Source organism: Anomalospiza imberbis, chromosome 17, assembly GCF_031753505.1.
Source record: "Anomalospiza imberbis isolate Cuckoo-Finch-1a 21T00152 chromosome 17, ASM3175350v1, whole genome shotgun sequence".
NCBI lineage: Eukaryota > Metazoa > Chordata > Aves > Passeriformes > Viduidae > Anomalospiza > Anomalospiza imberbis.
In genome coordinates this window covers 14192473-14254280 of record NC_089697.1, presented here as the reverse complement: position 1 = coordinate 14254280, position 61808 = coordinate 14192473, and the positions used below count along the sequence as shown (strand labels likewise).

Sequence of the window (61808 nt, the reverse complement as noted above, 5' to 3'; positions counted from 1 at the left end):
ACTGCAGCGAGGCCGAGGTGTGGCTGCGAGGGCTGCGCTGAGGCCACCGGCTCTAGCGACGCTCCTGGGGCGGCACTGCCCAGCCCGGCACCTGCCGGGACAGAGCAGGGCTCGGAGGAGTTGCCTGGTCCTGCGGGAAGTGTGGCACTGCCGCGGCTCACGCTGGCCCCGCAGCAAGGCACCTGTCACAAGGTGACCCGTGGGCTTATGGCCCCCAGAACCTGCTGCGCAGTTCAGCAGGTGGCCCCAGCCATGTGGGTGGTTGCGCAAGAGGGTCCCGAACGTGCCACCGCATCCGTGGCCTTCGGACTGTCCCTGTGGCTCGAGGCTGCGCTGATGGAGAGGATTTCTCAACCGTGTGTCCAGGCACCCCGTGGCTGCCCCCGGCTGACCGGCTCGGCCTGTTTGGCTCAGCCATCGTGGTCCACCCGCATCCCCGCCAGCACCATGGGGTGGGGTAAGGGACCAGCCGAGGTCTCGCTGCCCACCTGGGCTCTTGCTTCACCCAGGTGATACCAGGTGAGTTACTGGTTTCCCCCTTTTTGCTGCTGTCGGTACTGATGATGGGAGAACAGCAGGGAAGGGGGAGAAGCCCCCTCTTTGGCGGTTGTTTTTTTGTTAGGTAGGGGTTTTTTTGCACACTGCAGAGCTGGGGGAGGTTGCAGCGCAGAAGGCTGAGCTGTTCTCAGCCCGCGCAGGGAACGCTCTCCCCTGCAGCGGGGGCTGCTCCCCAGGGAAGCCGTGGCTCGGCGCCGCCGTGGGGCAGCGGTGGCCGTGCCGTGGCCACTCGCAGGGCTCCTCCCCTCGGCGCAGCCCACCCAAAAGGGGCTCTGCTCCCCGCTCTTGTGTTTGTTGCTGGCAAGGGGGTCCCGTACACCCCCCCCGGGACACGGGCTGGGACCTCCCTGCCCGTCTCGTTCTTCCCGCATAGGAGCAATCCCAGCCTTCTCCAGGGGCATCCACCTGCCCCAGCCCCTGCCCAGCCGCTGTGGGGGTCCCACGGGCAGAGAAACCCCCGCAGCTGCGTACCCCTGGAGGACCACGGGGATTCCCCAGGGCAGGTCAGGAGCTCCCAGCCCGGCAGGAGCCGGAGTCCCACGGGCTCCCGCCCTCCCTCCTGCGGGCGCTGGGGCAGCGAGGCCGCCTGCGCAGGCAGAGGCAGGGGCTGGAAGGAACCTGTCCCTGTCACCCCCAGGCTCCAGCCCAGCGCCGCGGGTAGGAGGAAGCTTCCCAGAAGACGGAGAGCTAAAAAAAGGCAAGGCTTGGAGCAACTCAGGGCTGCCAGCTATTTATTCCAGCATGCCTGTATGCTGCAGAGCAGGAGAAAGATATTTTAAAGCTGCTGCAAGGAAGCTTGTCTGCCTCTGTCTGTTGTTCAAAAATTCAATTACCAACGGTCCCCACCACCAGTCCTGCACCACCTTCAGCCAAGTGCCTTCCTAACACCCTAAGGCAGCCAACCCCTCCATGAGAACTACACTGAAGCAGATGCTTGGAAAAAAGGCCTAGGCACCAACACATCAGGAAGAGTTTGGGGAGCATTCACATCTCACACTCAGTTTATTTCTGCCCAGCCCTAATGAGAAACTTCTAACCAGCTTTTAGCATCAAGGGCTCACCATTACTGAATTAAATTCTCATAGGCACTTACCCCTCTGGGCTTACAAAACTCACCTCCTACTAAAAAAGCACACCCCAGCCTCCTGTTAAAAAAAAAAAAAAGCAAAGCACTACAATCTCTGTTCTTGGATATGTATTTTTTACTGAAAAAATCATTCATAAATTAATAAATACAAAAATGTACAAACACATGGGTAAATAAATGTAATGACACAAAGGATTGCTTTGCTGAGAAGTGTGTGTGTGTTGTAAAACACTAATCTTCAGTGCAAAAACGTCCCCCTGGCACCTCTTAAAAACATAACAGTAAGCTCAAAAGCCATGATGATGGAAAGCTGCTTGAGAGTTTAAAGCCACTTCTGATGGTGAGGGGCCTGAAGTGCGCGGCCGATGCTCAGATGGTACCTCCCTTTGAGAAGCAGAGCTTTACGGAGAATTGACTGTCAATAAATAGTTTTGCAAATAAAACCCACATGGCTCATCTAAAAAAAAATAAATCAGCGTCGCACAGGACCTGCCCTCCAGCAGGGCTGACTGACAGCGCTGACGTGGAAGGGGCAAACGAGTGGCCTTGTCGAACTTCAGCTGCCAGAATATGTACAAGTTCTCCCTAATACAAGAATTTTTACACCATAACAGCACATGCGCTTGACAGTATGTTTTTAACAGTTACATTTACTATACAGTATTTGACATAGCTGATAAGATTAACAGTGCACATTTTCAGATAATCCACATTTTTAAAAGGGGAAAAAAAAATTCAACATGGTTAGAACGAAGGATGGGATGCTGCTGTGGATGGACCCTTCTGTGCCAACCGCAGAGTGCAGTTCTGAGCAGAGGTAACGGCTTTTGTTCCACACCAGGTGCGCCGGGTGGCGGGGACATGGAAGGCTGAGGATCCCAACTAAGATAGTTCAACACTTACACACACATGCATGATTCCGGGGTAGTGAACTTGGACTAGTTGAAATACATTCCTTGTTTGAAGCACCATTAAACAAAGACAGGTTTCTAGCAAGGTCTCAAGATTAAAGAAAAGAGGGGCAGGGCAATGTGGGTTCAACACCCGGAAAAGGGTCCACGTGAATTACAGATCAAGACTCCAAAGCAAAAGTCTTTATTGCTGTATGCGCCAGAAAAAGCAAATCCTCACCTCTGCCTATAAATAACCAGGCTGAATCCCCTCGGGAAGCGAGTTTAAAGCACATGTAAGTTCAGAGACTTTAGAACTTAGTTTACAAACTCATCAGCGCTTTTCAAGGGCAGGCTCGCTGTCCTCTCATGCCGGCCGATAAGATCTGCACAAAACTTGTGTTTTCTAAACTAACGTTTTCTGGATACAGGTTAGGAATGCCCTGGGCAGTCACACCCACCACAGATGCGTATGGGGATCATACGTCCACGGAACTGAGAAAACAGTGTAAACCATGAGAAGTTAAGGAAACCGAAGGCAAACAATGCAATGAAAAGAGTTAAAGTCCTTTGGAGGTCGAGTACCCACCCTTGTTGTGTGGAAATACAAACTAAGACCAACACCCAATGTATTTACTTTTAAGTCAGAGAGGTCCAGTGAAAGTGGTGGTGTCAGTGCTGTGTAAGGGCTGGACTGCGTCCGTGGGGACAGGGCCCGAAGTCCAGCCTGCCCACGGTGGCTGTGAAGAAAAGAGGGATGGCATTGGATAGCTGGATGGGCTGTCGGACCAAGCTCTGGCTCCCAGTCCTCACATTTTCACGTGTCCTTCATGTCTCTCACTGAGCTGTGACCCCGTCCCACCGGCTGTGCCCGTGCCAGTGCTGCCAGCTAGCGAGGGGGACAGCGCAGGGCGCTGCCTGCCTCCGGCAGCACCTCTGTGCTGCTGGATTTACACGATAAATGCCAACTAAACCAACCTCCCAAACCGCTCCAGCACGTTCCAGAGCGAGGGCAAGTGCTGCTGCGTGGGGTGGGCTCACATGGGAGCAGTGGCTCCGTCCTGGCCGCCGGGCTCGGCCCTGCCGTCAGTGGGACACAGAGCCACAGCCACGGGACTGCCTTCCACATGGCTTTTGGACTCATTTGAACGTCATGCTGCCAAAGTGACAGAAAAGGGAGGGTTTTTAATAAATATTCCCATTTCCTCACCGTCCCTGGAACAAGCCAGCCCTGTGGTTTCTGGAATGAGTGATGACCCGGCTGTATTTCTCACCCACTGCACTGGAAGGTTCTGGGCCCTGGCCCACAAACATTTCTGCATATGCCCAGCTGGAATCACGCGAGCAGTCTCAGTGGCTTAAAAGGGAACACCTTGCACATATACAGTGATGCTCACACAAGTGTTTACAGAACTCAGGACTAAAATGAGTGACTGTATGTAAACCTCTCTCTTGGACTTGAGCCATAGGAGAAAAATAAAAAGGGGCGATTTACACAGCATATTTACACTTACACTTCTTTAAGAAGCGATTCTGTTGTATGTACTTCAAGCAGGTCATTTAAAAAACTGCACAGACATAGAAGAATGGCATCAGAAATCGTTTGATCTCCCACCAGGGCAGTTGCCAATCAAATTGCTCACGATGTTCACTGTCAAGAAGCCAGAGTCCCTCAGCTGAGCCGCTTCCCAGAGGAAAAAGCACATCCGAGGAGAGTCCCAGTGCCAGAGATTGCTAGAGGAGGAATGTGGAGACGAGAGCAGCAGGTCGAACTGTTGTCCTGAAACCCAGAAAGCAAGTGGCAGAAAAACTAAAGAGACTGCTGAGCTCGCTGCCCAGGTATCGCTCTGGATTGGTACAGCTAGGGCAATTTGTGCGTGCACCTTCAGCCTCATTCTCCACAATACTGTGATCCTTCATTAGACAAAGTGTTGCTTGTCCTCAATAACCCTTGGAAAAGAAAGTCTAGCGTGGTGCTTTCTTGGTGGAGGGCAGAGCAAAGTTATTTTCTGCTCTTAATATTCGGTCACCAGAGCCAGCTCCGGTGTCAGGTTAACAGTGATGTTCTTATACAAGGCGTCATATGTGACGTTTGGAAAGTAGTTCAAGTTATTGAGGCCGTCCAGGGCTTGCCTTTCTTTTGACTTCCTCAGCAAGGCGTACCTGTGCAACGAGAACCAGAGGCCAGAGTCACTTCCATGTATCTCACAGCACCTGCAAACTCCTCCCAGGGCCACTAAACACCTTTCAAAGAGCCAGGCCCAGGAGCAGCTACGAAACAACAAACTCCTGAGGCCTTAATAAAGGCAACCATCACATTTAAATACTCTGTGTTAGTAAAGATCAGAAAATTCCAGAAAAGTCCATCCCTTGATAAAGGGCAAAATGCTCACTGTGCCACCAGCAAGCATTCAGCTGCCAAAACAACCTGTGGCACCTGCCCAAAGCCTGCAGGTCCCATTCCCAGGAGGAGGCTGAGCCTGGGGGTCCTGCCAAGCCCACCATCCACACCATCCCGGAGAGACACGGCTCAGGGGTGATGTGGTCCTTGCCACTTTCATGAAACCAGACATGAACAAGAACAGAACTAAATTTGCTTTAGTCTGAGGGATGGGGGCGAGGAAGTAAAACCAGCAGAATGGTGGCAGGGGGAAGGAAACTGCAGCTGGTGCACAAAACCAGCCTCAAACACATTTAGAGGCAGCGTGAGGAGACAGAAGGAGAAGGGTTGTGAGGGGAAAATAGGCAGAAATAGCTCAGCAGGACAGTGACTCCCTTCAGCACAGTGCTGGGGGCTTGGAGGCCCCAGGCTGACTGGGAGCTGGGCTAAAAACTGGGGACAGAGAAGGGACCAGGGAAGGCTTGTGCCACGAGGCAGGGGAAGGGGCTGGGTGAGAACAAAGAGGGAAGTACCAGGAACCAGAGCTCAGTCCCATGGCATTATCAGCCTGCCATGCTTCACTGGTTTGACTAAGTATGGTTTTTTAAACCAAAAGCAACTGCTCTTTTTCAAGAGTGAAGTAAAAGAAGCATCTCTGACTGGCTGCATTCTGTCCAACAGAGAAATGAAAAGTAGGGCTAAAGATGGAAACCCAAATGGAAACACCCCCAAAAATGAGTCTTCTGCAAAAAAAGACCAGCAGATAGCTCAAATCTCTGCTGCAGCAGCCTACAGCCCCTCTGTAGAACAGAGCTTGCCCTGCTTGTCCAGCAGCTGATCAGCTACAAGTGTTAATTCCTGGAGTTGTTTGTGAAATATGCATTTCTCTGTTTTCTATTGCACAGCTTTCAGAAGACTCAAATTCCACTGTGGTCTTCAGGCAAAAGCAATCAGTCAACCCGTGCACTCTCTGAAACAACCCTGGCTCTGGGACAAAGGGGCTGGAGCCCTCCTGGGGAGCTCAGTACTTGTCCTCCTTGGGTCCAGGGGACAGTCACCACTCCTGATGGATGTCTGCAGCCTCACAAGAGAGCAAACCCTGAGTTCAGGGCTCTGTACACCCAGCCTAGTTTGGGGCCAAGAAGCAGAAACGAGAATGGAGAGGGTGCTGCTGATGGACTTGGTGAGTGCTGCAGGGACACCTGAAGCTTTGGCAGCCACACTGCAGGACAGCCCCTGCTCCGTGCTGCCTGCAGGCTGAGCCGTGCCTCCTTCAGCACTGAGTCAGGCTCTTCGAGGAGCATCGAAGCTTCTCTGACACCTGGCAACAGCCACTGCTGTACATTCCTCTGGAGATAAAGGACAGGCCCTCAGCCTGCCACGCTGACAATCCCCTCTTTTGGATGGCACCCGAGCAGCCACAAGGCAAGGACCCCTCGCTGCAGGGATGACGGGTATGAAACGCAGGGATGGAGGAATCCTGGCAATGCTCTGCCTGCATCTCCCTGCAGTTAGCTTCCCTCAAGAGATCAGGCTGTTACTGCAGGGAACCTCCTACAGGATACAGACTCTTAGTGAGAGGCTTTAGGATTCTTAAAAAAATATACTTGCCTTCCTAGGAACTGCACCTCTCCCCGATGATGGTGGGGAATTGATTTGTATTTCCCTGTGTCTCCTTCTGGTCGAGTCACTGAGTAGCCTGCATACTGTACTCTGCATTAGAAAGGGGAGAAATAAAATAAAATAAACAAAAAATAATCACCCGTTGTGTTTGCTGTGCTGGCTTCCAGGGCTGCAGTCAGAGCTCCCGGGGCTCTGGCCATGGCTCGGCCTTCCCACCCACAGAGCAGCCACACAAGCCTCCCGCTGCCCTGGGCTCGGGCACGTCACACAGCCCTCAGCCCCTGGAGCCCGCTCAGCCAGCGCTGTGGGACGCCGCACAGAGCCAAGGCGTTCCCAGGCAGCACTCCTCCGCTTCCCTCGCGCTGCCCGTGCGGGCTGGGGCAGCCCCTGCCCCGCGGAGCCAGCGCAGCCGGGCCGGCTCGGCCCCAGCCCGGGGCAGGCAGGCACAGCGAGCCCAGCTGTCCCCTCAGAGCCCGTGCCAGGCTCGGCTCACAGAGCCACCACCGGGGCCCTCGGAGCCCCTACCTGTTCCAGAGGTCGTCGTCCTCGCCACCCCAGCCCCAGAAGGCGTTGGGGAATCCGTTGATCTTCTGGAACTGCTCGACAGTCAGGCCGCTCACCCCCCCGAAGAACTCGTTGTACGGGAGCCTGAGCAGGAGAGAAGGGTCAGGGCAGAGCCCTCTGGCTCTCCCACCTGCAATGGGAAAGCCCAAGCCCTGAGGAGGCTCTCTGCCATTCCCTCTCATGCTCCCTTTTGCACAAAGCCTGAGGAAATACCCAGGCTCATTCTCTGCCTTAAAAATAAATAAATTATATCTATCACTGGGTCCTCAGCAGTTGTGGTAGCAGGGAGGAAGAACCGTGCTTACAGGTACATGTACTTATCCAGCTTGGCTGCAAAGTGCCTGGGCATCTGTCCACACCCATAATAGTTACGGTCATTCTCTGGTATGTGGTCCACGTCGTGGAAGATGAGGCAGTCCCAGTCCAAGTCCTTCATTGCTTCCCGAAAGCCAACGTTGAAGAGCATGGCACGGTTGAAGGGTTGGTTTCCAGCCTAGCAGGGAGAAAGTTCCTTCTCAAGAGGAGTTCCTGCAGTTCTTGCTCTGTGTGTGTTCTCAGCCCTGTCTAGAAAACTGCAGAGGGCAACCAGCTCCCATACTGGCACCGTGAAAGAAGTGATGTACTGGAGCAGACCAACACTGAAATATCCAATTTATAATACACGAGTAAAAATAAAGATGCCAAAGCCTTGTTGCTCAGACACTTGAAAAAAACCACAATTTTGATCAATCTTTTTAAGATAGAGCTAAATATGGAGGCACATTAACTGGGTGGATGAAGCCAAACAGCTTAAGTGAGAGGTCCACACACACATCAAATGACAGTCATGTTCTACATGAAATGCCTGACTCTGGTCAGGCCATTCCTGTGCCTAGGGGACACTGCCTGGAACTACTGCAGGGATGTACAAAAAAAAACTGCGGCATTGTCTGAATCTGGTCCAAAACTTTTTTTTTTTTTAAAAACTCCTACAAAACAGAATTTAAAAAATAACAACACAAATCCCCAATTTCTATTTTTCATATAAAACCAGTAATTTCTGGGCACCGGTAATCTCTCAGCTGTGCCACTTTTGGACAGAACGGGACAACTTACACATTGCACCATGACCCCTACACCTGGCACATCAGAGAGATGTGAGCTGGCAGGGACACTCCTGGCACGGGGCAGAGCTGTGCCTGCCCCACGCTCTCTCACTGTCGCAGGCACATTCTTCTCTCTCTCAGGATTTTTTCATAGAGGAGTACAGAGAGAAGACAGAGAAAACAATTTCTATTTCTGCTCCTTGTTTTTCCCATGTAGAATGTGTTTAGAGAATTGTTCACCGGGGTAATTGCTTAATTAGATTCTGATGAAGATTATTTGAGCCTGATGGCCAATCCAATCCTGCCTAGACTCTCGCGACAGGGTCACGAGTTGTGACGAATTAGATAGGGTAGTTAGAAGAAGTAGGTTTGTAGTTTTAGTATCTCCTTTTAAATAGTATATTAATGTATTATACTATAGTTATAATAAAGAAATCATTCAGCCTTCTGAACTGGAGTCACACATCAGCATTTCTGCCCACCGGGTTCACCTGCATTCCCAAGACTCTCACCTGCTCCACAACGTAGAAGGCGAACTGTAAACGTTGCCGCTGCAGCATGGGAATGAGGTGTCTGAAGAGGACGGGAAGGTGCTCGTATCGATTGCGGAATGGGATCAGGATCGCCACCTGACGAACAGAGAATGTGGCCCTGACTGCACCGCCCGGGCTGGGAGCAGGACTGGCTGCTGTGGGGTTATAGGAGCAGGAGCAGCTCTAACAAAGCACTCTTAGCTCTCCATGTAGAGCAGCCTTCCAAGTCCCAAAACATGGATTTCCTATTCACTTTTCGAGGAACTGTTGCTTTGGAAAAATTCAGTGTCACCTGGAGCGGAAGGGAGACTTGCAGTGCCCCCTTGTCACCTCTGCCCAGCACCAGGGACACTGAAGCAGCCCTTGAGTTCACTGTTTCTTCCCTGGGCACTGCATTCCCACACTTCAGAGCTCCTCACATCACTGCTCTGAAGGTGCAGCACACCAGAGGTGCTCCCATTAACACCTCCTGCTGCCCGCCCAGGACTCCCCGTGCCCCGCACTGGGCAGGACATGGGGCTGCCCAGCTCCCAGTTACCTTCCAGCGAGGCAGGCAGTCACTCGGCTTCCAGTGCCCTCCCAGCTTGATGGAAGGGTCTTTAGAGAAGAACTGGTGGATGTCCTCCATGGTGATCTCGCTCATATTTACATCAATGGGGCCCTCTGCAGAGCGGGAGAAGCAGAGGGGGGTGAGGACCTCTCTGCTGCTGGGGCCGCACTTTGCTGCATCCCTGTCCTCCATCCCCAGCACTCAGCTTCTTTTCTCCAGCACCAGGAAAAGCAAATAGGAAATGCTGCTGGTGTAACACCTCAGCCTGCTCACCTTTGTGGCTGCTATTGGATGCAGCTCTCCATGAGAGCCCCACGCCAGCAGGGGTACCCCTCTGCTCCTCCCTGCACGTTTCCAGCAGACTAAACCCCCACCTCAGCAGAGAGCATTTCCCCCCTTTGGAAACATTTGCCCTCAAAAGCCCAATTTTCCACCTGAGGGCAGCTTTGGTGGAAGCATTTCTCCCAGCTGCAGCAGCCCTGGGGGGTCCAGCCCATCTCCCACAGCAGCCCTGGCACAGCTCGGGGCTGGGACTGGCAGCACTGCCCAGGCACAAGGGAGCCACCCTGCCGGCACTGCCCCTGGAAAAGGCTGGCAGAGTCTTTTCACCGGCTCCCAGCACACAATCCCTCCTTTGTTTGTGTTTGCCAAGCGATGGGCTCCTACTTCAGCAGGGAGACATGCCTCTGACACAGCAGGGATTAATTCCTGAGGGTGGGTAAACAATGATTTCCCAGGAGGGAGCTGGCTCTAAACAGTGCTCCCATTCATCCCTAGGTGCCTGGCAGGGAAAGGTGCAATGGTGGTGAGACTGGGAATGCCACTGTGTGCCCTCCAAAGCCATGGGGAGCAGGAGAGGGGCTCAGGGTGACAGGATGCTACTCACTCATAGAAGGGAGCCTCTCAGGACAGGTATTGTTGGGGAAATAGGTAAAGTCTTCAGGAAGAAACGTTGTGGCTTGCAGAAAGGTATCATTGTGGCTCAGATCAAGAGGATAATCTGGGAAAAAAATATATGAGAAGTTTTCACCTGTTATAGATCTGTTATTTCCAGCCACCTCCCCCTGCCACGGTGAGCAGACTCCAAAGTCAGCCACAGCTGAGGATGTCCCCAACAGCACAGCTGTGTCCCCAGTGGAATGTGCTCTAGCCTCGCAACCCAGCTGGGTGCTCATCCCCATCCCGGGACAGGTGCCTGCAGAAACCCCAGCAGCCTTAGCACCACATCAAAGAAACCTTTGCATTTTCTGGCCCAAGGAGGAATTTTGAGCATCACCTTTAGGAATCACAAAGGAGCACGTGGCTCTTGAAAGGAAAAGCTACCAGTGCCTTGCCCCTGAAGAACACTGGCACAGCAAGAGGGGATGTGCTCCTCCAGCAGGTCCTTTCCCAACAGAAGAGAGGGAAGTCCCCAGGCAAGTCTCAGTGCCAGCTAGGACTGCCAGTGCAGTGCACTACACAGGGCAATCCTGCCTGGACTCCTCCTCAAAGGATCAATAAATACTATCACATTACACACAGACTTCCCTCTGCTTCCTGCTGTGCAAGAGCAGAGGAGCCCCCGAGCTCCAGCTGTGCCCAGCACCTCCGTGCAGCCCCCCATTCCTGCATCCTTTAACCTCCCGGGCAGCACCCTCCAGCCTGCTACACCTGAAGATGTGTTAAGGTTTTCCACCAGAACAAGCCATTTGCTGTGCTGTGCTAGTACGTAACATCGTGTCAGTAATGTTGTTTATTCACTCAAGTAAACAGTGTCCAAACCATCTCAAAACTCAAGATGGGCTGTACACAGAACCTAAGGGCTTTTCAAGTAGGATAGATGTTATTTTGGATGCTTGATACCGTTCCAAATTTCCATAAGCAATTTTCCCTGTAAACTCCCATTACCAGAGCACACTCGTAGTACTCAGCCCAGGTCGCAGCCCACAGTGAAGCTCAGCTGCTCTGTTTTGCACCCAGGGCTGCCTTTTTGCTGGGTTTCCTCTCGCAGCTGTCACGCAGCCTCACTGCCCACAGCGGTGTGGGGACAATGCACTCCCCCCAGGCAGTGACACCCACCCAGGCACCCAAAATCTGTCAGGGAGGGAAGGTTCTGACCCCAGTGTCAATGCAGTCCTTGTGGCCACGGCACCAAGTGCCTTCCAGACGTCACCGCCACCCATCCTGCGTCTGCTCTGACCTGCCTGCCAGGGAAGGTCGCCCAAGGACGGGGCACAGTGCTTGCATGTGCTAAAACTGTCCTCGTGGCTGGAGCTCTTGGGGAGGGACAGTGTCCTCGTGTGCCTGCGCAGCTGGGACTGGTATGAGGTTCAAGCAAAGCCCAATATGGCAGCAGCAGCACTGGTGTCACTGGCGCTGTGGTCACCGGTTGCCCGCCTGCTGCAGGAGGACACAGGTTCCACTTGAAGCCCCCCAGGCCAGAGCCTCAGCAGGATGAAGGCACTCACCACTGCAAGCAGCAGCAATGGAGCATCTAACCCTCCTCCCTTCAGGGGATCAGCCACTTCCTCACCCTGCCTCTGCTTTACTTGATGTTTCCGTCTTAAAAATAGCCCAGGGTGGCTGCCCTGGCTGACTTCGTGCAGCACAGGAGGTGACCCGGGGTGTTCATCTCCTGCGTAAGTCGATAATTCCCCTCCCGTGCCCGTCCCCAGCCAGGGCACAGCTGAACTGGTGCCTGCACCTCAGCAGGCTGGGCAGCAAGGACACGGCTCATACTTCTGCTAATGAGAAAATGATCTTGCCTTGTAAAACTCTGTCAGCCCCTGCTGCCGAACCCCGGCGGGCGAGGAGCCGAGCTGAGCTCCCCACACCAGCCTGATGCCAACAGCACCGGCGTGAGGCTGTGGGGACGTGCCAGCAGGGAAGGGACAGGCTGGGTGTCAGCAGCCCGGCAGCAACGCCTCACACGCAGCCAGGGGCAGTTCTGCCTCGCTGCACCACACTGACAGCACAGCTCCTAACCCCACATGCTCGTGTGTGTGCGGATGACGAAGAGGCTGGGAGGGCGAGCCTGCGCTGCGCTCCCCGCATCCTGCCCAAAGTTCAATAGATTATTTGTGGCAGATCTCCAGCCAAGTCATCTCGGTTCATACTTGCATGGGAAGAGTGAAGCTTACGAGCACAGGCTCCTCCACGTGCCCAGAGCCAGGGCCCTGCGCAGGCGCACGCCCGGGAAGGTATTTTTTAAATATGAAACCTGATCCTTGCACTGAATTTGAAAGTGTTTACCCTCAGACTGGTTGAAGCTACAAGCTGAATTCCTGGAAAGCAAAGAGGTTTTCAGCTCAAATCCCATCACTTCAGACCTGTCAAGATTTTCACCCCTTATACAAGTTAGAAGCATTTGAACTTTTTACATATATAAATAAATATAATTTTTATGTTTTGACGGTATTTATATATAGGGTATTTTTATGTTACATATATATTTTTATATATAAAAATAAAAGCTGCAGAAAATGAATCAAAGCTTCCACCCTGCATTTACCAGTATAAATTAATGCCTTCAACTTAATTTTCAGTGAGAATGGGACCTTGAATCAAAATTACAATTATCCAGTGACATACCTGAGTCATTCACACTGCTGTTCCTCTTGGCATAGGCACTGCGGACCACCTGCTCGTACACCTGAGCTCCTATAGTTCGCATGTTCTCACGGATCATGATGCCTTGGGCTTGCATCATGAAGAGGTAGGTGTTCACTGCAAGGGAGGAAGGAAAAGGAATATTTCCATAAGCATCAGCTTTTGTAGGGAAAAGAAATCGGGGTCTTTTGGAAGCATTCCCAGCCTCCTGCTCGATTTCAGCTCCCTCATGCCAGAAGGATCCCCAGGCTGCACGTGCCGTGGTTGCCCGGCAGAGCTGGGAAGGGCAGGGAATTGGGCAGTGGAGGTGTAGGGCACCTTTGGGAGCCTGGCCGGGTGACAAGGGGGTTGTACCCGGCCAAACCTGACTGCCAGGCGGTGAGACAGCACTGCAGCTTAACCAACAGCACCTTTCGCTGCTTAATTAGGGAGGTTTAATTAGGAAATATCATTATAACAGGAAACCCGGCTGTGTGCCTGGAGAAGGGCAGCCCTTCCAGACTGCAGCACCGAGGGCTGGCACTTGCCTGGCAGAGGCACCCCAGCAGGCACCTCAAAAGCACCCCCACACCAGGCTCCGAGCCCCCGGCATGTCACAGCCCCGGGCAGGCAGCAGCACAAGCCCTGGCTCCCCAGGGCAGCCCCCCAGCCACGTTTCTTTCCCCTCTCCTCTCCTGCTGACCCCGTGCCCTGGCACAGCTCAGGCTGAGCCTGATTAGGTTTCAGTTTAAGCTGACACCCAGCTGGCAGGACCAGGCCCCACAGCAAACAGCAGCAAGCACAGCCCTGTGTCCCCAGCAGCTCGCATGGCACAGCAGGACAGCCACCGTGCACAGCTCAGCACCTCTCGCCAGCACACTGTGCCAGCCACAGCCCTCTTGGTGTAGTTTTAGGCTTAAGAATGAAGTGGAAAACAAATAAAATCTGGCCATGAAGATACTGAGACGGGGCAACCTACCAGGCCAATTCTGCTCTAGTAATTAAAAATCCAGGTCAAAAGACACTCCAAGGGGGAAAAGAGGGCACTGGGCCAAGGAAACAACAGAGACCCTGCTCAGAGGAGGGCAGCAGCTGATGAATGTCAGCAGGAAACACCCATACCAGACAGGTCATTTCTACAGCAGGCATGTCACAGCCTGGAACCAGCAGCTACCTGGCCAGGAAGGCACAGTGATGGCTGGAGTCACCGGGAGCACAGGTTGGATACAGCACTGCACTGGAGAGTGGAGGTCCCCACCCCGGGGTACACACCCCTGCACCCCACAGGCTGCCCCCCTTCTGCACCCACACACTGAGGCAGCTCCACAAAGGCTGCCCAGACACATTTCCCAATCCCAACTGTATTTCTTTTCACACAGTGAAGTAAATATTTGAAAGGGGGATGGAGCCCCACGTCATGCCCAGAGCCCAACGCCCTGCCCGGCTGCTGCTCATGCCCAGCCTGTCTCTGAGCCACGGGGAATCACTGGATTTTCAGAAAGAAGGGGGTCAACTGCATGAAGTGCTTGGCAACTAAACGTCTCAAAATGCAATTTTAAATGTCCATTTCCAGCCCCTCCCTTCCCATATATGTACCCTTTGCAGCTGGGCCAGCGATGGCACCTGAAGCCAGCGTTACAGCAGCAATGAGCAGGAGCTGGCTCAGACAAAGCTCAAACCCTCTTGGCTCACCCACCTGTTCTGGGGCCAGCTCTGGAACCAGAGCGACCGCCAGGTCAGCTGGTGGCAGCTACAGCTTAAACCTGAGCTCTGGTGCAGTTTCTCAGCAAGGCACCCCTGTTGCAATGACAGCAAGGGCTATCAAGTGCTGCTCCTCCTCAGAAACACAGGGAATTTGCTCTAACATATGCCCAGGGATAAGGCTCAAGGAAAAGCTGGTATTTTGATACAGCACCACAGGCCAGAAACAGAAGTAGCTGAAATTCATGCAAAGTCTTACACCCAAGCCCCAAAACCTTCATAAGTTCACATTTGTCAGCTGAGAGTTCAGCATGAAATGGCATCACCTCCCAGTACCAACAGTGCAGCCCCAGCATCCCCCCAGCACAGCCAGGCAGCTGCCCAGCAGGATTTATGAAAATGGGAGCTCCTGCAGCTGTCAGAAACGGGCTGTTTGGGGTTAGCAGTGAGCAGTGCTGACGCAGTCGGGCTGTCGGAGCCTTGGGGTGTAGGGCAGGATGCACGGGACAGCCCCAGCCCGACCTGCCCATGCAGGCCTCCCAGATGAACACAGGCTTTTCCTTCAGGTTATCAGCCCAGTCACAGCCCTGCCTCGGGTGTGCCATGTTAAGGGTTGGTGCTTGGGGCACCTGGCCCCAAGGCCGTGTCCTGCCCCAGTGACAGCACCCACCCTGCTGCTGGCACCAGTTCCTACCCAGGCAGCAGCAGGCAGCACACGCAGCCACGGGAACAGCATCCCCCAGAGCCAGGCAAGCACGGCAGGGCACGGACGGCGCGGGACAGCGGCACCACAGCCTCCGCACCGACAGCCCAGCAGCCCTCCCAAAAACACAGAGCCTCCTCAAGAGCCGGGCACGGCTTCTCTCCTCTGCACAGAGCAATGCGGGGCTGAAGCCGCTCAGCTGAGCTGGTTCCCGGCCCAGGCTGCCATGGGAAGGGGCAGCCAGTCTGCATCTTCCAGCCCACACGGAGCTGGGTCAGCGGTGAAAAACAACTCGCTGATGCTGATCAAGTAATTTCACTTTCTACTTCATTATGCTTCTACTTGCTGGGTAAAGCAGATCCAGGTTTGGTGAAGCATAAAAGAACAGGAGAGACAAATCAGCATCCAATCCCTGGTTAATTTGAGGAAGAGGGAGGTTTGTCGGGCGCAGTGAAAGCGCCGTTTGTTCCCCTCCACGGCGGCAGACGGAGCAGGGCCTTGGCACAGCCACATGACATGGCTCGCAGGGCCGGGCTGCAGCGGGAATCCTGAGCAGACTGTCACAGCAGCCACCATCCCAGGGGAGCAGGGCAGGAACAACACCAGCTTTGTGTCAGGCAGCAGTTGCCTTTTCACATATTAACCCCTTTAAGCAGATGATTAAGGAGATACCTGGCCAAGGATGGTGTGCCCTCGACATGTCAAACACCCAACATCAACAGCCCCCCCGCCACCAGGGACCAGAGCCCCTTCTCCCACCCACAAAACAAACCCCCTGCATGAGATAAGCTTCACAAACACTGTGTTTATCCAGAACACGCAATTCTTTCAGGTCAGAAAATCGGATTTAAACCACGTTATTGTAAACATTTCACTCCCTGTGCACACACGGTGCTTAGATTAGCTCCAGGGACTCCTGTGGCCAGGGCTGGGGCTGCACCAACATTTGGGAATCACTGTACCAAGCTCAAATCTCACTCCTCCTCCATTTACTGCCCTTTTGATGAGCAAATCAGCCATGTTTTAAATTTATTAAGCCTGACCTGGCTGACCCTACAGAGCCCAGGGCCCCTGTACCCAGAGGCATTTCCCAGAGCAGATGCCCATCACCCCTGAGCATTCACTGCTGCAGACACAGGCTTGTGGTGGGCTTGGCCTGAACCGTGGTTCAGCCAGAAAGCAATTCTCCCTGTTGTGATATATTGCTAATCTCATCACACAGGATGATCTCGAAAATTACATCGGCCTTCTGCCTTTCTTCCCTTTGAGCATGCGGCGCTTCAGAGCACACGCGGAGTGACAATAGCCTGGCTGCTGCCACTGGGCAGCTGGACGAGGACAGGATGGGAGAGGGGAGTTGTCCCTTCTTCTATTAATTTCCAGCAAAACCTTGCTCCCCGCCCAGAAAACAAGCAGAATTCAAGAATCTATTTGCCCAAATAACTGCCTGAAGATTATTCTTGTTGGTTCATTAAAGGACAAGTCAACCCTGCTGTGATTTAAACACACAGAAAACATGACAGCTTGTCACCAGCTGGAACAGAGGCACAAGGCTGCACCCCAGGGCATGGCACCCCTTGGGATGTCCCACCCTAACCTCTCTGCTCACAAGCAAACTGGGAGAGCAAGTGCTCACTCAAGCCAGGAGTGGATGCAACAATTTCAGCCAGGGAAGTAAAGTCCAATTACATAAATGAGCACTGAAGTCTTCCTGTAATCATTTCTCTGTTAGTATTTTCGGAGCACTTCTAATCAAGAAACAGCTGACTCTCCCATGGAAAATTTGTTTCATCATGATGATACATACTAGAAGAGGCAATAGGGTAATTTGCAGCTTGGGAGCTGATTCGGAAAAGGACTGACTGTGATCTATGCCAGCCACTGCCACGGGACAGGGACAGCCCTGACACGTCTCACTCCTGACCCTGACACGCTTCCACCGCCTGCGGAAGGGACCTTCCTGCAGCATCCCACTGCAGGGGGACAGCAGGGCACCCCGAGCTCGGAGAGGCTGGGGGCAGGAAGAGGGGCCAAGGGGCTCACAGCAGCCCTACAGCCCTGCAGCAGTATCAGCGTCCAGCAGGGCAGCCAGGCTTTCCTGAGGAAGGAGCTGGCCTTCCTCTGCTTCGAGATTTAGGGCTTTCTGTCACATTCAGCGTTTTTCCCATTCATTAGTCCACTCGTGCTGCAGAAGCACAGAGGGGCTTTGAGTTCATCATGGTCTCACTGCTACGTGCAGCCTTCTCCTGCCAGCACCTGGAGCCCCGTACCAGCCAGGTCAATCCCTGCCAGCCCCCAGAGCCCCCATTTCAACCAGCACGGTCACAAACCAACACACCACCAGAGAAACTCCTGCTGAACACTCTACCAGATGCGTGGAGTGGGCACAAGGTGGCCAGCAGAGCTCGTGGGACACCTCACGTGGGAGATGCAGCAGTGACTTGGAAGGGGTGAGGGTCCTGCAGGCAGCAGGGTGGGTGCTCAGGTCACCCTGCCAAGGCTGGGAGGTCCTGCCCGCTGCAGACGCCTCCCGCAGGGCCCAGAGACAGCAAAACCAGCAGAGTCATGTCTGCGTTAAACCTTTTGCTAAGCTCTCCCCGCAGATCCCCAGCATCAATCCAGCTCCATTAGCATTAGCAATATAAAGGGGTTTAATCAAACTAAGCCTCTAAGGCACTGATAGACAGTTACGATAGCCTTAACTCATAAATAACCCAACTAGGAAAAGCAGCAGCATCCAGCGTTAATACACCATGAGACCTCTGTCTCCATTAGCTTTCCAGTGGCACTGAATTCCCCAGACATGCTGAGTGTCAGAACAATTAAATAAGAGGTTCCTATTAGTTTTAGAGGATTTAATATTAATGCCATCACTGTTACTTAGCCCTTTGCCTCTAAATAGCACAGGATGGAATAATTTGATACATTAAATGGTCTAAGAATTAACAGTGCAGCAGCAGCACTGAGCTGGTAATTACAAACCACTTGTTCCCAAAATTGGCAAGTTGGCAGCTTGCACGTGCACACAGCAAGCAGGAAGATGGGAGGCTAAAGTGACAGTCAAAACCTGAATATGGGAAATTTGTATCTGAACTGTCTTACAGAAAAATGACCCTGGGGAAGCCTCAGCAAGGGAAGGAAAATCCATATTATTCTAAGAGACTAAATTTTTCCTGTACACATTTAAGGTGGCAACTTCCATGTGCACTCCCACAGCTGCTTGCACTAAGATACTTGTGCCACTTGCTGTGAAAAGCACGGCACTGCTTTAGGATACCCAGCAAGAGGAGCAAAACGTGCTCTGCACACATGGGAAAACTCAGGAGGCCAAGGGAACTCATAAAACACCTACAGCACCAAAGCACCCGTGTTAGGAGCTCTGCACCCCACCAGCAGGCAAGGCTGGCGGCGGGGTTGAGCCCCAGCCCACCCAGGTGCAGTGCCAGCACGGGCAGCACCCAGCTCCGTGCAGGGGAAAAGCCAGGAGCACACCGGTTACCTGTGCACCGGGGCAGCAACGCCAGGCTCGCCTGTAAAAGCACACTGGGCTTTGCAAATCCCGAGAGCAATCCAGGTCTCTGCTGCAGTTCCTCTCTGAGGAAGGGCACAGTGACACGTGCAGGCTGGAGCACAGCAAGCATTTGCCCAAGTTAAATATTACCCTTCCTCGAGAGCTTCAGACTCTCCTACTTTAATTGCCATTGAGGAGATGCGATTGCACGTGACTGCATGTCCTGTTTATTTTCCATCCTCCATGCCCATCTCCAGCCAGTCTGCTCTCCCCATCCCGCTCCCTTCACCAGGGTCGGCACAAAGGATCCCCAGGAGGAGCAGAGCATCCGCTGGCAGCACATTCCCGTGCAGGCAGAGCACACCCGCGCAGCCACCACCCCGCACACAAACGAGCAGTCACAGGCTCTGCAGCAGGCGCTGACACGGACACCGACCCGACCTCGGGGCTGGCAGCAGCGGCCGCTGCTACCACAGCAAACATTTACACTTCCAAACACTTACAGCTCAGCGTCTGTTCCTTCGGTTCATTAGGAGACAAAGGGGTGTGAATTCCTGCCTCCTGGACACCCTCTGAAGGCGTCAGGAATCCCAGTGCCTGAGCCCAGTGCTCATGTAGGATCAGGGTGAACAAAAAGAGGGAGAGCTTTCGTTAAGAAAAATAATAAATAAGAATTAAGTGAATGCTTGGGCAAGCAAGGGAGAGGAAAAACAGGCAGATCCTCCCCAGCGCTGTCCTTGAAGTGGGAGGACAGGGAAGGACTGGCTGCTCGGGACAACTCCTCATCCCCTGGGCCATGGGATCTGGAACAGCTGCAGGAGACAAAGGAAATCCTCTACTGCAGGCAGGCCCCACCACCAACGTGGGCATCCTGCTCAAACAGGCAATAGGACATGCAGGAAAATGGGGACATGTGGAGTGGTGCTGCCTAGGAAATGCAGACAATAGGGAGTTTCACCAGTGCTGTCCTTCACCAGCTGGAAGCAATCTAGAATACAGTCAGAGCACAGCAGAGAACAGGAGACAGGTGGGATTTGGATTTAAAATTTCCATATACATCAAACACCAGTTAAATAGATTTTGAAATCATTGATTTGTTAGTCTTCCAAATTAGGAGATTATACCCATCGGAGAGCACCCATCGGAAACTGTTAAAAAACAACTTAAGAGTAATGGATCTATTGACTCAGTTCACAAACCGCAAACTGCACTGTCTGGAGTTTCAACACCCCGACTTTGATGGAGAAAAAGAGAACAGGTTCTGTTGCTTTGGCTATTTCCCCTCAAAAAAGCCAAAGACCTGATTTTTCAAGCATGTTTTACACGTTCAGCGTGGCTGAACAAAAAGGGTTATCACATGTACAGCCTCATGTCTGCTGCAAGGGAGCTGCTCCAAAGGGGTCCGAGAGGCTGTTCCAGGTCAGTGGTTTGCCTGTCACACGGGCCAGGGGCCCCGAGGAGCCGCACTCGGGCCAGGGGCCCCGAGGAGCCGCACTCGGGCCAGGGGCCCCGAGGAGCCGCACACGGGCCAGGGGCCCCGAGGAGCCGCACACGGGCCAGGGGCCCCGAGGAGCCGCACACGGGGCAGGAGCTGCGCTGCAGCATCCAGGACATCGGGCGCTGCCCGCTCCGTTCAGCGAGACCCGCGGCACATCTCCTGCTGCCATTTATGGCTAGAGCACGGTCCAGCATGTCCTATTTACATCGTCTGGAAAAAAAAACCAGCTCGGGGAAATCCCTGCTCCCAGCCGAGCTCGCCCACGATGCGTGCGTCCCAGGGGACCCGCACGGGGAGGAACGGCAGAGCCCTGGGCAGGGATTCTCAGCCCGTGGAGGGCTGGTCTGTGCCGAGCTGTCCCTGCCTCCGACCTCCGCAGGGCAGGGGGGGACACCCCAGCAGCCACCAGGGAAGGGCACGGCAGGGGCAGAGTGAGACATCCCGCCCGGGCTCACCCTGGGCACATCCAGGACTGCCCTGCTCAGCAGGACACGGCCACCTCCAGGAGCTGTGGCCTCTGGCCTGACCTGAACCTGCTGTTTCCACTCTCACCGGGGTTAAAAGGCCCAGAGACAGGCCCATCGCTGCAATGCCATGTGGGAATACAGCATCCGAGCTGCCTCAGCCCTGACCGTACAAAGGCTGCTTTGCAGCAAACACGATTTGCACCATGGAGACCAAGGAGAGATCCCTCAGCAGCAATACCCCAAGATGGTCCCTGCTGGGGTTTCTTTTCTGTACATTGCCAGGTCCTGGGAAAGCAGCCATGCCAGCAGCCAGGGAAGGAGCACAGCCACAGCCCCACCTCCACAGTATGCATCTGCCTGGCTTGCCAGCCCTTTCAACTCCTAAAAAATTCTCCAAGCTGGAATTCTTCAGTCATGTGGGATGATTGTTGTCCGAGATTTTCAAAGGCAGCAGCTCAGAGCTCCCTGCCAAGGGTACTCTCACCATGCAGTGCCATTTAAGACCCACAGCAGCTTGGCCTCCACAGTCAGATTACAGAGTTGTTCTTGTCTGCAATAATTAAAGGCAACACTGAATGGCCTCTCCAGCTGCTGTGTTTTATTAGAAGCTATCAGAGAGAGGGTGCAACTTTGAACTTCCAACACACAGACCATTACCTTCAGGATTTTTTAAGAACTCTGATGTCCCAAGACATTTATTAGCTTTGTTGTGAGCTATATAACCTTGGAATACACAACATTTTTATTTATATGATTTTCTTCCGCCTGACACGCAAACTGGTAATACAGCTGCTGTAAATAAATCAACGGATTCCATTATCAGTGTAGGGAATGACTTCACTGGAAAAAATCATCCCTCTATCTACAAACTTATTTAACACCTAAGAGATTGCCCATCGAATCCCAGCCTGTGTGATGCCTTCGTATGTATCAGCAGAAAAGCAATGGCATGAGTCTCTTTGGGATGCCTGGAACAGGGGAAAAGAAAAACCCTTCCTTCCATCACCCCCCAGGCCTGTGCCATCTGTGCCCTTCAGGACCACACCCGGGGCCCGGCACACCCAGACCCTGTGCAGGGGCAGGCTCGTGGCTTGCCCCCAGCACTGCCCTTCCCTCCTGCCCAGACACGGCCAACCTTGACCAGCAGTGAGGCCACTCCGGCGCCAGGCACAGGCAAACCCTAAACCTTATCACGGGCAGGGGAAATCAGAGAGCAGATCCGCACCGCCCTGCACCACAACACCACACCAGAGCTTGCCTAAGCACTGCCATTAAGTTACACATTAATCCCAGATAAGCAGCCACAAGGCTATTGAGCCAGCCAGCTCAGCAAGGGATCAGCACTTCCACAGCCCCGAGCTGCAACCAGGGCTCACCGGCCACCACCGACTGAGAGGGACAGGAGGCTCACGGCCCCGACTCCCACCCCACCAGGCTCAGTTGGGTCTGTACAAACAGGAACAACCTGAGGCAAGTTCAGCAGAGGCTGTCTGTGATCAGGCTGCGGAGATGGGGCGCTGGGCACAAATTATCCTGCCTGTCCCTCTGTGGGCAGGAGCAGCCATCGCTGCCTCCTCCTGCCCCGGGACACCAGCACTCATCAGCTCTGCGATTGCTTGGGAAGGGATGAGCACACACAGGGGCACATGAGGGAACAGCAAACACCCTTTTCCTCCTTCCCTCTCTCCCACTGAAACACCTTTAAGCTCCTTGCACACAGCAGCAACTTAAGTTTCCATAAGAGCTTTGAGTGTTTGCCAAGGGTTCTGACCACTCTCCCACTGATATGTGCAACGGGACAGAGGGGGGAAAATAATAAACTAATCAATTCCAGCCTGTCTGCAGCCAGAAATCGAGCTCTGCAAACAGGAGTCAGACATACGGCTACCTGGGAAAAATTAAACACATCGGGAATGGGAGGCCAGTGCTCCCAGGTGAACGGCCAGAAGAGCCGAGCAGGCAGTGAGGGCCGGACTTCTCCGGGCCAGGGCAGCCCCGAGGGGCCTCAGGAAGGAGCTGGTTGAGGCTGGGATCCACAGACCCTGCCCACATCAGCACCTCCAACCCACTGGGCATGGCGTGAGCCCACAGCAATGCAGCAGCCCACCTTCCTCCTCCTCCCTGCCAAGGCACCAGCCCTTCCCACCACTCTGGATAACGAGATTTTAGGTTACACCCATTTATCCACTCAAGTTACCCAGTTTGTGCACGCTGTGTTTGCTTCCCCAAGTATTACAGCTAAAGGCCATCCTCCCCCACTCGCCCCTTCCCCCACGTGGCCCTATAAATGCCGCGTTGCTCTCTGGCAGCATCCCGTGATGTCTGGGGATTTGTGACCCCTCCCCAGCCAGCGGTGGACACCCCACGTGGGAAGGGGAGCGCAGTGTGGGGAAAAGGGTCAGTGTCAACACCCGCCGTGAGCCCCACTCTGCCCCCGGCTTTCTGCAGCGCAGCAGCCAACCGGACAATTGCCGTGTTGACAGGCGTTTTCTCTTTTCTGATTAGGCGACAGCAGGGTTAACCTAGAGCACCTTGAAGCCGGGCAGCCGCCGGCCCCTTCCTGCCACGGCTCCCTCCATCTGCTCCTGCCCTCGGGCCCTTCCCAGCCGGTGCACAGAACCAGCAGCCCTGGAGCTGCCTCGCAGGGCCAGGTACCAGCAGAGACCCTGCTGCTGCAGCCTAGAAACTCTCAGACCATTCCGCACAGCCCGAGACACCCGAAAGTCAGGCTGGAGGGGCGATTGCAACTGACAAACCTGCCCAGGCCCTCGGAACACAAAGGGATGCTTGACCAATCCTTTCCTGTAACTCCACGTAGGAGTCAGGCAGGAGGATGCATAATGGCTCTGGGCAGAAGGAGAACTGAGGCAGCACCTTATTTGCAGGTTTGATTAGCAATAATTGCACATGGAACATTTTACACCTGGCTGTCATCCAAGATGCTCTGCCAGCCCCACACCGGGGCTCAGGGCACACCCAGGAGAGACGGGGCAGCCAGGACAAGGGGCCCACAGCACAGGCAGGACGTGACAGAGCAAGTCCCCGCACTTGCTTCAGGGTTATTCCCGCTGAAGCAGGCAATGAGGCAAAAACAAGGAGGTCTGAGAGGCAGAGGGGAGAGATGTCTGCAAAGTCCCAGGGCAGCTTTATGCAAAAGGAAGGAGCAGTGATGCTGTGGAGAGCACCTGCTGCTGCCTGAGAGCAGCCTGATTCACCTCAAGGCAGAAGCTGCCCAATACCCCTCCAGCCAAGCCTTTTGGTTGGGGTATTTTCAGTTCTACATGCAGTGCCCACAGTCACATTCACAGAGCAGGAGAGCTGTGACCTATGCTTGCCATACTTGCATCAAATGGCAGCAAGACAGAGCTTGGTTCCTAGAATAAACTTCCCCTTTTAAGAAAAAAGAGAAGGTGATTTGAATAACCAGTGTATTTTCAGCATCTTGCTCAACCGGACCGTCTCACTGCCCGCAGGTGAAGCGGTGCAGACCATGCTCACAGGCACGGAGACAGGGCACCCAGAGCACCAACACACCTCTCGTGGCAAAAACCCCAACCCTACAGGAAAGACACCACACACCTTGCACAATGCGCTTGCCCTGCCACTCCAGGCAGACCCTGACAAGCACAAGAGCTCTTAACTGGAAAGTAATTCTAAACTTTTAATACCTGCTGCCTATAGGGACAGTTCTGAACCGTGGGCTCCCTCTGCACAGCCAAGGCCACAGCAAGGAGCGAGTGCCTCTGGGCTGGCAGCAGCAAGCAACACCCTCTGCTTGGCTCCTCCACAAGCAGCACCAGCTCCTCTGCTGCCAAAGCCCCACAGGTCCCAGGGCAACGCTGCACTGGGGGCCAGGACAAGGGGAGAAGAGGCCCTTGTGAGCCACTGCAGGGAGATGTGGGGCTCCCTGTGTGAGCAACAGGGAGTCTGGTCTCCAATGCAGAGCCACACGAGCGCTCACAAGAGTCACAGCTGCTTTTCTAGAAGGTGGAAGCCTGACTGCCCAACAGCAGAGCCTCTTGCTTAGCTGTCAGCACGGAGCTTTATGTATCTGGAAACATGGCTTCAAACTGAAAGCTGGAAAAGGAAGCCTTTTCCCCCAAATCCTCCATGATGGTCAATGACTAACAACATTCTCACACTCCTACCTCCACATAACCTCAGACTTCTCCAGTCTGGTTTTGTGTTTGGTCACTGCTGCTGTCAAACCTGCCTGCTGAACCTCTGGCTTCTTCGAAAGCAGAGCTTGCCACACAGGCACACGGCTGAGGCATGTTCCCACTCAATAGCTGGTCTCCAGGCTGGCATTTCCAAGGGCTTTGATCCAGTCCAAATAAGGCAATCAGCTTAGCCCTTGATTAAATACATAGCATAATCCACCTAAATCTTGTTAGCCGAGAAGGAAGTTGCTCGTCTCACCAGTTGTGGGTGGCACTGTGTGTCACCGCGGGGCAAGTGGGGCAGTGGCAGTGTGAAGGTGTCCCTTGGGGCATGTCCTGGGCAGGCAGCAGCACTGGGGCAGCTGGTGACCACAGCAAGGCTGCTCCAGCAGGCCCCTGTGGACTCCAGTTCATGGGATCCTTCTGCAAAGCTTCCCCTGCAGCATGCAAAAACCCACGGGAGGTGCTTGCCCCCTCCCAGCTAGCAGGTACAGGAAGGGTGCCCCAGGGCACTGGGCACCCGGCAAAACCCTTAAAAAAAAACAGGAAAAGAGAAGTCACTGACCCTGAGCAGGCAGCCAGGCTGCAGCATGGAAGGAGGATGTGCTGCAGCTTTGGGGGAATTTCACACCACAGTGGTTTTTCCTTCCTCAGGAGGAATGAATCAGTAGCCCAGCACTGTAGAGCCTCAGCAGAACAGGATGGTGCTGAGGGGGAAACACGCCACACGGGCAACTACTCCCCTGCCAGACAGGGGCCTGGCCCAGGTGAGATGCAGGTGTGCAGCCAGGACATCAGCCTCACACCCACACCTCCAGCTGCTCTGGCCAGTTCCTCCAGCTGAGAAAGCAGGGAAAGGCAGCACCACTTCCTGCTGGTCCCAGACCCCTCTGCACTCCCCGAGCAGACACCACTGGGGGTGCACACTTGCTTGTACCATCCCCAAGAGCAGGACGCGGGGAACGGGGCTGCTTGGGAAGTCTGGCAAAAGGAAACCCTCCCTCCCCAGGTGAGCCCCATTCCTCTCCTGCATGGCTCTGGGACAATATTTACAGGTGAGTCCTTCAAAGCCTGCCAAGGCAGAGCACTGAGCAGGGGAAGACCATGAAGATGCTGCTTCCCGGCACTGAGGCTGTGTGTTCCCATGCCCCACCAGTGAGTGCCCCAGCAACCACTCCCACTCAAAGTTATACTGGGACAGGAGAGATCTGATCCTGAGACTACAGTGGAGGTGTTACTTAAGTCTTCAGAAGACAAATTCCCTGTTTCCCTCCAGGTTTCGGACCCAGCAGGTGGGGACCAGCTCTGCATGCAGGTGACCCACTGGGAGCTGGCCACAACCTGCAGGCAGGAGCCCTGCAGATCTCTGTTGAATGCTGCAGTAGCAGCTCCAATGCCTCCTGCAGCAGCCAGGCATGTTTCAACAGCTACTGGAAAGATTTTCATTTAATTTAACCCCGTTAACACATTATACGGCTTCTGTCATGCCAATTACCCTAAAAAGCCCAGGTATAGATCACAAAAGGAGTGCACAGAGGGGGAAAAAATATTTTAAAATTAGTACGGAGGGGGAAAAAAAGGAAAAAAAAAAGTCTTGGGCACAATCCCAAAATACAGTTTCAGGCAGATCAGGAAAAAACTTCACAGGATTTCAAACAACAACAAGAAAAAGAAGCAGCCAACAGAGGCAATATCTGCTTTCACCAAACACTAGCCAGGACAGAGCTCAGCTCGCCAGTCACCAGCTGGTGTAACAGGAATCAGGGTTTTGGCATGGGGATCCTCCCCCCAAGCCGGGCAAGGGAACAGGCTGCCCGCAAAGGAGCTGGGATGATAAATGACAGCAGTTGAGCACTGCAGGGGCATTTCACCGCTTCAGAGGTTGCTGCTATAACAATCTTCTCTGACTCAGCAGCTGAAAGGGATGCCGGGAAGGAAGCACCATAAAAAAAAAGTCATGCATTATTAATATGGACTCTGGCAGCAAGACATGAGTTGGAAAAACACTGAGGGGAAAAAAAAAATGACTGCAGAACAAGAGCGAGCTGCATGTGTGGAAGCATTTCACATTCCTGCGGGAGCGGGGGCCACCCTGTGCCCCTCCAGGGTCCCCAGCTCCAAGGGAAGCCCGTGTTTGCTGACAGGAACTCCACATCCACGGCGTTCTCCCTCGACTCAGGCTGCTGCAGCCCTGTGCACAGCCACCGTGAGCCCTGGCACGGCCCGCACTCGTTTCCAGCGACAGCAGCTCCGGGCTCTCCTGCTGTGGCACGCGGCTCTTCCAGCAGCTGATTTTTATTTACCTGCATTTTTACCTGTGTTTATTTACCTGCTCTGTGCATCGCCTGCTGGCTCCCCACAGCTTCCCCCTGTGCATCCCAGCCCTGCCCGGCCGGAGCAGCCGTGTCAGGAGCGCCCACAGCTCCGAGGCACAGCCTCTGCCAGCCCCGCTGACGCACAGGGCAGGAGGCAGGCACTGAAGTCCCTTCCTTTGCCTGCCAGGTAGCGAGGGAAAAAATATCTGTTTGCACTTGACTACCTGGTGCACTGCAGCATTTGCTTTCCTCTCCTATTCCAGCTGCTTTGTACAGTTTTCTTGGAGGCAATTCATAAACACTAGGATTCACGTAGCCATCTTCTCCACTTCCCACCCAAAATCCTTGCTCCCAGCCTGCTGCTGTGGGGAGACACCATCAATCAGGAGTGCGCGCGCCCGTGTCACAGGCATCCCATCGCCCTCGCCAGCCTGTGCTGCCAGTGCAGGGAGCCCCCCGAGCCCCCTCAGGAGCCTCTTGGCAGGGCACGAGCACAGCCCAGCCCGGTCCCCGGTCTCTCCAAAGCAAGGGAGGTGGCTAACACAGCACCAAGCTCCGTGAGCCTCCTTTGATAATTTGTATGGCAATAGCATTCAATAAAACCAATCAATTATTTTGCCATAAAATTCTCTAGACGCACAAACAAGCACTGGTCGAACTGCTTACACCACAGCCCAACCCACAGCAGTGCAGTGGGTGTTTTGCCTGTATTTCCTTTCTTCCCTCATGTTTGCAGTGGCATCCTCCACACAGAAACAGTTCCCAACCTTTACCTTTCATGTAAGAAAGGCACGGGGTGGGAACAGCTTCGTAGGAACTGTCCCACACGCAGCCCAACCATCACACGGGCACACGCCTGCTCATCGGAGCAGGAAAACAGCAGGAAAACAGCAGGAAAACAGCAGGAAAACAGCAGGAAAACAGCAGGAAAACAGCAGGAAAACAGCAGAGGCCCCCATGGAGCAAGGGAGACTGAGGCACAAACCACAGGAAAAATCCACGGTCCCATTTGAACTCACATCCCCTGGAAGCAGCTCCTTCCCTGCCACAAGAGCTGGGGCACAGGCATGGACACCCCGGCTTGGCCCCCTGTGCTGCAAGGGGGGCTGGCCAGCTCCCCAGCAGCACCTCCACAGGGGCCCCAGGATGAAAGCCCCGCTCAGGGCAAGGGCTCTAGAGAGGTTTGTGCCAGCCACATACAACTGCAGGCTTACAAAGAGCAGAACCGGTAGGCTTTGCACCTCAAACCAAAACCTAGGAAAGTTACCTTTAGGAAGTCACACACAGCGTCACCACACGCTTCCAGCTAAAGCCCCAGCAAGCAAGCACCGACCCATCACCTTCCCCCCGGCAGCCAGGAGGGAGGCAGGAGCTCAAACCAGCTCCTCACACCCCTGCAGACACATCCATGTGCCTTGAGACAGCGAAGTGTCAAATAAGGGGCACTGAAGCTTGTGGCTTTATCAAAAACACCCACAGTCACCACAAGGCACCGTGGATCCCTCAGACACACCTCGCCCTAGGTCCCTCCTTCACTTCAGCAAGGCCAGTAAGCACCAGGAAATTCCTTTTACAATGGAAAAAGGACCCGTGGCCCTGCCCATCACACCATATGCAGTGTCCCACAAGGACACTTCCCACCGGGACGAGGTGCCATCCACTGTCACCCCTGGGACCCTTCCAAGCAGCAGATGAGCATGGCCAAGGGCTCTTCTCCTGCCGGGCACTGACATCACCCTCAGCTTTCCAATCCACCTTTCCTTTCAAAATAAGAGCAGCTCCAGGGTAATGCTGAAAGCCTTGGTGGTTTTAATGTTATCCATTTCACATTCCCCAAAAAAAACCACACCCACCAACATCTCTCAAAAATTTCTGATTTGGACTTATCTTACATTTCGACAGCACAGTCCACTATACATTTTCTACCTCTCCAAACAGGACTAATCCCCACGGTATTTAGAGCTGGTGCTAGAAAAGCTTCACACACACTTTAACCACCCTAAAGCATCCGTGTTCAAAATGCTGTCAGCCAAAACCACAGCCAGAAGAGTCTGAATGCAATGGAGAAGAAAAAGCCTGTATGGAAATAAACTTTACTAAAATAACCCAGCAAAGGTTTTGTCAAAGTAAATACACACATTGTATTGTGACAATGATGTTTTAAAAATAAAGCTGTTCAGGGAGGGCTTTTCTTGCTCTGTAGAGCTGCAGATCAGCTCCTCTGCCAGAGCCCTCATCCCTCAGTGCTGCCACAGGGCTCTGCAGAGCCAAGAGCACATCAGCCATGCCACCCCCACTGCTGCCAGCCTTGTGAGGTTCCCCAGAAATTTCAGTTAAGATTAAGTATTTAAAGACTCCACGTGCTTGGATATTTAAATCCACCAATTGTTAACAGCATTCAAATAGGATCAAATGCAAACACACAGCTCCCCACACCGCTCATCTCCGTTCCGTGCCTTGGTCCCCAGGGGGGTTCATCGTACCCTGCAGAGCAGATGCTGCCTGAATTAATGCAATTAATGAGTCCACCTGGAAGAGAGGCAGAGGTTCAGCTCAGGAAATAAAGCAGCAGTGTCAGAGCCCATATCTCCACCAGAGCCAGCACCACCTGAAGCAGCTGAGTGCCTGCTGAAGCCCTGGCCTTCCATGGCCTACCAAACCCATGAAGACCATGTCTCCTGGGCTGACAGCATGGGTGGGTTTGCTTTAAGGTCTGCTCTGCTACAGATTACTGAGGTTTTGAAGCACTCCGTTTGCTGGAATGAACCAGTACCTGGAAGCTTTTGTGTCTGCCAATCAACTCCCACAAGCCAGGCTTCCAGAGATACATGGATGAAACATGAACTCTTCACATACTCTGCAGTTGCAGCACCCAGAGAGCCACCAGCTAAATAACCCAAACCAGATGTGCCTGACAAACAGCACAGGTGCTTACAGGCAAAGGAAACCCAGTAATTCATCTGCCCTCAAAGAAAACTTGTAATCTGCTAGGCTTGAGCGAGAGGTGGTCTCCAACCAACACTGCACCACCAGCACCTTGGATGCGCAGGCACAGGAGCAGCTGGGTGGAACAGGGCTGTTCCCCATCCCAGCCCTGCCTTGTAGGAGCCTCTTTGCTGGAAGAACGTGGCGCTGCCAAAGGGACGATTTCCCACAGCTGCCACCAGTCTCCTTCTGCTCAGAGCACAGGAGATCCCAAGCTCAAATTCTTGTATCAAGGAGCACTTGAGGATTTCTTACTACCCCCAATCACTGTCAGGTCCAATGGCTGCAATATCCTCTGCGGGATATGCTGTGGAACCAGGCTGTTCCCTCCCTAGGCTGTGAAATGCTGCTTGGCAGATCTTTGGGGCAGAGGAGGGTGAAAGAGGGCAGTGCTGCCGTGTTCCACAGTAAGATACCACACTCCTCATGCTGCCCGGGGGAGACCTGGAGATGAAAGGCAGGGCTATGACAGCACAAACCTCATTTCATTATTCCAAGCTGCACCTTCAACTTCTGTCCCTGCTCAGACAGCATCCAGGCACCCAGCACGCTGCCAGCAAACCCAGAAGGACACCTTCACCCAGCCCCTGCCTGGCCGAGCCGAGGCCATCGTGGCTCACTGGTGTCCTGGGCTCACAGCCCCCCCTCGCTCAAGACTCTGCCCTGGCACCCCCTTCTGCCCTGCCCTTGCCAGCTGACTCTGCCCAGGCTCCTTCTGCCCACATTCCCACAGCAGTGCTCAGAAGGCAAAGCAGCAGCAACCCTCTCCAACCAACTGCCCTGCTGGGACTCACCAGCTCAGCAGCTGCATGTCCACAGTGCCACCCCCCTGCCTTGGCCACCACTCTTCCTCTGTCCCTCACCACCGGGCAGCTCAGCCACAGTCTGTCTGGCTGGGACAAGCTGGCAGTAGTAAAATCTTTTGCCATTTCTGCCCCCAGAACTCCTCTGTGCTAAGATCTGCCAGGCTGATGCCTTAAATGACCAAGCTGGATCAGCCATCTTTGGTGATATAATATTGTTCCAAAAGTGACAAACGAGCTGTTCCGAGGCAGCTGTTGGTCCCCACGGCACTGCTCTGTGGGTCACCCACACACAGCCTGACAGAACAGTGTTTCAAAGCACTCCTGCCTATCAAAATCAAGTTCTGGCACCATGAATGTAATTCAGGGCTAGTGGTGCTACCTCATGCCCTGTATGACCAGTTGGGAGCAATTCCTGATAAGTTTGGAGGAAGTAAAGCCAGACTGAATTACAGCTCTCTCTCTCAAAGGTAACAATCTTTCATCCAATAATTTAAATTCTCTACGTTATTTTCCTGCATCAGATCCAACCAAGTATGACTCCTGAGGAAATCAAAATGTTAAGAAATAAAATTAAATAAAGAGGCTCCAACATCTATCGAGACAACCAAGGAAAAGCCAAGGGCTGCTACCTGAGCACCAGGGAAGGCCCTGCCAGCCCTCCCAGCCATGCAGCAGCCACCCTCTACACCAGGACCAAGTCCAAGGTCAGAGAAGTTCCCACTGTTGCAGTTAGAGGTATCAAGAGGAAATAACTTGCAGCTTGAAAAAGTATTATTGCTTTCAGCTGCAGGAGGAAATTCCCTTAAATTCCTAGGCCCTGTTCAAGGAGAATAAAACCAGACACTTGTAGGAAAGCTGTATGAGCCACCACCATGTGAAAACAGGACATGCAGAATTCATCCCAGGGATGAATTCAGAAGCAGAGGATAGGATGAAACAGAAACAGCTTCTCGAGGTGTTCCACCTCCAAGTCAGCACACTCTTTGTGCTCACATAATCCTTGCTTCAACACTGGGGTCTGGGCATGCACAGAGTGACTCTGGGAAGCCCATTTCTCCACATCCCCTCTGGGGAAGGCAACAGGCAGAGGGCAGCTGTCCCAGGAGGGCAAGAGCCTCAGTGCCAAGAACAAGCCCTGCAAAATAACCTGTCGAGGTGGCCCCTGACCTCCATAATAGGACAAAAGTGTTTGCCCAGTGCCAAACTCTGTTTTTTCCAAGATGAGGCCAGCGTAGCTTCTTGCAGTGAAAGCCCAGCCTGCCCTGCAGCCCTGTGCCCTGCTGGTCCCACGACCTCTGAGCACACAGCGAGCACAAGCTACGTCCCCACCGCATGAGCATCCCTCGTACCTGCTGCCTGCAGGGCCCCTCTGGCAGCGGGGCCGTGGGGACATGAGGGCAGCTCCTGGAGCCTCCAGCCACCGCCGCCGTGCCCGTGGCTGCAGAACAATTGGCCACCTCATCCTGCACACAATGGCCACGATGAGACAGACCCACACAAGCACCGGAGCCAGCGAGCGCCGGGAGCAGCTGGAGGTCAAGGAGAGCCTGCTGTGCCTGTGCCATCGGCTGGCTCCCCGGCACTTCACCCTCCAAGGTGGGAGCCCAGGGATGGAGCTGTCAGGGTGGTGTGTGGGGAGGACAGACGGGAATTGGATGCGAGAGCTAGGAAGGAGGCACTGGCTGCTTACATCGGATCGCTCTGCACAAACTTGAGGCCACAAGAACACTTCAGTTCCGTAGGAGGACACCTTGGTGAAGAACAGAAACGAGGAGCTACCTTGGGCATCACTAAGTCCAGGCACAACACAAATGTAAGGCCCAAAAGCCCTGGACTTCCTGCAGGAGCCAAGCGCGGTTATTTGCTGACAGTAAACATAAATTTCTTCCTGCACTTCCGTCTGGGTTACCTGGGCTGTGAGGAGCCAAACACCATGGTCAATCAGGTAGCAGGCCAGCACTGGGCAGGCAACTCAGAACCCAGGCTGGAGTCCCCTTCCCCAACTCCAAAGGGCACCAGGAGCAGTTATCCAGCTTTTCCAGCTGACAAGCATGCCAGCTCCACACCAATGCTGAGACAGCACCCAGAAGTGCAACTGTCCCAGTTTTCCCCTGGCACTGGCGCACAACTGCTTGAACACAACACGCCTCGGCAGTGCCGGTGAAATTTTCCCCCACAAGCGTGGGGCTTGGGGACAGGCTCCCACCCATGGTGACAGCACACCCTGCCACGGGGATGCCATCCTGCCACAGGGCCATTCCCAGCCCGGAGGGGCTGACACTGCCCAGGCAGGGCAGGCTGGCTCCAGCCCTGCCACCACCAGCTGCTGACCCCATGAGCAGAGCTGGCTGCAGCAGACCCTTCCCAGCAGCCTGTGGCACCAGGCAGACAAAAGCCCTTCCAGGCTCCAGCTGGTTCAACCTCACTTGCAGCTTCAGGTCCCATTTATCGGGATTTTTTTCTTTTCAACTGAGGTACAATCAAGGAATGGATTAATCACTAGATTAATAACTTCCCTGTCTGTAGTTGAGCCAATGACCTGCAAGTCCTTCTTCAGCCACTTCCCCAGCATGCTCTACAAGGGATAGTCTCAGGACAGAGGTTTCCCCAGGCCCTTCAGTGGCCACAGATGAGCAGCCCAGCCCCACTCCATTCACTGAGGCAGCAGCAGGCAGGATAAATGCCCCACAGCTCTGCTGACAGCATCTCTCCATCACCTGCATGTGGTTGATTTATTCAAATCCCCAGCCCTGCTCATGTCCTATCTCACTCGCTCTTCTCCCAAGCTTCTACTCACCCCTGCAGCCTGAAAATGAACTCCCTCCAAGTGCTGAGAGGATTAGCCCAGCCGTCCCAGGAATACTGGGCTAGGTTTTCATGAGGAAACATGTTTGGCTGAAAGGGGAAGAGAAAAAAAAAAGAAAAAAAAAGAAAAAAAGAAGCAGATCTTCTGTCACCTGATGAGAAGATGACTCAGAACATCACTGACATCCATGGGTGGGTAGGGACAGGGACCACTAACACTTCCCTGCCTCCTCTTTGGGCATCACAGATAGCAAGAACATTGGGTAGGACGTGACCACCCTATCTGAGGTCCACACAGAGAAAATCCTCTTGGCACAGAACTACTCTACACCACCTCTAACACTGGTGACCATGCAGAAGCAATATGAAATTAATCAGAATCCTCTAAAAAAGGAAAAAAGTCATCCTTACAAGAGAAATTTCCTTCTTAAAGTGTGATTCCACCTGGGGCTGGGAAGCTCATCCACAGCCTGCCCCACGAAGGGCTGCAGGACGCACTGGACAAAGACCACTGGCCCACAGCAGCACATGAACAGGACGAGGCAGGCTGTGCTCACGGGGGGAGCAGGTGGTGGCTGTGCCTCCCGTACCCACCCGTGTGAATCCTCCTCCAACGGAGGCGAGACTGTGCCTCGGCAGCCCCGGCCAGCCTGTGGGACGGTGGCCAGGAGCTTGGGGGCCTGCTCACCAGGACAGCAGAGCCCTGGGCCACCACGGCGAGGCTCAGCACACACAACCTCACTTGGGATGTGCCCAGGACATGAGCAGAGCCTCATACACCAGCCAACCCCTACTCAGCCCTGGGAAAGGCTCCCAAAGCCCAGAGGCAGCCACGGGACATCATTTGTAAATAAAAACCCACAGAAGTCACCTTGAAAGTGCACAGAGATCTCCTTGGGATGTCCAAGATAGGAATGGCATGAGCAATACCAATGACATTTCAAGGAGAAATTCCCTATTTCTTTGGAAAGGGCTGTTTCTATAGAAATAAATTGTTGCCAAAGTTTGGTTGAAGGCCAAACCATGAGCCCTGGCTCCTCGCAGAAAGGAGATACACCGTATGAAGTGAACAGATGCTTTCCGGGCACAAGTCTTCCCGTATCTCAGAGGAGATGGACAGACAGCCCCACCAGCACCGGGTGCTGGCCATATTCACACACGGCTTCTCCAGTTCCCCATGAAGCTATGACACGGAACATAGGAACGAGTGCACTCTCTTTCTAAAATACACACTTCTCATCTTCCCACTTGACAATCAGAGTAGGATTCCCTCCAGGGAGCACGTTCAGATCACAAGCACTTGGACAACACTCCACTACTTCAAAACAAACTCCGGGGCGGGCAGCAGGCAGGAGCGGGCTCGCTGCCCCCCGTTCGGCGCTGGCACAGGCGCCGCTCGGCCCCGCCGGCGCGGGGAGCGCGGCCGGCGCCTCCCGCCGCCCCGGGGACCCGCAGCCCGGGCAGCCGCCCCGAGGGGCGCCGGGCACGCCGGGGGCAGCGCCTCCTCCCCCGGCCGCGGCGGGAGATGAGGACGCGCTGCCCAGCCCCGGGCACCGCGGAGCCGCAGCCGCGGGCGCCGGGCTCGGGCCGCCCCTCGCCGGGGATGCCGCGGCCGCCGGGGATGCCGCGGCCCCCGGGCCGGCCGGGCGCGGATTACTCAGCGTTTCCAGCGGCAGTCGGTGCGTCCGTGCCCCTGCCCGTGCCCCCCCACCCCGGGCCCCGGCCCGCCGCTTACCGATGCCCGGCGCCACATACACGAAGTAGAGGAAGGAGGAGGAGAGCGAGAAGAGGAAGAGCGCGGCCAGCAGCGAGCGCCGGGGCAGCAGCCGCCAGGCGCCGCGGGGGCCGCGGGGCCACCGCATGGCCGATGCGGCGCCGCCGCCGCCCTGCTGCCGCTCCGCCGCCGCTCACATGCGCCGAGGCCCGGCGGGAGGCGCCGCGCCGGGGCCGCTCCGAGCCGCCGCCCGCGCCCAGCGCCGCCGCATGAATGTGCCGCGGCGGGGCGGGCCGGGGCGGGGCGCGGCGGCCGAGCGGGGCGGGCCCGGCCGCGGGCCCGGCTGCGAGCCCCCGCCGCACCGACGGCTCCTCGGCCGGCGCCGCCCCGCGCACCGCCGGTGGTCCCGGCGTACCGGGCAGTGGCCCCAGGACAGCCGCCCGTGGTCCTGGGGTGCCACTGATGCTCCTGGGATAGCCAGCATTCGCCCCAGGACGTTCGGCAACGGCTCTGGGCCCCAGACAATGGCCCTGAGACAGATTGCAATGGCCCAGGACCCAGCAGCGGTCGAGGGACACCCAACAACGGCCCCAAGACACTCAGAAGTGGCCGAGGGCAGCCGGCCGTGGCCCCAGCGAAGCCATCTATGACCCAGCCATGGCCCTGGGACATTCATCAATGGCTCGGGGCACCCAGCCATGGTCCGGGGACTCCCAGCCATGCACCTGGGACACACAGCACCAGGAGGACAAGGGCTCACCCCCTGCCCCGGCCCACCGAGCAGCAGGGTCTGTTCGAGCCAGTGCTGGGCGCCCCCGGGCATTGTGCGGGAAGACGCAGCCAGAGGGAAGGTGATGGACACCGATGTGTGGAAGGGAAGAGGGGTGAAGTCGTCCCGGTCAGTGCAATAATCAGCACGACCAGCAACCAGCAGCCCAGTCGGCTACAGAGTAGTTAAGTAGTTTTGCACACATTTATGGGCAGCTCCCCTGATGTGTGTAGGAAGAGTTGGAAGCAGATATGGAGATGCCTGAAAATGAAAATATGAGAGACCAGAAACACCGTCCTTACGGAGGGAGCCGGAAGTAGCTGCAGAGCAGATGGGGCCCAGCCCAGCCCAGAGAAGACTGGTTTTTGCCTCGTTTATGATTGGAGACTTTGCTCCGGGGAGGCTGGAAGGACAGACAATTCTTATTTCACCAACAGATAGTGCTGAGAAAATCAAGCCGAGGCTCCAGGCAGGAAGCAAGGCTGTGGGCCAGACATGGCCAGCTGCCACTGGGTGGGCAGCAAAGGCAGCAGCAGTCCCAGGAATGATGGGCTGTGAGGTAGGAGATGGGGATGGGCCATCTGCCAGGACATGCCCTGTGTGTCCCTCCAGACACGTGTCCCCGGGACGAGTCTCTCCCAGGCAAGGAGCGAGGCATTGCTCAACCCAAACTCTGACCCCGCAACACGGTGACTGCGGGGCAGTGGGCTGGGCAGCCCTGCTCCTGCACCAGCCCCGTGTCAGCCCGGTGCCAGGTGCCGGGATAAAGGATTCTCCAGGTATGGCTGTGTGTCACAGCAACCCCTGGAAGGACTAGCCCACCTTCCAGCCTGGATGCAGTAAGGGCAAATAAAGAAAACTGTTCCCACGTTCAAAAAATGGGACACAAGCAAGCTTCTCTTAGATACAGAGTCTCAGTGGAGCGAGGAAATAAAAATAAAGTTTAAAAAGAGGGGAGTTTACCAGAAAAGTAGAAATCTCTCATTAAAAGGTAAGGTGTTCATTTCCTTCATGTGCCAAGTTATGGAAGGATGCTGAGGAGGAAAACAGGAATTTCCCTGGAGAGGCTGCATGAGCTGTATTAACTTCAGGAATGAGGAAACTGGTACTTGTTCTTGTTTTCCAGGATTGCCACTCTATCACTCCCTTCATAGAAATAAATTAGATCCCGAGCCCTATTAATTTCTGATAGCCCACAGTACTGCAGCAGAACTGCATGGCCAAGTGGTGGCTGGGTTTGCTGTTCACAAAATAGCGTTTAGCCAACTCCCAAAAGGATGCCTTGGGCAAGGAAATGCAAGAAGATTTCTTGGTTGGTTTATGATTTGTTTGATGCAGACATGGTCAAAGGTGAGACATCGTCGCAACCAATAATCTAACCTTTAGAACATATTTAATTAGCAATGACATTGCTGGAGGAGCCACCCAGAAACTCGCTCCCAGGCCTGGGCTGCCACAATGGGGACTGTCACAGACAAGTGAAGTCAGAGAAGCCTTGGAGCCACACTGGGACATGCCTGCCCCGCTCTGACTCACCTCCCATCTCCCTCTCTCCCCAGGCCTCCAGTCAACCCACTTCACTTTGACCCGTTTATTTTGCTTAGTCTCTTCCCCTCTTGTCCCTCCCTGCCCCTCCACTGCATCCCAGCTAAGGGATTAGGAGCATCAGTCAAAGCCATCCTCCCACTCGTCACCCTTTTCCAATTAAAAAAAAGATATTGAACAGGACGAGAGGTTTCAAAGTCTCTGATCATTCCACAGGCCAGGTTAGGACTCGGGGCAGGAACACTGCCAAGTGGGAATGTCACAGGAGTGCGTGGGTCGCTCGTGCCCTGGCTCTGCCCCAGCTCCAGCCTGCACCAGACACTGCAGCCCTCCCAGCTGTGGGGAGCAGCAAAGTCCCGCTTTCCTCAGAGTTCAAGGAGCCCATGGTGCCTGAGACACTTTAAGGCGGGTTTGTGTGAGCAGCTTTGCCGACAGCCTCAAGGGGAAGGCAAAGTCTGTTAGTGCGTGGCCATGAGCAGGAATGGAGGGACAGGTCCTGCCAGTGCACCTACACTCCCGAGAGGATGTAGCTGCACCCTTGGAGCACGTTTCCACATAAAAGATGTTTTGTATCTGGAGGGAGAGCGGTTTTGATGGCTCGGGGCTGCCCCAGGGCTGGCGGTGCTCGGAGGGAGGGTATGGACACCGTTGCACCATGCGGGGTCCGGGGGGGTTGGAGCTGCACCTTGCCAGCCGCAGGGACACAGCTGCTGCTGCAGTGCTGCGTGTGAGGGCCAGCTGCCACCGCCCACCCCGATGAACGCTGGCCGTGGCATGGCTGGGCAGAGGTCTGGTACGTCAGATCTGCGCCCAGACACACAACAGCTGTGGGAGAGGGAGGCTGGGGCTGCCTGGCACCCTGCATGGAGCAAACCCACCTGCCCAGGAGGTGCCCCGAGGCCTTCATGCTCAGCTGGGCAATGCCACATGCTGCCAAGGGCCTCGGGACACACACGGAGCACTGCCTGGCAGGGTCAGCAGCAAAGCCTTACTGGAGCTGTCCCCAGGGGAGGTAAAAGGACTGCTGTGGAGCACGTAACACTCGGGTTTGCAGTTTGAAACCGTCATTAAAGGGATGCTCCAGTTCAGCTGCACTTCTCTTATTGTTGCTTTCAATGGATACTTGATGGCCTAGGTTAATCTGGGCAGATGATCTCTGTTCTGCCACTAAGGGAAGGACAAGCCATAGCAAGGATGCCACCGCCCTGCCCAGCATTTTGCAGTCTTTTTCACGGACTTTGGGGCTTCTGGCACCTTCAACCCCAATGGCAGAGACTTTCCAGAATAGACTTCATGCTATGATTAGGAAAAAGCCTCCGTTTATAAAGGTGAGGACAGTCAGCACTGCACCGTGTCAGCCCTCCAGCTGCTCAGCAATGCAGCTTGCTTCAGCTCTTCCCTGGAGTTTCTGCTGCCAGATGGTTGTGCGGGAAGTGGGAGCCTGAGCCGTGTCTCTCAGAGACAGACAGAAACTTGGGGTGGACTGGATGCTGACCAGCTCTCAGCCTTGCAGAAGCAATGTGCTCCCTCTGTGTTTTACTAAATGTCTCTTCGCACCATGGGGCTTGCTCCAGCTCCATTTACAGACAGCACAGTGTCATCCCAGGCTCTGAGCAGGAGCAGGGCGCAGAGGACCCATGCACAGTAGGAATGTAAATATTTTTTACATGTACACCCACAGCCCCAGCGTATGCAATAAATACTCAGCATATGCTATGCGCCAGATCAGAGCCATAATTATTGATGCAGCAGGTTTTCAGAAAGACACAACAGGGTGTGTACTTAATTTGGCAATAAGAGCGCACCTAAGTGGCCCTGGCATTTTCGGCTGGGTATCAGACCACTGCCACCCACAGATGCAGCTATTTAATCTCCCATCAGTGTGCCAGCAGTGACAGAGAGAAAACCAAAAGCAGGTATTTGTTTGTTAAGATGGAAAAACTCCACTGAACGCTGTAAGGTGCTCCTGGCACACAGGAGTGCTCTAGACCAGTTCTCAGATTATGCCACCCACTGCACTTTCAAACAAGGCTACTAGGGCTCTGATCTTAGTAGCACCTGTACATGTACCTAGCCATAGGGATGACTCATTCTGCCAGAGTCAACAGATGTGCCATGGCTCCCAAAAGGAGACAATATCCACAGAAACGATTTTGCAAAGCTCCATGTTCAGTTGGAAGGTAGCTCTCATCAGAGAAATAGGCTAACATGTTTATCTTCTCATGGCACATTGCAGAGATTCAAATGATTTTGTTGCATCAGCCCACCTCTGAAGGTTGATCGTCTGACCCAGTCAAAGTGGACTTGTGCAAAGACTCAAAAAATGCCTTTGAGATCTAAATATTCAATCAAGGGAATACAGCAGGCTGTACTTCCCAAAACTTCCCAAGGAAGGAAATTTCAGCTGACGAGATAAAATTATTGTGTAATTCAGTGCAAGTAATTTATCCAGATTTTAAAATACTGTTTCAAAAAGTCCCTATCAAAAGGCTATGGCAATAGCTGGAGTAAACTACTGCCAGACAGCCCAAACTGTCTAAGAGTCAGAAAATGAACAGGCTATTTCCAGTACACCTGGAGGTCAAGAGGAGAATGCCAGAAAGCTCTCCACTGGGGCCAGCCTTGTTTGTGGATCAAATGGAAGAATGCTGCTCTTCCCTGGTCTGTGAAGGATTGCAAGGACATCAGGCAAAACCAGATGGGAAGGCAATGCAGGCAGAGGTGAAACCCTGCCTAACTCCTGCCAGGTGACAGGGATGGAAAAACATCTGCATTATTCAGGCACACAGCTGGATTTCAAAACTAGCAGTGGAGGCAAGAAAGTGATGAAGGATGAAATTCTGCCTCTCTTGAAGCCACCTGACTTCACAACTTCACACCATGTAGAAATGCAACTGCCTTCCAGAAATCCAGGGACAAGGACAACCAGGAACAAAAGAACATTTCAGAGGAAATTGCTTTCTATTAACTCATAATTACATAATGCAAAATTAACTCACAAAGGCCAATAGCTTAATTGGATTCCCAAGAGGGGAAAACAGTTTTATGGCGAACAAGAACCTGCCACGGTCACATTAAGTATGATGGTTCAAGTGCAGAATATAAATTCTGCTGTGAAGCAAAAAAAAAAAAAAAAAAAAAAAAAAAAAAAAAAAAAAGACCATTTCCTCCAATAGCTACTACAGGTGGGGTTTTAACCATTTCTGCTCAATTGCTGACCAGTGGCAAGCTGCTCAGGTGACCGTGCGAAGTGGCTTTCTTCTGGATCCCTCCTTGCACTTTCAGCCACACAAAAAATCATAATTAATCCTGTGAATATATTTGGGTATTTTGCTGGAATGAAGTATGAAGCCTTCCAGCCACCTTCATCTTCTTAACTTGGATTTTGATTAATTGGAATAAATATTTAATTAGAAAGGCTAAGAGATGAACCTCTTGACCACTCAGGTGCTGCCTCTGTAGTCATTGGCCTTTGATGTACAAGGAAAAGGCTTATAGGACTTCCTTAAAACATGTGCAGCCTTTCATTTCTCTTAAAATTGTAGCAAGGTCGGGCTCTGTTTTTGGATTTGTCACTCAGAAGCCGTGCAGTGAACATGGAACAGAGTGATTTCTGCTCATCTTGGTCAGATGAGGGAGGGGAGGCTTGCCTTGCCCCCCACAGCCAACAGGAGCTTGGGCATTTGTTTTCCAGGTGCCCATGTCACACGTGTCCCCATGAAAAGCACGGGGCTGGGAGGCTCTCCCTGCCTGCCCCAAAGCTGCTCCTGCAGCCCTCCCTGGGCAGTGACTGCCGCGGGGAGCTGGCTGCAGCCCGGCAAGGGCTCCTGGCCACGGCTCCGGACGTTTTCCTCCCGTCAGAGCAGTGATGTGGAGCTGACACGAGCAGGGTGACATCGACACATGGCGAGTTGGGCTGCAGCCAGGCATCCCTTTCTCCTGCTCCCCTGCAAGCTGACAGAGCACTCAGGTACCTGCTGAGAAGTCACCGAGCTCTGCAGGGGTTAGGCATGTGCTGAATCAAGGCTTGGGACGCAGCTCAGCCTGAGAGAGACCTGCTGGAGCCAGCACCGCGCCCTTTCGGATTCCCTCTCCGCTGGGCTTAATTACCACCTGCTTTTGGCACTAACACCGTTTGTGCCATGTGCTCTTACTTTTCCCCGAAGGAGCATTGCACCTTTACTATATTTATTTTATTCTGAGGAAATCCTAGTGATTTCCTGTCGTGCTTGATTCTGATCCTGTTTGCTGTGGGACTCCTGCTATCCTCTATAAAAATCTGACTCTCAGATCTTTGCAGAAGTGAGCGTGACTGTGAGCAGGAAAGGTGAAGTCAAGCTAAAGAGACCTTCACCAGCTCTAAAAAGAGTTGTTGCTCTTGCTGCTGCAGCTGATTTATTCCTCATCTAGAGAACAACTCTTCAGAGCTCAGAATCATTGTCTTCAATTATTTATTTGGCTGTGCTGGAGACTGGTGAGGTGCTGTATAATGTTTATCGCATGGAAGTGTCGCTCTTAGGGAGGTTTAATTGCTTTAAATGTGGATGGTGATGAGAACGCCTTGGAAAAGCTATTTGCATACATTTTCTCAAATGCCAAATGTGCAACTTCTTCCACACTCAGGCAGTCTGAGGCTGCTTCTCTGCATTACCCAACTTTGCTGGGGCCCTCTGCAAAATTAACAACCAGAAATTCCCCAGCACATGCAGCAGAAAGGGAAACTCAGGGTTTGAATATGGGATCACGTGTAACAACCAAACCAGCGGGACTCTGAATCCGGGGCTGCACACTCTACACACAGACTGCCCCTGGCCCTCGGGGCTCGATGCTGACAGCACTGAGCACTGCCTGCTCCCAGTCATTGGCTGGGCTTGCTGACCAGAAGAAAGCAAATCAGTGATTTCAGCTGTACAAGGCCAGCGAGCTGCCGCCAAGGGCAGGGCACACACCTGCACCACGCTGCACCCACACCACCGCTCACACCCTGTCTTCTCAGCACTGATTCTGGAAAATGCTCACCAGAAACATCGCTCCAGTGACCTTTGCACAAGGCCGTGCACGAATCTCTTGTCCTTTCTCCAGAATTCAAGTGCAGTGTCTCTCAAGTGGCCTCGCAGGTTATCCAGTTTCAGTCACAACAGTCTGATCCATGGATCTTTACTCCATGGAGTATCTCACTCTGCAGGGCAGTTCACTTTTGTGATTACTTAATGCTGTCAAGTATCAGCTGTTGACATAAGCAGGACCCTGCCTATAGGAGTGAAATGGGTATTGATTTAATGCCCTCACTGCAAGGGATCATAAGGCATCTGGAAACAACTTATTTCACAACTGCAGCAATCCCTGAAGACGAGCTTGCTGCCTGCCTGCCTTTCCACAGATTCCTGCTCTTTTTCAGCTGAGATGTTGCACTTGGAGAGAGGAGGGATTTACAGCAGCCGGGGGTGTGCAGGCTGGCCAGCAGTGCTGTACAGGAGCCCCAGTCGTGTTGCCACACAGCAAAGTCAGGAAGAACAGTGTTTTTCTGTCTGCTGCACAGTCCACATGCTGCAAGGCCAACACCTTCTGGAAGCATCAGGTTTGCCATGGAGGTGCTGTGCAGCTGCGTGCGTGTGGTGGGTCAGCACCTTTCAAGCGTGGTGGATTTGCTGAGCCTGTACAAACCATCCACCCAGGAAAGCCACAAAGAAAGGCACCAGCCCCAGTGCCCACACAGGACAGCAGCAGTTCTGTTCCCCCACAGGGAAAGACAGCAGCTGTGTCAAGGTGGGCTCTGAAAGAGGCAGAACATTTCCCAAGGGACACCATGGATCCAGTGTGACAGGGTTGTTTGTGCCATCGGAACAGGAACAGGAGGTGCAGTCCACAATCAGGCTGACCCTGCTCTGGTATTTCCTCTGGGAATCTCAGAATCTCCACCCAAGGCCACAGCAGGGTCTGCAGAACAACCTTGAGATGTGGGGCAGGGCGGAAAAGGCAGAGCATCACCAGCCAGTACAGCAATGGTGGGAAGCTGTGGTGAAGCAGAATAGAATCACCTAAACTGGAATTCGTCCAGGACACCAGGACTTGCTTCTTACAAACAACCTGAGTGACCACATATCGTAACCTCAGCCTGAAATATTCCAGCTCAAAGTCAGGCTGAATTTTGTAAGAGCAAAAGTGGAAGTGATAGTTTTTTTTATGTCTTTCCATCACCCTATCAAAGCAGTGTAATTCCATGGAATTTAAGTGTCAGCCACACATCCTGAAATACAAGCTATGGGGCTCATTACAGGGTTTCACAGAGGATAATACTGGCCTGTGATACAGAGGTGGCCAGCGAAGGTCACCTAATGGGTCTGCTGGCCCTAACTGCTGTGTCCCCAAACAGTCACCACCCCATGATTCAGCAGGGTGAGGGTGCTCCCTGCACGACCAGCTGGTTTCAGCCAGGTTAGCAGAGTTTCTCTTCTTATGCAACCTCCATTTGTTATTCACAATGGCCGACTGAGGCTAGCAGTTTGCTAAGAACAGTGCCTAGTTACAACAACAAACCAGGCTTGGCTTTGCCATCAGCATATTTTTCTCAGACAAACCAAGAAAAATATTTTTTTACAGTGTGTAGTTCATTGTACACAACCTGGATTTAAGCTGTTTGGTTTGTAAGCGTATTTTAAACTAAACAAACACCTTTTTGTTAACGTTTTTCCCTGCTGCTGTGGATTTCTGGGTTTAGAATAGCATGGATCACTTCAAGCCATCACTGCTTTGCTGGGACAGAGGGATGTGATGTTATAGGTCCCAGCTGAAACTCTGAGACTATGCAACCCTCTTTCAGACCTGAAATTAATTGGAGCATCAGCAGAAGACCTGGCCCCCCGCATTTTCACTTTACCCACTGTCCAGCAGGGCTGGCACAGCATCAAGGCTTTTTCTTTTCCAAACTCTGCTCCCACAGTGAGTAGGCTGGGGAGGTAAGAGACTGGGGGGGACACACAGCTGATCCTGAGTGACCAAAAGGATATTCCACACCACAGGACATCATGCTCAGCAATAAAAGCAGGGACAGGATGAGGAAAGAGAGATGTTCAAGGTTTTGATGTTTGTCTTCCCAAGCAACATTTATGAGCTTCCCTAGGAATGGCCCAACAACTGCCTGCTGATGCAAAGTGGTGGCTGAATTCCTTATTTTGCTTTCATGCTTGTACAGCTCTGCTTCACTTACTAAACTGCCATTGTCCCAGCACATTCCTTCTTTCTCACTTTGGTCCTTCTGATCTTTTCCTCCACCTGACTGGAGGGGAGGAAGCACTTGCCTGGGTATTTACCAGCCCACCACAGCTAGATAGCTTTCCTTCCATTGTCTTTTCTTTCTTTCATAATAAATCCCCTTTTTCCTCTGAGATAGTTATCACTTGTGTGGCATTAAATCTTTGTTATTGTTGCTTTTCCACTTTACCTCTCTAAAATCTGCATTTGTCCCCTTATCTATGGAACCATGTTCTCTATCCAGGGTAAGACAGGCCACAGGGCCCTGGGAGGGGATGTGCTCTGTGTCCTATGGGTCCTGCATGTTATGTGTCAAAAGTGATTTGTGAAGTAGGTGTGAACAGGAGCTGTGTTTTATCAACAAAGCAATTGCTGTCCTGATGAGTGATTGCAGAGATAACAGAAGCAGGAGAACATTCTTTTACTTCTTACACTTCAGAGAATGCCCATGAAGGCCACCAGCAGCAGCCTCTGACAGGAAGATGTGAGAGAGTGTGATGTACCAGGCTGAGCAGAACTTTCAGGTGATTATTTTTCTCTCTGCTCAGACTTTGCTGGGTACTGAACAGAATACTTATATCATTTCAGTTGTGAAACTTCTCTCTCCCAGCAGAGGCACATGGACAAGGTAATGGAGCCTCCCAAAAATTTTAGGTCCTCCTGCTTGTATTCCCAACCATCTGCTAAATGGCACTGGGCAGAGGTGTCTGGCTAGCTGCAGCAAGGGCTACTGAGCAGTGCGGGCTGGAGGCCAGCAAGACCAGCTGGGAAATACGTGTGCACACAGGCACACACTTTGGAGTGCCACCCCATGTGCCTCCCTGTGCCCCAGCTGCCTTTGCCAGGCTGTCCCATTACTGGCAAAGGACAGAGAACACAGGCGTCCTTCTTGGAAGGGTCCTGCATTCCCTCCTGTGAGGGCTGGCAATTCTGGAGGCAGCTTGAGAGCAAGGTGCTCGTGTGAGCGAGAGGGGACAAGTCCTGGGAGTGCCCAGCAGCTCCAGGCTACTGCCGTGAGCGAGAAATGCAGTTGTTTGTACAGTTGCTCTCTTTTCCAATTGCCATTTGTTTGTAGACATGTCACAGCAGATGCACCTCGTCAGTACAACAGATACTTGGACTCATTTGCACCTGGCACCAGTAAATGTAATCCAGCTAACCAAATACTCTGTTTATCAGAGTTGTCACAAAGATTTGTTAATTCCCATTGACAGAAGGGCTTTCAGGATGGTCTGTAATAAGGAAAGAGGAAGAACTTTTAATTTATAGACCAACAAGAATGTAATCCAGAGAATACTGAACCCTGCCCTTAACAAACAGGTGTTCAGCATTCAAAGGAACCCCGGGCAGAGGGCAGGCAGTGAGGAGGTGAGCTGTGCAGGAAGGAGGGCAGGGCTCAGGCAAGGCCAAGCTTTCTGCAGATGGTGTTGGGGTTTCACCTCCTGGGTGACGAATGGCTCCTGTCCGGGCAGCAGCTGCCGCCTGCCCACCGAGGGCAAACGTGGACACAACACTCACGGTTCCCTGCAGCACATGGGCCCGTGTCCAAGGAATCTGGTGGCAACCAGGTCCCAAACAGAAAAGGAGATGGCTGTGCTCACAGTCCAGTGGGCACTGGCTGCCAGAGGAAGCTGCAGATACCAGAAGCTTCCATGATTTTTATATACTGAGGAGCAGCTGGAGAGGCTTTTGGGAGCCAGGCTTACCCTGCCCTTTGCCTCCCAAGATGCCTCCTTACAGCCTCTGCTGGCTTTGGGTATGGGAAAGGGGGGCACTTGGTTGTTTAAATTCTAATTCTGGCCTGACCATAACTGTTTGTCCCATTCTTGATTATTTTATCTTTTTCTTCTTAATTTACAAATGATGCTTTCTATTGCTCTTGTCTTCTTTCCCTGTCATTCCCCTACAGACACACACATGCAATGTTCCATCAAATTCTGGGATGGATACACATGCACCAAATACATAAATACACTCCAGAAACCACACCTGGGGCAGGGTGCGGGAGGCTCAAACTTGCAATGCTGGTTTGAAATGAAGCATTCAACAGCCCTTTGAAAAAGAAAGTAGATTGACTTGAGGAAGACATCCAGGAAGAAATGGAAAAGAGTGGTACTTAGTCATCACTGCCTCCTCACATCTCATGTCGTGAGTGTGCAGAAGCCCTTGGCCACTGCTGGGAAGAAGACTCGGGGCCTGCAGGACCCCCTGGCCTGTGCAGTGTGGCTGTGTCTCTGGGACGGGCAGGAGACAGGAGCATGGAGCTGCCCCGTGCTGGGCTCCAGCCCAGCTGGCTGGCTGCCTGCAGGGTGCAGAATGGGCAGATAAGTAAGTGGTGTTAGTGAGAGCCATCTGTGCCTGTAAACAAACCAAAACCTCTTTACTGGGAGACTGGGGTAAAAAAGTGGGAGCAGGTTTCCCCAGTGTGTTTGGGTTTCAAGATAGCGTTGGTCAGAAAGCAGGTGGAAGAGACGCTGAGATGCTTCCCAGCTCACCCGTTGACTTGCTGTCTGTTCTAGGCCCGTTTCTCCAGCCTCTCTGTGCCTCAGTTTAGGCATTTGTAAAACAGCAACAGCCTCCTGCCGAAGCTTGTCACTAAACATAGCCCATTTGTGCTGGGAGAGTCACGTCGTGAGACAGAAGGCCCATCACACGCTGCTGGGAGAGGGGACTCGATGAGTCATGGCACAGCACCAGCTCTGATATTCATGAAATGCCCGAGTTCACAGTCAAAAAAATTCAGTGTTTAAAACAAAAGATAAGAGAGGAAAATTCCTCTGTGTCCTGTCTCTGGGGTTGCACCTCCTGGCCATACCTGTCAGGGTCTGAGCCATGCAGCCAGCAGAGCCTGTCTGCTGGCAAACCAGCAAGCTCTGTGCATGGGGACAGCCCCGTGTCTGTCTGCCTGCCTGGCAGAGCAGCTGTTGGTGTGTGGCAGGGCACAGGCCAGCATGAGCAAACCTCTGCTGCCAAAAATGAAGACGTGAGGTTGGGGTCAGGAGAGCTGCATTTCCCTGAAAAGCAATCAGGGCTGGAGAAGTTGTCATCACTCCTCAGCAGGGTGCTCTTCATCCCACACCCACCCAAGGCAACAGAGGAGTTCAGTCTCCCCAGCCTGGGTATTGAGCCACTCAGCTAGCAGTGCCAGCAGGTGACGTGGCAGTGTCCTTGGGGACACTCCCTCCAATGCCCTTTGGGTCCCCGTTTCCAAGAGCTGATCCCCTTTGCATTTCAGCTGAATCACAACCTTTGGTGCCTGGCTACATCTTGCTGGGCATTGGCTGCAGCCACGCAATGTGATTCCCATTGTCACTGCTTCCTCCTGGATAAACTCCAGATTGAGCATGTCAAAACCAGACTAAACGTGCAATGAAAAGCAAACAAACCAACCATCCAATAGTTTCAAACAACAGATAACAAAGCTACAGGAGAGATTATCTGTTAAGAACTAGTGCCTGGAATTTGCCTGCCTATGTATTTATTTATGTTCATACGTGCAAGTCTGTGTATACATATGCACCCAGGCATATGCCTACTGCATATAGCTAGAGAACAAGAGAATAAAATGTTGTACATGCTAGGGCACATAAAGAAATGGAAAAACAACTCTGTACAGTGAAGGGTCTAAAAGAATTTTCAGCATTTCTTCAGTCAGCCTAAGAGAATCTCTCACAAAGCAATAAAGCAAATCACATGCTGATGCTTTCCCTGCCTCCTTAGTGGCAGCTGAACCTTCACCTGTGTAATAAAGAAATGTCCTGAGTTTAATAACCAAGATCATTCCTCTGCCCTGTGAAAGTACTGCCAGTTCTCTCTTTTTCAGTCTCAGACTGTGAGGGGGAGTGAGAGGAGATGATCCATTTGTGCAGAGGTTGTTCTCAGGCCAAAGCAGCTCTCCAGCACCCACATCCCAGCCTGCCAAGATCTTCAGCAGCTGTAATGGGGCCAATCCTGGGTGATGCTGAAGCCCCCAAAGGCTTTTGTAAGCCCTGTTGGTACTGTGGTGCCATAGCCATAGGCATTCCCTCCTCACACGCAGCCCACAGCTATGGCCATTTTAAGGCCTCTGCTGGTCTTGGTGTTCTCAGTATTGCTGATTTTGTCTTTGAAAACACTGGCTCAGTTTCGATTTTGGCCTGTACTATATTCCATGCCAGAATCAGGATCCGGCTTCAGGTGAGTTTAGAGCTGAATCCCTCTCCATAACCCAGGAAATATTTTAACTTTACTATGAATCCAAGCTTGGAAAGGAACTGATGTATTTAAACACTTGTAGGATAGTTCTACAGTAAATCTGGTTGAAGCACTTCCACCTCCCCTACATCTGGCAGCCTCCTCCCACTGTTGCTGCACCCCACTGCAGAAGAAGTCCAGCACTGTCCCAGAGATAATTGACTCAAGGGTGAATTCAACATGCCTGAGATCCCCATGTTTATAGATAATCTGAAAGGCAAACCCACATGTCTTCAAGGACAAAGATCATCATAAGAGCTAAACCAACTCCCCAGAGTAAATCTGGCATGCCCTTGGCCTTTAGAGCTGACAGACTCCACTCCTGAGTGGGAACAAAGTCCTGGGCTGTAAATTAGCACCTTCCCCAACATTTCCAGCACAAGGTTACAGCTGGTCACTATAAAATCTGTGCCTGCCCTCGATGTTCTACACAGCTATCTATTTAGGCTGCTCTGCATAATTTAAGAATTAAAACTAAACACTAAGTTACCTACAGCCACATCATCTTAGATGAGCTTAAACAACTGTGAAATTCCTGTGATCTATTAAAAGCAACATTCAGTGCATGAATTAATCAACAGATGCTCAGTAGCTGTGCATCAGAAAACCACAAGTGAGAAGCAGCCCCCTGCCAAAATTATTACTTTCCTTATGACCAAGTCCTTGAAACACCAAGCGCACCGCGATGGTGGAGCGGTGCTTGGCTTGGTTAGCTCAGTGGCAGCTACAGGGACTGGCCCCTTCCCACTGGAAACAACAGGTCAAACAAGCAGTGGTATTATTTCCTGCTGATGAGTCAGAGATGAGACATGAAAATCACCATCTCTTCGCACAGAACACTCGAGACGTTATAATTTCCTATCACCTGTGATTACTTCACCCAGAGTGTGCTGTGCTGAGCGTGTGTGCAGCTCAGAGGGAAGAAGACAGTTCAGAGTAGCTGACAGACTGCTACGTGCTGCTTGCTGCAATTTCCTGTTCTCACAGCAGCCTGACCCAACAGCCCTTGTTGCCTCCAACCGCTCTGGTGCTCCCCCCTTCTGATGCACCCTGGGACTCTTCTTCTCCATCTACCTTTTTCCCTTTTCCTGTTTTTATTTTTTTTCCTTCAGATCCTGGCCTTTGTGAGGTTCAGTCCTGGGTTTGTGTTTATGTTGCCAGGCCTCTACTTTCCTGGCTAAATCTTCCTCCCTTCCACATCCCTTCCTGAATCCTTCCCATGGCTCCCAAACCCCATCTGTGGTTTCCTTTTGGCCAGGGCCAGCAGGCACAGTGAGGATAAGGTCAGTCACCTCCTGAAGAATTACATCTGTACTCATCCCTTTTCTGCACCAGTCCCTCATGATTAAAAGCACATGACAGCTAAAAGGCCAGTAAAACAAAATAAGTGTGGACCTTTCTGATCACACCAGTTGAAAGATTCAAGGAACAAAACAACTCAAAAAATGAGGCTGAGGCCAAGGCCAAAAAAAAAAAAAAAAAAAAAACCCACCAAAAAAACAAAAGCAAAGAAAAAGCAGAAAAAGCAAACCAGCACAATTTCTGGCCTTCTTTCTTAGGCCAGATGACCTACCCATTATGCCAAACAACTCACATGACTAGGAAAGAGAATTTTAAGATTTTCCTTGTTCTGCACCAGCCTGGTACAGAACTGAACACTGCTCTGGTGACAAGGGCAGTAGCCCTTTGCCACTGGTGAAGATCACACAGGACTCCAGCCATGCCCTTTTCCCTGACCAGCACAGCTGCCATGGCTCTTCCACCTTTGGCTGACTGGATTTTAAGCCACCAGGAATGGACACGGCTACTCCTGCCTCAGATCATTGTGGGCACAGCTGTAAGGGAGGAGGAGCAGACGCCTGCCATGGCACCAGCTATGACGTGCAACTAAGGGGCTTCCAGCTGCACAACAGAAAGAGTTCTTCACCCTGAGAGCGGTGCAGCATGAGGACAGGTCTCCCAGAGCACCTCAATCCATAGAGACATTCCATTCCTTAGACATTTTCAAAATTTCTCTGGACAAGACCCCAAGCAACCTCCTCTGCCCTTGAGGCTGGACCTGCTGTAAAGAGAGGATGGATGGAGCTCTCCAGAGGTGCTTTCAATGAGATTTTTCTCTGATTTCTAGGAGGACAGGATAACAACCTGCCAAAGAGGACTGGGCTGCACAGCTGGGGAGCTTCTTCCTGTGCTGGGACCCAGAGCAGGAGCTGTACTGCATGGAGGAGAGAGGCACAAGGCCCCCATTGTCCTTCTCTGCCACAATCCCACTGACTCTCCCTCTATCCCTTTCAACAGAACTTCGGGCTTTTTCACTGTGCTTCCCAGAAAAGCAAAGAAAAACTCCAAAAGCTATTATTAGCTAAGGCCACGCAAATTTGCGGAAGACTAATTTCTAATTTCTTCTTCGAGGCGTTCTCAAGGGAAACACTGATGATTCACCTTTTAGTGACCAGCTACTTCCAGCCATTCTTGGCAAACTCTGAATTTTCATTTTCACAGAAAAAAGGAAGACAGTATTCACAAGGAAATTTCCTGTGTTTCATCAGCTTAAGTGCATCTCATTCTGGATCAAGCTTCATTATTTATGGATGAAGTGTTGCTCAAAATCTCTACTCCAGTATACAATGAAAACTAAGATCAAAAAGCAGAAGTGCCTGAGTTCCTGATGTGTTGGAGGCCTGCAGTCCTGCCGTTTCCAAGTGGAGGAAGATGGGCACATGACTCTGGAAATCAGCTTGCACCGCTTTACAAAGTGCCAGTCTCATTTTCCACCAGCACCTGTGAGCTCTGAGTCACCCCATGAGCTGTGCCTCGGCTGAAGCCATGAACTCTGTCCCAAATGCTACTGGAATGCAGAGAATGAGTTAAAGCAGATGGGATTAGCAAACTGCAGATCACTGGAAATTAGCCAGTGTGGGAAAAAAAAAAGCCTTGGTCAGAACGGTGGTAAGACTATCTAAGTAGGTCACAACAAAACCACATCAGATGAGCAAAGGAGGTGTAGGTTCAGTCTGTCAACATGAAACCAGACATTCTCCAGCTCTGCCCTGCCAGTAACACGGAGAAAAACAGCTACTGCCCTGGTTTTTAAAATTCAGGCATGTTCATACCTATTCAGGCTGCTTTCACTTTTAAGTAAATGAGTGTCAGTGTCTCTGTCATAAATCTGAAATTTCATTTGATTAGTTCACAGCTGATATTTCAGAGGGCCTTTAAAACAATCTGAGGTATTCAATAAGTGCGTTTGTACGGCTCCCTTTTATTTCCTGAGCTAGTCATACCAGAAATCAAAGAAATGCATGTGATGCTGTTGTACACTGTCCCATGTCCCTGTCAGCCCAGCATCTCAGACTTGCACTGGATGGACGGAAGGATGGATGGATGGATGGATGGATGGATGGATGGATGGATGGATGATGGATGGAAGGATGGATGGATGATGGATGATGGATGGATGGATGATGGATGATGGATGGATGGATGGATGAATGTAGATGGGTGGTTGGGTGGACGGGGAGCAATGGCAGCTCTGAGGGACAGGTAGCGATGTTGGCTCTGGGGACACGGAGCGATGTTGGCTCTGGGGACACGGAACGATGTTGGCTCCGGGGACAGGGAGCGACGTTGGCTCCGGGGACAGGGAGCGACATTGGCTCCGGGGACAGGGAGCGACGTTGGCTCCGGGGACACGGAGCGACGTTGGCTCCGGGGACAGGGAGCGACGTTGGCTCTGGGGACAGGACACGAGGTTGGCTCTGGGGACACGGAACGATGTTGGCTCCGGGGACAGGGAGCGACGTTGGCTCCGGGGACAGGTAGCGATGTTGGCTCTGGGGACAGGTAGCGATGTTGGCTCCGGGGACAGGGAGCGACGTTGGCTCCGGGGACAGGGAGCGACGTTGGCTCCGGGGACAGGTAGCGATGTTGGCTCTGGGGACAGGTAGCGATGTTGGCTCTGGGGACACGGAGCGATGTTGGCTCTGGGGACAGGTAGCGATGTTGGCTCCGGGGACAGGTAGCGATGTTGGCTCTGGGGACAGGTAGCGATGTTGGCTCCGGGGACAGGGAGCGACGTTGGCTCCGGGGACAGGGAGCGACGTTGGCTCCGGGGACAGGGAGCGACATTGGCTCCGGGGACAGGTAGCGATGTTGGCTCTGGGGACACGGAGCGATGTTGGCTCTGGGGACACGGAGCGATGTTGGCTCTGGGGACAGGACACGATGTTGGCTCCGGGGACAGGTAGCGATGTTGGCTCTGGGGACAGGTAGCGATGTTGGCTCTGGGGACACGGAGCGACGTTGGCTCCGGGGACACGGAGCGATGTTGGCTCTGGGGACAGGGAGCGATGTTGGCTCCGGGGACAGGGAGCGACGTTGGCTCCGGGGACAGGGAGCGATGTTGGCTCTGGGGACAGGACACGACGTTGGCTCCGGGGACACGGAGCGATGTTGGCTCTGGGGACAGGACACGACGTTGGCTCTGGGGACACGGAGCGATGTTGGCTCTGGGGACACGGAGCGATGTTGGCTCTGGGGACAGGGAGCGATGTTGGCTCCGGGGACAGGACACGACGTTGGCTCCGGGGACACGGAGCGGTGCCGTCACGTGACGCGCCGGTGCGCGCGCCCCCGCGGCCGGCGCGCGCGGCCGGACGTGCCCGCCCCAGCGCCGGAAGCGGCGGCGCGCGGAGCGCCGCGGGAGCCTGAGCCCGGCAAGATGGCGGAGTGAGTGCGGGGCCGCGGGGGCGGCCCGGGGCTGCGGGCCACGGCCGTGCCGCGCCGCGCCGTGCCGCGCCGCGCCGCGCCGCGCCGTTCCGTTCCGCGCCGCGCCGCGCCGTTCCGCGCCGCGCCGTTCCGCGCCGCGCCGCGCCGTTCCGCTCCGCGCCGTTCCGCGCCGCGCCGTTCCGCGCCGCGCCGCGCCGTTCCGCTCCGCGCCGCGCCGCGCCGTTCCGCGCCGCGCCGCGCCGTTCCGCGCCGCGCCGCGCCGTTCCGCGCCGTTCCGCGCCGCGCCGTTCCGCGCCGCGCCGCGCCGTTCCGCGCCGTTCCGCGCCGCGCCGCGCCGTTCCGCGCCGCGCCGCGCCGTTCCGTTCCGCGCCGTTCCGTTCCGCGCCGTGCCGTGCCGCGCCGTGCCGTGCCGCGCCGTGCCGTGCCGTGCCGCGCCGCGCCGCGCCGGCTGCGATCGGTCGTGCTGCGGGCCAGGGGCGGGCTGTGCCGTGCCGGGAGTGCCGGCCCCCTCAGTAGCGGCTCGCGGTGCGGTGCGCGGTGCGGTGAGCGGTGCCGTGCGCGGTGCGGTGCAGTGAGCGGTGCGGTGCGCGGTGCGGTGAGCGGTGCCGAGCGATGAGCGGTGCGGTGCGGTGCGCGGTGCCGTGCGCGGTGCGGTGCGGTGCGCGGTGCGGTGCAGTGAGCGGTGCGGTGCCGTGCGATGAGCGGTGCGGTGCGCGGTGCGGTGCAGTGAGCGGTGCGGTGCGCGGTGCGGTGCAGTGAGCGGCGCGGTGCCGTGCGATGAGCGGTGCGGTGCGCGGTGCGGTGCAGTGAGCGGCGCGGTGCCGTGCGATGAGCGGTGCGGTGCGCGGTGCGGTGAGCGGTGCAGTGAGCGGTGCCGTGCGGTGCGCGGTGCGGTGCAGTGCGCGGTGCGCGGTGCGGTGCAGTGAGCGGTGCAGTGAGCGATGCGGTGCGGTGCGCGGTGCGGTGCAGTGCGCGGTGCGGTGCGCGGTGCGGTGCAGGGAGCGGTGCAGTGAGCGATGAGCGGTGCGGTGCGCGGTGCGGTGCAGTGAGCGATGCGGTGCGCGGTGCGGTGCAGTGCGCGGTGCGGTGCGGTGCGGTGCAGTGCGGTGCAGTGAGCGGTGCGGTGCAGGGAGCGGTGCAGTGAGCGATGAGCGGTGCGGTGCGCGGTGCGGTGCAGGGAGCGATGCGGTGCGCGGTGCGGTGCAGTGCGCGGTGCGGTGCGGTGCAGTGCGCGGTGCGGTGCGCGGTGCGGTGCAGGGAGCGGTGCAGTGAGCGATGAGCGGTGCGGTGCGCGGTGCGGTGCAGGGAGCGATGCGGTGCGCGGTGCGGTGCAGTGCGCGGTGCGGTGCGGTGCAGTGCGCGGTGCGGTGCGGTGCAGTGAGCGGTGCGGTGCGCGGTGCGGGCGGCCCGAGGGCCCCCGCGGTGCCGAGGGCTCGGCGCTGGAGGCGGCGGGCGCGGCCCGCAGCGCCCGGCGCGCCGGGACCGGCAGCGCGGCTCTTGCCGCGCTCGACCGGGTGCGCCGCTCCTGCCCTCGGCGTCAGGCGCTCGCTGCACAGCGGGACGGGGCTGGTGCGTGAGGCACTCAGCAATAGTCGGCTCCAGGAGCAGGAACTGCAGCGTTTGTCTGATCAGAGTGCTTTGAAAACACGGCCGTGACGAGTTGGTCACCGGTGCGAGTTCCCTGTGATCTGGTGTGTGCCTGTCTGTAGTGGGCTTTGCTGCGCTGCTCCCATCCAGGGTAATCACATATTCTGTTGTCCTGACAGGTCTGCAAATGCCACCCATGAAGTCATCAATGCCACCCTCCACACTCTGCTGGCTGCTACTACCAAGCTGGTGGCACCTACACCTCCCAAGCCCATCCTTCCCGTTCAGACTGGAGTCCAGGCACAGCAAGAGGAACAGTCTAGTGGCATGACGATTTTTTTTAGTCTTCTTGTTATAGGTGAATGATGAACTGAAAGTCTGTTAATCTCTGTTAACTGTAGTCTGTGTCTGAGGACACAGGCCAGCTCAAAATCAAAGTGGTTTATTTCTCCTCTGGTTCTCTGTGTGAAGTGGGATTTTGCACAGGCACGGGGATTTAGAACATTTATGGTGGTGGGAGCCACTGCTGACATTGGTGCTTCTTGTTTTATTGCCAAAGTGAAGTCTACTGAATCATTATGGGAAGTTTGCTTGTGTATTTTAAAAATACTACTTAAATGTATATTTTATTATTTTCCAACACTCCTGAATCTCCATTTTTCCCCTTCACAGCTATTTGCATCATATTGGTGCATTTACTGATAGAATACCGGCTTCATTTTTTACCAGAGAGCGTGGCTGTTGTTTCCTTAGGTGAGTAACCACGACATTTTTATGTTGGATTTGTGTTAATCCAGGGACTGTCAGTAGTGTGCACTGGACATAATGCTCTGTTGTGTGTTAGCCATCCCTAGAAAGATGCAGCAAACTGGATGCAGTGAAGAAAACAAGTAATTCACAGAGTTAAACTGATTGAAGAAATAAAGAAATGAGCATACACGCAGACTGGCCCAGGAAAATGACACCTCTAGAGATGTCACTACCCGAGTACTTTGGCATCTTCCTCTGGTTTGCATCTTCAGGGTAGGACAAGATGTACAGCACTCCCTGGTGGTGAGGCTCCAGCCTTCCCTTTGAGGTGGTACACGTGTTTATGTTAGTGTTGGCAGATTTATGTCTGATTTATTATGAGTGTGGGATTTTAATGTAGCTGGGGACTGCAACTATCCCAAAAACTCACCTGGACTGCCAGATCCTTAACTGTCTCAGCAGTACCATGACAAGAGCTCTTCCTATGGCTAGAGTTATAGGAGTGTCACTCTTCATGGAGATCAAGTGTGTAATTAGTTCGGAATAAATTTGGAGTATTTCTAAGCCTATAGTTTTATGTCAGGGTAATTTAATTTATTTGTATGCTGTTGCTCCTGATTTATAAATGTGTAAATGAGGAGCAAATCAGGCCAAATACATTATTTTCTCTACTTCTGTCTGATGTTTAAAGAACCTGTTCTGAGTGTTTCCAGCACCAGTTTTTCAGCTGTGACTTGTCTGCAAGATTCTGTGATATTTTTGCTTCTCTTGCTGGTGATGCTTTCACTGACAGTTGTTCTGAAAATACAAGAAGAAGACAAAGATGCTTAGTTATAATCCTGAGGCAGCTCAAAGGACCATATTACTGGTTGAGCAGGTAGATTTTTTTTGGGGGGCTAGGCTGGTACCTTCTCTCATTTTTCTTAACTGTATTTTTACAGTTTCTCAACTGGAGCAAGTGATATTCTTGGTGCTTGTCAGTAATTTATGCTTCCTGAAAAGCAGGGATCTCCTTGCATCTCGGGTGCTAGATTGAGAAAAGCTTGGAGCTGTTACTTGGCAGAAAGAGAAGCATGTTTTCCAGCAGTGTGACTCCCTGGATTTGTAGATAACTGTATGTGCTGGAGACCACATCATGTTTCTCACATAGTAGATTTTGGAGCTTCAAGCAGCGTTCACTTACAAAGCCCTATGTGAGTTTCAGTATTTCTGTTCAGCAGAAAAGCAAACAGGTGGGTGAGGATCCAGTCCTAGGGCTGGGTGTTGCACACACCCCTCATCTTCATAGCAGCATCATCCATCAGACTTTTGTGCCTTTGTGGTTCTGTGCCTGACACGGATCAGAGCTGCTGCAGCTCATCCTGACTCACTTTGTCATCCTCACAGGACCCACCCAGTGCTTGGTTCACTGCTGACACACTTCTCTTTCCTTCCCTCCTTACACTGTTGCCGTGGACAGGTGAGATGTCTTGTATCTCCCTGTGTCCTGAAAGGTGCCTAAAGGACATCACTGTCCCTTCAGTATCCTTCCCCTTTGTACACAAAAACCCAAGTACAGTGTGTGGATTTGGCTTCAGATCAGGTTAGTTACCGTGGCTGTTAAATAGCTAATCTAAATTTAAACATAATCCCCAATATAAAATGCAGCAGTGTAGTGATTGCTCTTGCTGGCATAGTTTTGGATTTTTTTGCAATCATTCTGTGTATGCTGGGCAGTGCAGAGCAGAGGTGTCCCTGCTCCTGCTGAGCTGTGCAGAGCAGCAGAGGCACAGACATTCTCCTCTTTCTGTTTCTTGTTACTGGCATCTCATCTGCAGGAGAAGGGTTTTAGTTGTTGGATTTAGTATTGGTGTGTGCTGTGCTCCTGTGAGCCCCAACAAAATCCTGCTCAAGAAGCAGGAAGGCTCCTTGCCAGGGCTGTTGCTGCTGCTCAGGGTGGGTCAGAAGGAGCAGTGCTCCATCTCTTGTGTTCTGGTCAGAGGTTCTGGTCATAGGCCGTGCAGGAACGTGCTCAGTTGGGTTTTGGGGTGGACCACAGCAGTCTGTCCCCCCAGTGAGGTGATGTGATAGCAGCAGATGCAATTCCTGTGCGTCAGCAGGGTGTCACAGCCAGGAGCAGCCCAGGTAACAGATGTCCCGTGTCACTTCAGCCTTATGTAGTTAGTTTATAGGCTCAGTCACATTTGCAGTACTCTCAGCCCTGGTGAGAGTCCAGCACCTGTGTGATCCCTGGAGCTGCCAGCTCAGAGCTGCTCAGCGACCCTCTGGTCCTGCTAATGCTCTGCACAGCTGCAAGAGCACAGCTTGAGCTTCACGTATCCAGTTTTGCCAGCAGTGCCAGAAGTGAGGTGTGTCCTGTTTTGACTTGTAAATTAAGCAAATCCTCTCAGGAAGTTATTGAAGGCTAATAAAAGTGGCAGCAGAGAAGAGAAGTATGATTTTCACAAGTGTTTTTCCTCCCATTGTCTAAGCTGCTCGGAAGCTTCTGGTTTATGTTTTCTAGAGGGTGTGTCTCTCCTGGTGGACAGGGTGGGAGTGCATTCTCTGAAGCTGGATTTTGATCCTCATCTTTATAAGTTGCTGGAACTTTCTTGGTAAAAATAGTTTCCAGAAATGTTTTTTTCTCTTTAATTTGTTACTGAGTTTTAACATTTTAACATGAGTTCTCAGGAAAAATAAAGGTGGGTTACAATAAGAAAATGACTATAATTTCTTTTTTAATGAGGTATAGATTAACTGTTACAGACTTACCCTTCTAATTAGCCCCTTGACAAAACTGACCTGCCTGATTTAATAGAAACAGCTGATCTAAACCTGCATTCATTCATTTAGTAATAAAGGAAGGGTAGTTTGTAAATGTATGTGGCATGTGAGTGGCTGTGTCTGCATCCTCTCCTTCAAGAACAGCAGACCTTTGATGTTCCTTCATTTACGTTTTCCTCTTCCTTTCCGTAGAAACCATTTCATGGAGCAATTATTTCTACCCTCTGGGACCGATGCCTTCCCAGATTTTTGTATAAAAGAAGGCTTAGGCCTCATGGCTTTGTGTGTGTGACACATCCATCAGCAGTAATCCATGTGATTCTGTTTGTGAGACTCTTTTGTTAGCTACAGCGTGAGAGGAGGTCTCATGAGTTACAGAAAAGCACACTTAACATGAGTTACAGGAAAGCATACTTCAAGCTTCTCAGACACTCTGTACCTTTCATTTGGAGTATTTGACTTCTGTCCCAGTGTTTGACTGTGAAGTCTCCATTCTGTAAATTACAAAATGCAAGTATGCAGAAACACAGATCTGAAATCTGGCTAAAGCCAAGTTCCCTGTAACTATTTGAAAACAATTAATGACAATTCATGAGTTATCTTCACGACTTCCAGAAGAAATCTTGTTACAGTTTTATGTTTGAAGATGTACAGGAGGAACGGGTGCGATAACCTTTAACCGCTGAGTTTACGGCAGCCTTGATAAAATTCTCTCTTCTGTATTCACGTTATTTCTACATGACTTAAACAGTGTGTAATTCATTTGGAAAATAGTTCTGACAGGATCTCCACCCTGATCAGAGTTTGTTGCCTTCTTCATTGCCAGAAAGTGCTATGATTTCATTCAAACAAAATCCACTTCTGTGGAGAAGACTGATTTCATTTAAGCTGCTTTAACTGCAAATAATATTGAAGTGACATGAAGCACAGATGCCTAACTCATAACTTCCTGATTCTTCAGCAAGAAAGGTGAAATTTCATTTGAGTGCAGCTTAGATGAGAAATGTTTTTGAGTAGTTAAGCCTGTTATCTTTCTGAACCAGTGAGCATCACACTCTCAGTAGGTCTGCTTGGAGTTGGGATATCCCAAGAGACAATCTGTTGTGCAGGGAAACTCTGCAGTTATGTAACCTATTGGAAACTGGGTATTTGGGGATTAAACCCAAAACCACTCAGTGTTTTCGTGGTTTAGGAATGAAACTAACTTGCTGCACTATGTTTTGCCTTGTTTTCACTTCTAAAACTTGGAGAGCTGTTAAACAGTGACACGTATTTCAGATTGTTTTCTTATTCTCTCCTAGGTATCCTTATGGGAGCTTTCATAAAAATCATAGAGGCTCAAAAGCTGGCCAACTGGAAGGTATAGTTGTAACAATTAATTTTTAATTGTAGAAAAATCTCTAAATCTTATGAAAAAGGCTTTGTAATACTTGATGTTTTAGAGGGCAAGTCCTGGTAGAAGTCTCCAGTGAAACAAGGATTTTGCCTCCTACTGTTTATCCACATTATCAAAGCAATGAACTCTTCCCTATTCCTGCTTTAATTTAAAATCTTGCAGCATTTAAACTGTGATTTTGTTTCACAGCACCAAATAATTTATTAGATCAGTGAACTGATTGAAGTCACAGTGATTTGAATTGCCAGTTCTAAACAGGATTTTTATCAGCCAGCTGAACGTCTTGGTCTGAGTACTGGATTTTGATCCTAGCTTGCAGTTTTATATTTCTTGGCAGTTATTGCCCTAAAGAAAGATCTTTTTCTCCTTAGTTGAAGTACATTAAAATGCATAGATTTTCAGTCTGATGTAGCTTTTGAACTACATATTATACTTTTTTTTGTCAACTAACTACATTGGTTCTGTGTACACTTGTTTAAACAATTACATAGCTCAGCAGTTGTGTTGTAATATTTCATTTTTACATATGAAGTCATTAGAAGCAGTGGGGGCTGCAGTAGTTAGTGCTTTTTCATTCATGATTTGTGCCAACTGGCTTTGACTTAAAATTGAAAATCAGTTAAATGACCACAACATCAGCATTTTAAATTAGTTTCTTATGGATTAAATAAAATAATCTGAGTACGATCATGCACGTAAGAAGGAAAAAGAAAGCTTCATGCTCTGATAGGAGCACTTGTTCTCTAAACATGGCAAATACTGATCAGAGCTGATGAATTAAGTGGGGGTTTTCTGGGAAGTGTTGGTCACATCCTGGGAGGCTGTGCTTGCTCATGTTGTCAGCCAAGGTGGAAGGCCACAGATATCACATTATTTTTTACTTATTTGAGTTATTTTCACTGCAGTAAAGTTTATGTTTTAACATAGGCTGTTGTAATGTTAGATGTGAAATTTTCTAATCAATAATTATGGACTTTATAACATGGTTATAAATGGTTCTAAATTTACTGAATACCTTCTGTTTATCTGATAAGATGAAAATGACATATTTAACTGCAGACTATATCCCTGTACAAAGAAAATCTTGGCTCATATCCCTGCCCTGAAACCTTTGCTCTGTAATTTCTAGAGATGACACCTTACTAAGTGTTCATTCAGGTTCACCACTAAGACCTTGTGCTTGCTGGTAGTTCTTGGCTAGCACAGCTGGTAGTCAGAGTCCTCCTGTTTTATTTTCCTCTGCTTCTGTGCAGCACAAACACAGTGCTTCCTTTCCATAGTTCT

At 52.7% G+C, this 61808-nt stretch overlaps 2 protein-coding genes across 3 annotated transcripts in view; one reads left to right on the top strand and one right to left on the bottom strand.

The window, feature by feature from the left end:
- Positions 1-1738: 1738 nt before the first annotated feature.
- B4GALT5 (beta-1,4-galactosyltransferase 5) lies at positions 1739-35769 on the bottom strand. Of its 2 annotated transcripts, none has more exons than XM_068208101.1 (9): positions 35524-35769; positions 12841-12975; positions 10157-10270; positions 9259-9383; positions 8700-8816; positions 7408-7595; positions 7064-7186; positions 6527-6628; positions 1739-4698 (listed from the first exon to the last, which is right to left on the bottom strand). In XM_068208101.1, exons 1-9 carry the CDS (start codon positions 35648-35650, stop codon positions 4551-4553), a joined length of 1179 nt encoding a protein of 392 aa, XP_068064202.1. In that variant the 5' UTR covers positions 35651-35769; the 3' UTR covers positions 1739-4550. The 2 variants fall into 2 exon arrangements, with proteins under 2 accessions (XP_068064202.1, XP_068064203.1); XM_068208102.1 differs by lacking the exon at positions 35524-35769 and adding an exon at positions 19256-19275.
- An 18080-nt stretch (positions 35770-53849) lies between these two features.
- Positions 53850-61808, top strand: part of SLC9A8 (solute carrier family 9 member A8) — a 20101-nt gene continuing 12142 nt past the window's right edge. Inside the window, exons 1-4 of the mRNA XM_068208266.1 lie at positions 53850-54028; positions 55738-55973; positions 56288-56368; positions 60430-60488. Coding sequence (XP_068064367.1) covers positions 53850-54028; positions 55738-55973; positions 56288-56368; positions 60430-60488 — 555 coding nt within the window. The remainder of the gene's footprint in view (positions 54029-55737; positions 55974-56287; positions 56369-60429; positions 60489-61808) is intronic.

Excerpts from the sequence above, each read along its gene's own strand:
- B4GALT5 (XM_068208101.1), bottom strand. The coding sequence starts at position 35,650 with ATGCGGTGGCCCCGCGGCCCCCGCGGCGCCTGGCGGCTGCTGCCCCGG. Across the intron at positions 12,976-35,523 it reads GTATGTGGCGCCGGGCATCG|TGAACACCTACCTCTTCATG; the intron begins GTAAGCGGCGGG and ends CCTCCCTTGCAG. Across the intron at positions 7,596-8,699 it reads CCTTCTACGTTGTGGAGCAG|GCTGGAAACCAACCCTTCAA; the intron begins GTGAGAGTCTTG and ends TCTCCCTGCTAG.